General features: G+C 46.3%; 1 long non-coding RNA gene across 4 annotated transcripts; it reads right to left on the bottom strand.

The window, feature by feature from the left end:
* Positions 1-11,149: 11,149 nt before the first annotated feature.
* On the bottom strand, positions 11,150-37,260 carry LOC146428599 (uncharacterized). Of its 4 annotated transcripts, none has more exons than XR_014855934.1 (5): positions 37,085-37,260; positions 36,594-36,803; positions 16,681-19,302; positions 13,355-13,521; positions 11,150-13,256 (listed from the first exon to the last, which is right to left on the bottom strand). It is a non-coding gene; the product is annotated as an uncharacterized LOC146428599 (long non-coding RNA). The 4 variants fall into 4 exon arrangements; XR_014855933.1 differs by having other exon boundaries at positions 16,681-17,253; XR_014855935.1 differs by lacking the exon at positions 13,355-13,521 and having other exon boundaries at positions 16,681-17,253.
* Positions 37,261-68,887: the final 31,627 nt, after the last annotated feature.

The raw sequence follows: 68,887 nt of genomic DNA, 5'->3' as shown, positions 1-68,887 counted from the left end.
AGTGGAAGGAGGATAACTCCATCACACAGAGATGTGGAAGTGTCTCCTGCAATTCTCTCTGCACATTCAGGGCTTGGGAATTCACGGGGGGAGCTGCCAGCATTTTGGGGGGTTTCAAGCACAGGGGAAATGAAGCTTGTGCCCTTACAAGATCCCTCATGCCCTATTTCCAGGTAATTTCCATTCCCTTCTTCCCCAAAAAGCCCTATTTCCAGGTAACACCCAGGTGTCAAAGAGGCACCTTGTTGGCTGTACACAATTTTAGAGCTGAATTTCAAACTTTCTTAGTCTTAGGGGTCCCAGGAGGCCTCACTGTGCCGCTTGGGAGGATTTGACCTTGGGAGAGGTTTGCTGGTGCTGCTGTGGGTTGGAGCTGGTGAGGTCCCTGCTGTGGCAGGATCCAGGGATTCTGTGCCTTCTGGGATGCTCAGCCCTGCTGCACACCATCCAGGGCACAGCTGTGGAATCCCCTTTGGGAGAGGTTAATGCTGCTCAGGTGCAGCTGCTCTGTGGACACATCTGGGAGTGATGCTGTGGCATGTGTGAGAAATGAGCTCTCCCCTGGCACTGTGCCCTCAGTGGGGACAGGAGCTTCGATTTCCATGGGACACCTTCCTCCAGATCCACTGAGAGGGGTCTGTGGGGATGTGATTAGGGGGAGAGGCTGGCAGCTGCATTCTGAGCCCCCCAAAATGGTCTTTCAAAATGTCAAAATCCTCCCAGAGACCTGACCCCTGAACAACCACTGTGCAGCAGCTCCAGCAACCCTAAATTCAGCATTTGGAGTCTTTCTCCTGCTCTCACATAATGCTACAAATCCAGAGGCTTTTCACAAAAGATATATCAATTCAAGTGAGTTCCCCCGTAGAGTTCTCATCCATAATCCAAATCCAGAGATCAGGAATTGCTCTTCCCACCCCGTGCACCCTGGGGTGATGCAAACCCACCCACGAGCTCTCTGGATGGGAGTAGGAGATCCCCAAAGGATTTCAGGAATTTCTGTGTGCATGACTGACCCTGCAGCCCAGAAGGGTGATGTCCCCTGTCCCTCTGTGCTGTCCTGCAGGTGATGAGCACCCAGCAGGGATCTCAGTTGGTATTTGCAGACTCAGGGAGTGGTTTCAGCAGCTGGGGGTTGAGCTGATGGATAAAAAATGAATTTATTTAATGGAGGGCAGAGGCAGCAATCTGATGGAGCTGCTCTGGGATCGATACAGGACATGTGCCCAGGGGCTGATCCCTTCACAAACTCCAGTGCATCCCATGTCCTGAGCCAGAATGATAAACAATCACATAGGAATTATACATTTGCAGGTCAAAAGTAATTTTGCTAGAAAATCTACAATTCCAAGCAGTGAAAGCACCGATCAGAGCACTCTGTGCTTTGCTGGCATGCACACCACGAGCAGAAGAGGGCATTTCACTCTGTAAAGCTGCATGTTTCGAAATAACCTGGATTTTTGTGTCCCAAATTACTAATTGCAAATTATTCACCCAGTTCTCATAGAATGTCCTGTTTTTTGCTGAACTAAAACCAGCTGTATAACACCCTCTTAGCCTACTGGGCTTATCTCCAGAGCTCAAAGCTGTTCAACTTCCTTGTCTCTCTTTTCCATCTCATTTATTTTCCATAGGATAAATAGAAAAAAAAATCAGAATAAAACAGAAGTTTTATTTTTTAGTGCATGTTTTGCTGGGGCATGGGGAGAAAGCTGGAGAACCTGAACTATTATCAAGAATGCCACTCAAATTACAATATCATTGTTTGAAAAAAAAAAATTCTGGCAGCTAATTCTGATTGCAGTGCACATTTCTGTGCCTGTGACAAATGATTTCTAAAGTTAGACTCAAGGACACCAAGCTTCCAAGAGGTCACTCATCTCTGGTGTTTATTTTATTTGCAGTACCCAAAGAATTTTTAAAATAGTTAAATTAAGAAGAGGGGGAAAAGAAAAAAAGGAAGGAAAGCAATGATGTTCTGAAAAAGATTGAAGCGTTTTGTTTTAAAAGGAGTGATGCTCAGAGCCATAAGGTATGAAATACAGGAGGGGAAGCAGATTTGGGGCTAACCTGTGATATCACATTAGACTTTAAAGCTGTTCCAACAGACTAAGCATTTGAGAAAGAATCGGAGCTGCTGGTGATAAGTTGCTCCTCTTATCGGCAAACTGTCATCTGTCTTGAGTGAGAACATTTTGTCCACCCTACCAAAACAAGTCAGAAAAATTGGATAAAAACAAAAATATAAATCAGAAGGGTAGCTGGGAGCAGAACTGAAACGATGGCAATTTCCTGGCAAGGATCGCTGTACAGCTAAATGTCAGTTGTGGCAGAAAGAATTATATTTTCGACTTGAGGTCAGGAATTATGTGTGAGCATGTGGTGGCCAGAGCCCAGCCCGCTGAGGGCTCTGTGTGGCCTCTGGTGACAGCCGTGGTGTCCCCATGGGCAGCAGTGTCTGGTGTGTCCTGCTGCTCTGTCCCATCACTGTCCCTTGGGATGTTTGCTGGGCAATCTTTGCAACTGGAGCCAAACATGCCAGAGCCATCCTGCCCTGTGCTTGGCTCCCCATGACACTTCTCTGTGGCAGAAGGGCTTGCAGGTGACAAGGAATTAAGTTTTTCTCAGGCTCTTTCTAGATTATTTCTTCTTCATTTAATATTCAATTTAAACCTTAATTTACTTTCTAAATCATAATTCCGTCCAATTTGCAAAGCACACCTGGAGCTACGGGGCTGGATGGGGAATGGAGTGCATGATGTCCTGAGGAATATTTGTGTGTGCAAAGTCATGGGGACCTGCTGCACCCCAAGTGTTGGGCTGCCCCTCTCCTCTGAGTCTCCTGGAGGAAAACCCCTCTCAGGTCAGGGGGAAACATCAGGATACACCCCCTCCCTTGGCATGGATGCCCTCCCCTGCTCACAGACATTTAGCTGCCCCCAAAACTCTGTGTTCTCCGTGTCCTCAGGCTGAGGGGACAGCGAGAGGGGATGTGAGCCTCACAAGTGCATGTGTGCCTCAGCAGCACGGAAAAATATCTGGGGGTTTGGGCACGATGTCACGGCAGCACCTTGGCATTTGAGCTAGAGGTGTCCGTGACACCCCTGGGATGAGCTGAGCTCCTGTCCCAGGAGGGATGGACAGCCCAGGCATTGCTCTGTGCTCAGGGCATGCACCAAATTTAGGCAGAGCAGGGTGGAGGGGAGCCAAGGTGCCTCCTGCCAGCCGTGCCTGCGCTGCACCTGATGCTCCCAAGTGTTTTTCTCCTTCACTTCAACACATTTAACACAGTGTTCCCATTGCAGCAGCCAAACTGATATCACTGGAGGCAAGACCTGAATCAGATCCTGGAAAAATCAGCTATTTAAATGCACCATGGCTGCTGCGCTCTCGGCAGCAGTGAGACCACTAGACACACAGTTTGGAAGTGGAGGCACAACGAGGGAAGGTTTGGGGATTTTACAAAATCGCCGAATGGGAAAAGAGAGCTGCTGGGTGGAAGTGAGGCGTGTGGTCCCTCAGGCCCTGACTGGTGAAGACATGGCAATGTCACAGGCTTGTGCAGCCTGGGCAGGGAGCAGGGCAGGGAGGAGGCTGATCTCTGCCCCAAGGAAAGCAGGAGGTGAAGGGGAGTCACCCCCAAAACCCTTTGAGGAGGGGGGAGCCCTACAGCCCCAAGCACTGCTCCGTGCCCAGACTATCCCAAGGTCACTGCAATCTCCTTCCCCAGCCCTGGCTGCTGCAGGGGTGGAGTGTCTGACCCCACAGGTTATTTGGGCTGTGCTATGGTGGGCTGCTCTGCTTTAATTTGGTTTTTAATTTTTTTAAATTGATTTTGCAACAATATGGTTTCAGGGCACTGCAAGTGCTTCTGTAAACCCAGATGACTGAGCTGAGCCTTTGCTTCAGCCCATCAGGGAGCAAAACATCCCAGGAAAGCTGAATTGCAGGGACTGCAAATCCTGATGCTGACAGCCAGTGCCCATCTCTGAAAGACTGAGCAGTTTGTAGCAGGGGTCTGGGATGGGGGACAAGTTATTCCTTGCTGGAAATATCCCAGCTGTGGGACATCAAAACTGGGGTCTGGGATGAGGGACAAGTTGTTCCTTGCTGGAAATATCTCAACAACAGATATTTCCACTTCTGCCCTTTAAGCAGAAGCCACCGAGAGGCAAACTCATCTCCTGCAATAACCATTTAATGCACATTTTGTTGCAGGAGGAGGGTGGCCCAGGCAAGGGTTAATGCGGGCTGTGCTGTGCACCTGGCACACATTCACTGCCTCTGCAGCACACTGGGGGATATATATCTATATATATCTTATAGAGAGATATTTATTTATCTGTGGCATGCGGGCAGGGGAGCAGACAGGCTCTCCTCTCACCATGGTGGGGTGTGGAATGCCACACGAACTCTCCCTATCATTTCTCTGGAAATCCTGGCAAGCACAGGGGAGCCTGCAGTTGATCAGCTCTGTATCGCTATGTACCACTGAGAGAGTTCTCTGCAGCATTTTGGGACACCCAGGAGCAGCCATTGCCCACACAGACAATTCTTCCCCAGCACCCCAAGGACAGCTGAGCACTCAGCCCCTCCTGGGCTTCACCTGCCAGGTCCTGGTTTTGCTGATGAGCCCTTTCAGTTCCATTTAGAAGAGCTTTATTGGCTTTTTCTTTTTGAATTGTGATGCCTCAACATCATGTTGAGTACAAAAGAACTGGAGGATCAGCCAGGTCACAGCAATCAGACACACAGGGCTGAACTTCTGCTGTGACTGCTTTTGGCTGTGTTGTTTGTTTGCTTGCATGGATTATCATCTTCCCTGCCTGCATTGTACCACTGACAGTAAATTCAAAGCAACCAGGGCCCAAACTTTTGAAGAGGTTTCCCTAAGGGAATGTCAATTACCTTTCCCTTCCAGCACCATTAATGTCCTCTGGCACTTAAAAAATCACAGCTTTATTTTGAGAAATGCAGCCACTTGCTCTAATTATTCCTACTGCGCTCTAAGGCAAGCAAAAAACATAATAAAAATATTTAGTAGGTAAACTTAAAAAGGCAAGGGGTTGGTGACTCTGGGCATGAAGAAGTACAACCCCTAACAAAGACAGTCTGTGCATGCAGTGGTTTGTGTATGGAAATACAGAAGGAGTGGAAGAGCATTATAGACTAATTCAGGAGGTCTCATTTTGGGTGGAATTTCCATTGGAAGCAGCTTGTGTTGCTTTTGCTGCTGGGAATCTGGTTAGACAAAATAGTGCTGGAACTGGGAGGGTATTTCTGCCTCTGCCCAGCACAACTGAGGCATAACCAAGATCCCTGTGCTTCCCTGTCCTTCCCTGTCCTTCCCTGTGTTTCCCTGTGCTTCCCTGTGCTGGTGGATGTGACACCACTGGCTTTGGAAGGGGCAATTATGAGCTTTTGTGTCCAGAAGAGGATGGAGAAGAGCCTTCCTTCCCCTGATTTGACATCACCACAGGGGACCAAGGAGTCCTCCTGGTGCTGGAAAGGAAATTCAGGGAATTCCTTGGGGAGGAACTGTCCTTGGGGGATATGTTCCCCTCTCATCACTTGTCCTCCAGGTGCTTCATCTCACTCCTTCCCCACTCCTTGCCTTCTCCAGTGTTTTCTCCCTGAGCTGCCAGGCTCCTTCCACATTTAGATGCCAGTCTGTCCTTGCTCATTGTTATTCTCCACCCATCTCCTCAGCTCAGCCTAGTTTCAAACTGCTTTGTCAAGGTGCCAGGATCCCCTGGTGGAGGTGAAGGTTGGCACATCAATGCCACGAATGCATCCCAGAGGATGAGCTTCTCTGCACATCCTGTGCCTGGAGAGAGGGACCAGGGGCTCAGAGGTGCTGAGGATCCTCCCTGCAGCAGCACTTCCACATTTGCAGCCCTGCCTCAGCTGCCAGCTTTACTCCAGCCCTTGGCTTTCCCCTGGGCTCACCAGCCCAGCTACGAGTGCTGGAGTGTTTGGGAACCAGCAGCCTTAATTATCTTTTAAACCTCATTATCCTCTTTCCTATGATCTCCTCTTTGTTCTTCCTTCCAACCCTCTGTGTCTGCGGGCAGTGGAGAGCTCTGCCTCTCCCCACAGTTCCACAAAGCACCACCACGTTCCCAGACAATGTGCACACGGAATTTTCATCTACATCGCCCCCAAAGCCACAAAATATCCCAAAAAGTGACAAAATCCAAGGTTCACCATCATGAATCACAAGCAGACCACAGGCAGTGGCAGCAACTCAAGAAGATGCCTTTGCAGAAATGCCAGGAACCTTCCCATTGCTGACAAGGGCTTCCCAGGGATTTCCAGCCTCGTCCCATGGGAGAAAAAATGTGCTATCATCCCAGGCCACAGAGTCTGTCTTTTTGTTACATATTATTTGTAAGCAGAATAACCCTGTTTGTCCTAGACCTGCTCGTTCTGGAGGCTCTGAAATTAGGTGTCATTACCAGGTGTTATTACTCTGCGGGCATAAAGTTGTACCTAGCGAGCAACCCAGCGAGCTGCAGACAGATGAGGAGGATAATTTGATTCCATCTTTGGAAATGTCAGGCTTTATGGGTGAATAAAATACATTCCATTTTCTTCTGTTTATCAATATTGGGTGAAAACAGACTAGAAATTGCTTGTAAATGGGGAGTGTTGAGAGAGAGGCAATCTATTTGTTACCCCTTGCAGATGCACAGCACTGCCACAGCCACTTCTGTGCAGTGTGAGAAAACCACAGAAAGCAACAAAACAAGGGGCAGATGGGAGGAAGAGTAACCCTTGCTGCCTTTCCATTTACAGCTCTCACGGCACAGGCAGGTCCAGGTCCTGCAGCTGATAATCGTGGTCACACGAAATAAAATGTTCACAAAGCCACTGCAAATTCTTGGCTCTGGAGGGGAATTTGAGGAGCTCTGTAAAGATATGCTCAGCTGAGCTCTGAGCCAAAGGCAAAGCAGAGACCTGGGGCTGGATAAACAGAGCTCTGTGCCCCCCCAGTCAGCTGGCCATGGCCAAAGCAAGAGGGGGCAAAGGGGGGTCCCATTTCCAAAAAGGGAAATACAGGTTGGTTGGTTGCTTGAATTGCCCAAACCAGGTCAAAATCTGGGCACATGGAAAAGATGCAATCCCTGAGAGCACTGCAATTGTAAAGGGAGGGGTTTCAGGAGTGAGAATAGAGCAGCATTGAATGAACTTTTCAGATAAATTATACCTAAAGAGGAATGAAACATTATAGTTTCAATTACCGCTGTGCCCAGCCACGCAGGTAGTAATTCAAACAAGAAACAATTGCTGGATTGTCACCCTCAAATCAGACACATACCATTTAATTCCATTTACTGAGGGTTCACTGACTGTATTTTGAATCAAATACAGCCATTAATGTGCAAAGATCTGAAAAATGCATGTGTCCCTTTTACAAATGTGACAGCGAGACTGTAATTCCTGTAAAATCTGCTTTCTTCAGGTTGGGCTGCTCCTATTGCCGTTAGGTATGCAGATATTATTAAAAGTTTCACTGTGCCAGGCTAGATCTTTTTGAAATTGTTTGTACCTTTTTGTTCAGGGCACACGAAAAGCATGGCCAAATCCAGCCTTGTATTCCATCACCCAAACTTAGCAAATTGACCCGAGCGCAGAAAAAGCCACTTTCATTAAAACAATTAAATCCTTGCTATTATTGCTGCATCTGGCGATTACAGCACAAATATAAATCATCAGTTATGGGAACTAAAAGCTTTCAGATGGAATTGTTTTAACTCCTGCCTCATGCAATGGGCACAGGATGGGTGACGTGCACCCTGCTTATTTGGGGGCAGCACTGCTGCCTAAATAAAACCCTGTCATGTCCAGAAAGTGAATATTATTGTGCTGCCGTGGTTTGCTCTGGCAGAGAAGCAACACATGCCTATGGGCAGGGAGAGCAGGACGAGCAGTGCTTGGAATGGGATGGGATGGGATGGGATGGGATGGGATGGGATGGGATGGGATGGGATGGGAAGGGATGAGAAGAGCTGGCACCTTGTCCCCAGGTGATGCCTTGTCCCCAGCAGGGCTGTCACAGGGTGTGAGCCTGGCTGGGTTTTGCGTCATTCAAACACTGCAGCAGCACTGCACAATGGCTGAAGTGATGCCTTCCCTCCTCCAAGAAAAAATTCCATGGGTGGAAATGTCCTGTTTGGTCTGATAGAGGGGAATGGGTTTGGCACAAAGCTTGGGGGTTGTCCAGAGTCCTTTTCCTTTTTCAAACAATACCTGCACATATTCCCTGTGTCAGCACTCTCACACCTTCTCCATGGGGTCACAGAGTGTGTTCCCTAATAAAACCAGACCTTTCCACAAAACTGCTCTGGCAGAGGATGCATCAAAGGGCAAATTGTTTAAATATTTCACTGGTTACTGTGTGGGTCATCAGAACTGGATATATGTCATTTCAAAGGCTTTTCTCCTCCTGTTCCTCACATCATTCCAGGTCACACTTCCCTACGGGTGCTCGCCGTCGACTCAAGGACACTTCCAGGCAGCAGAATATCAACGGGGCAGGGATGGACAGGCCAGCTCATCCTACACATTTTAAATGGCTTGGAAAGACCCAGAAGCCTTTTTGCAGAGAGACTCTGTGGCAGGGGCTGAAGTCAGTGCTCAGCATGTGGCTTAGACAAACAGAGTTGTCATTAGCGACTGTTCTCATTGTCACACCGGTGCAGACTGTTAATTCAGCACAGGAGTCATTAAAAGCAAGCCTCAGTGGAGAGAGAGGTTTTTGTAAATGCCAGATGACTTGGCAAAAAGTGAAGAAGACCCTCAATATCCTGCACTGCTCTGCTTGTAAATTCAGAACAAAAACTCCCAGGAATTTGCTGGCGACAGGATTAGGCACTAATTATTTTCTTACGCTGAAAGCTGTTAAAACCCAGCCCAGCTTCTCCTCACCCTGTAACCAAGATAAGCTCCCTGGTCATTCCATGTGTTCCTCTCTTCCAGAAGAGTGCCACAACTTCCAGAGCTCTCCCCCTGACTTTGTTTCTGGGTTGAGAGGGTGGTATCATCCTCACACTGATGGTTTGGCACCAAGTTTGGGGATTATCCATGGACATTATCCCAGTCTGTCCCCAGCCCTGCTCCAGCCCCAGGGCTTTAATTGCCTCTGAGACCACAATTAAGGAGCAGCATCCACCATGCTGCACGGGTGTCCCTCCCTCAGAGTTCCTCCTACCAGGTGCTTTTAATTTATTTGTATTTCCAGCAGCGATAATTGAGTTATCAATTTTGTGCTCTTTTGGGCCAGAAGCAGAGATCAGAGAGCTATTTTATACACCTAATTATGGATTATTTCCCATAGCTATAAAACCACGGAGAGACAGATCCAGAAAATACGTCGTGAGGTGATCTGTGTCCTCTTCATCTCTGCTGACTTCTCCCTATTGCTTCCTTAAACTCCAGGCTGAATGCCCTCCAGACAAAGCAGTTGTCAAAAGCAAGGGATACCTATTTCCCCACAGGACAAAATCTCTTCCCACCCTAGCAGAGAGCTGCTTAAAATTAAATTCAGCTTTTACTGAAATGATCTGTTTAAACCTTTAGCACCTCGTAGAGTCAGGCTGAGATTTATCCCATTTCTGTGCAATTTGGCTATAATCTGGCTCATAATGGTGACCCAGGGTCCTGCTGAGGAGTGAAAAATTTGATTTTCTTCCCCACTAATGGTTTTGGGGGGCGGGGGGTGATTTGAATGAAATTATCTTTAAGGTCCCTTCCAACACAACCCAATCTGTGGTCCCATGAATTAGATGTGGCCCTTCATGCCCCCTTAGCTCCCCACTCCCCTGGTCCAGTTTTTTTTTGCTGCAGATCCTCCCTCCATCCCAGGCAGGTCTGAGCTGCCTGGAGCACACTGCAGTGCAGAGCCAGTGCTGAAGTCCAGCAGATCCTATTTTTATATTTACGGAAAGAGACGGGAATCGTCTGTGTGTCGGGATTAGGTTTCTGCTGGTGACACGAAGAGGCCATCCAAGATGTATGACCCAGCAAATGTACTGTAATGCACACATCACATTTGTTCTCTGAGTAAGTAGATATTGTCTAGGGTCTATTACAGCTGTGCTTTGGTGTTTAATTTAATGCGAGTGAACTGCCTTAATTTCTCTAAATTGTAGTAATAAACATAATGCTAACAGTGATATTGCTAATAATTTATTTTGCAAGTGATTAATCAACAATGAACTATTTTAATTACCTGTTCGGAAATGCCAAATTCTAAATTAATTATGTGTCATTATATGAATTCACATGTATAAATATATACACTTATATATGAATTCCAAGGCTAATTAAAATGAATAAACCATCAGATTTGGTGAATTCATAGAGCTGAGGGAGGATCTGCTCTCCCCTGCTCTTCTGCCTTTTTGCATTTCATCCTCAGCACAAAGAGAATCTCATTCCAGTGCTTTATGCAAGTCGTTCGTGGTCCTAAAAAAGATATTACCTGGAGAAAGTAGCATATTCCCTGGATCCCACACTGCCAAGAGCAGTGTGCAGGGCAAGGGTGTGGGAGGTGGGAGCAGGGGAGGGGAGTGGGGGCTGCAGCATTTCTGTCTGAAGGAAATGCAGAGTGTGACTCTTTGGGGTGATGTCTGTGCCAGACCTTGGATCTCCCTGGAAATAAAATCCAATGGGAACTGGAAGGGGGGGAGAGGGAGGTGATTCCCTGCCCTCAGTTGTTCCTGACAATTTTTGGAGGGAAGTCAGGAATTCAATTAACATATTTGGGGCATAACCAATGAGTTTTCCTTTTCACCTGGGAGGAGGCTGCATCTAGAGATGCTGCAAGGCACAAAGCTGGTAGTTTGGGGTATTTAGCAGCAGGAGAACCCCCAGGGGCCCCGAAATGAGGTTGGGCAGAAAGGAGAGATCACTTCTTTGCAGTAAGACTCAAACCCAGAGCTCAGGGCCAAGAGGCCCCCAGCCATCCAGCACTGGCCCAGCAGCAGCAGCAGTGGTCCCCAGGGCTTGGTGGCCCCTGTGGCACAGAGGGGCAGGAGGGGGAATCTCGAATTTAGGGGTGGGGAGCGAGGCAGTTCTAATGGTTTGTAGCACCAGCTTGAAGGCCAGGATGATTAACGAGAGCAACGGCATGGAGGAACCAGAATCTAAGTAATGAGACCTTTATTTGATACATAATACCACTGGGACCTTCTATAAAGAGAATACCAGGAGTAGGGCTAAGTTTTGCTGGCTTGGGAATGCATCAGGAAGGGGGAAAGTCTTGCTGACTCTGCAGTCAGATGCTGGGGCTGTGCACAACGGGGCTGCAGAGCTGCTCAGTGCCAGCCTGGGACGTGTTAATTCAGTCATATATTTTCAGATGCTGGAAAGACACCCTGATTTAGTGTGCTGCGTGGATCTGTGCAGAGTTGTGGGTTTGAAATGCAGTGTCCAGAGGCTGATTCCATCACCTCATGGTTGAATTCAAGCTGGGAGATGAAGAAGCTGTTAGATACATACCAAGAACTTCCAGCCAAAAAATTACTTATGGTTTCACTTGAAGGAGAAGAAGTTGTAGAGAGTTTAGGTATGGATGTCAGAAACACAGCAGTTAACAGCAGAGATGTATGAGAGATTGGGAGGTGATAACTTAGATAAATTGGTGTCTCATCCATATTAAGGAGACAGCTCATCCTCAGTTGCTGCCGGATGACATGAACAGTGGAGCGTATATGGATACTAAAATACATTGGTCTTAAAGTTAAATCCCCAAGAACCATCAGAAATAAGTCTCAGAAGCCAAAGTGAGATTTGATGCACACTGCAAAATATGCAGTCTGTCAGAGCATGCTGCTGTCTCCATATAACTTCCACCGTTTGTGGGACAATTATAGGGAAAACAATACTGTGATCTGTAAAGCAGTTCCTGGAGTGGTTTTATTCACTAACTCAATGCTATGCATAATCATTGCCAGCAACATCTCCAGAGGTGTGTGCATAATAGAGAGACATCAAGTCAATGAGTCAAAACATCAGAAAATAAAATTCAGATGAACCTCACATTCAAAAATTATATTATCTGTCATTTAACACTGTCTGAAGACCTCCTTATTGAAATAATACATCTAAACCAAAACCTACCCCAGGCAGTAATACCATATTGTGCTGCTGTGTTTAGGATCTACCAGGAACTGGGGTTTTCTGCACCTTGAGCTGGCTGCCAAAGTAGGGGAGCTGGGTTTTTAAGACCTGCAGAGATCTTCAAACTGAAGCATCCAAATGACTCGTAGAGGGGAAACAGAGGGCACTGGGAGGGTCTGTTCCTCTCCTGTACCCATGTCAAAACCTGCCAAAGTCAGGATTGGCCCCCCAGCATCACCCACTTCCTTTGCTGTGTAGATGTGTACAATAATTTTCCTCTCAACAGCTAAATTTGCCTCTAAAAGAGAGTTTGTATCCAAATGCAAACTTAATTTGCCCTCGCTGACATTACACTTCACTGGATTAGATCCTTCATGCCTCCTGTTCCAAAACACCCATCGAGATAAGAAGTTACCCTTTTTGAAAAAGCAGCCTTGGAAGACCTTTAAATCCCCTAACTAAATTCTTATAATGCTATTTTCCCCAAAGCACCGTGTATAGCATTGTCTCTGCACTGCAGCTTGAAAGGAACAATTCCCTGCGGATCAGGTGCCTGCAGCCAGGAAAATCTGCTCCGGGATGCTTTGGCAGGGATATCACAGCATGGGCCACAAGGCAAGGATATATCCATGTGTGTATAAAATGTATATGTCCATCTATAAGCTGCACACAGGCAGGTGCAGGCGGGAAGCACCAGTGCTGGATAATGAGTCCGAGTTGCTCCAGGCTGTGAGAATGAGCAATGAGCAGCTCTGCTGGAAGCAAAATCAGGAACTTGGGTGAGCTTTGCTACTTAGACAACAAATCACTGGGTGTGCTCGAGGGTTCATTTTTCATTGGGAAACACCAGTGAAACGAGTACTTTGCTGCTTATCTCTTTATTGCTTATCAGTGCTTCTTTGCCCTTCATTTCTTGGAAAAGGCACGGTGCTTAAATGGGTTGAAGGGTGGATGCTGTGAAAGAACTGAGCCACCTCTTTAATCCCAGAGGCTTCATCAAGGGTTCATTTTGCTCTCCGGGAAAATCTCTGTCTTCCCAGACCACTCGCCTCCCTCTCTCTGCCATCCATCTAGGTTGCTTCGTCTGTATCTGAAGTCATGCTTGCCATCCTTTGAAGAGGTAGTCTCCTCTAAAAAATCAATAGTTAACATTGTCTTTAAATAGTCTGACATTTACCTTTACTGCGGTTTTCATTTCTTTCTGGGATTGCTCAGACATTTGTATTACCTTTGTGCGTTCCTTATTTCTCTGCCTGTAGCCACGGACCAGGAGCTTTGCAGGGATGGCAATCCTGGTGGTGTAGCTCCCAGCCACAAATAAGGAGACTTTTGCAAGATAATTGAGAGGACTGGAGCTTGCTAATGGAAGCCTCTTTAATTTATGGAAGACATCAACTGAGAATAATTACAAGCAAAAGGGTATCATAAATCCCTGAAGAAAATACATGCTGAATGCAGTTTTCCCAACAAGCAAATTTGAATGCTGGCCCAAAGGTCAAAATAAAAGACTGCGAGCTTTAACCTCCTGAGCCATCCACCTTTCCTTTGGCTCTTGTCAGGAACTTGTCTGGGGGTTCATTTAGAAAGCTGCCTGTTCAGAGCAGGGCCATTTGCAATCTGGGAAAGTTAAGCAAATTAGCAGAATTATTAGGTAAGAGGCAATTCTCCACAGCCTGCAAAGCAACCGCTTGTTAAATTAGCTCACACGGGAGAATTGCACTGATCGAATGATGGTTGCAGTGTTTGCAGAGGGAAGACTGTGCAGGCATTTCCTTTGAAATAACACTGCTGTACTCCAGCTAAAGAATAAAAAAAGGAGAGTTTGTGCAGCTTCCCTGGCAGGCTGGGACAGGCTCCCTGCGCAAATGTACTGGAAGAAGCCTTTGTCTTTTAAACACATTTCCTCTACCCAGTTCCTTCTGCAATAATAATAAAAAAACTAATAAAGAAGAAAAGCCCAACCCCCTTATACTATGTACTTCTAAAAATAGAGGGAGTTGCAGGAGAACTGATGCCACCAGACCCCTGGAAGCAGGTGGCTCGATGCACCCTCTGGGACCTGCAAGGACACCTGGGGTTTTGAAGCCTTGCTGTCCTGGGAAGAATTTGGGAATGAGGCTTTCAGCAGTAGAAACAAAGTCCTCCAAGAAGACAAGGAGAGAGGGTGGTTCACCCACGGTTTCTGATCTGTCAGTCTCATTTTTATATACTCTTTGGATATTGATTTGATATTTTTATACCTTATGTAGTGCACTTAGTACAGGAAAAAATGGATTCACCAAGTAAATGTGCTTTATTAGCAGGTCTCTGATGGAAAATTATGTCGGTTTTCCATTTAAAAGATGCATCAGATTAATTCACTCATGAATCAATCTCTCCATGCTTGAAAATCTACTCACACCCCACATTAAATCGTCCGGTGTGACACTGCAGCCTGGAGATCACAACGGAAGTTCTAAAACAATGAAAAGGTAGTATCATGAAGTTTTCAGCACTTCCAAGGCAGCTGGGAATGAAATATTCATCCCCAAAATGAAGTGAGGGTTTTACACCAGGCTTAGCTCTGGCTTCCCTTACAAGAGGTGAAGCTACATCAGTTAAAGTAATTTGGTGTTTTTTTCTTTTTTCTCTTTCTTTTCCTGCTTCCTTCTACGACTGACGGATGTCCCAGCTCAAAGGGTTGTCCCAGGTTTTGTCTTTCACAGGCTTTTTTTGGCTCACAGGGCCATGCTCTTCACCATGGAAAGATGGATTATGCCTTTACTTTCCAGGTGATCCACAAAAGGGGGATAGAAATTAATTCCTTTCCCTGTGCTGAGAGGCTGCAGGATCATTCATTGTTTGTTCAAGTGCTGCACAGGGCCACCTCTTACCCCTGGCAGGATATCAGCTCATGGCTGGACACTGGAATATTTGGGAAATAGTTTCAAATCTCTCCCTCTCTCTCTTTCACTCTTTCCCCACTCCTGTCCTTCTATGCAGAAGAAAACAGAAATCATCTGCCAGGCACTGCAAAAAATTATTTATAGGAGGGGAGGGCAGAAGTAGCTGGAGGCAGATTTTATCAGAGATGCTAAGAGATGTGAAATACTCATGCCAGGTGGAGCTGGAAGAGAAGCCCTTGGTGTTGAGTCTCTGATACCTTCAAGACAGAGACTGCCCATGCTCTGCCCCCATCACTCAGTTACTCAGCTCATTTTAGCCCCCCTGTAGCAGATGCTGCTTCTGTGCTCAGCCCCAGCTCTGTGGTGCAATCCCACCTTTCAGCCCCAGGGCTACATGCAGCATCTCAGTGTTTATTTTTGTTGCTGTACAGTAAAAGACAAGTACCTAGAGCCAGCTGAGACCCCTGGGTGCACACTGATATCACAGCCATAAGGCAAGAGCCTTGAACGTTAAAAGAGAGAGTCTCTCTTAGAATAACTCAGGTTGGAAAAGACTCCTAAGATCATCTAGCCCAACCATTAAATCCATGTCCAATCCAGGCAGGCCAATTGCATAAGATAATTTACATGGAGCAGTGACAAGCTATTTTCTCTTGTCCTTCTCTTTGCTGAATACCCCAAAATGAAGGATTTTATTCCTCTTGAGGGAAAGGAGGATGTATCCACACCCCAGGCTGGGTGCTACTACAGCTCAGCACTGCTGCAGGAGCTGAGGTAATGCACGGAGCAGCCACGCGCCTGCTGTCTGGCCACGTCAGACACAAAGGGAAGGACGTCTGCTCCAACCCCAGCCAAAAAAGGGCACGTGGGCATGGTTCATCTCCTGGCTGCCAACTGCTCAGGCTGCTCAGGCAGTCGCCATTGTGCAGCTCAATGGGAAAGGTGGCAAAGGAGCAGCCTGGGAGTAGGAGCTGGGGGATCCTTCTTCTGCTCTTGCCTGGGTGTGCAGGAGATACCATCATCCAACCCTTCCTTCCTCTAGAAAACATGTGCAGCACATCCTGCTGTTTGTGTTTAATCCCAGCTAATGTCCTACGGCTATGATACGCGTGATTATGGCAGTCATTTTTAATTAGGGGTTGTGTCAATGTATTGACATTTTTATTGCTTTTGGGGGAAATGGAGGATATTTTCCTGCAGGTGAACTCCTCTCTTTCGTGGTTCTCTATCCCTTCAGCTGCGCTGTTTGCTTATTAAAAGAATGCATTGTTATTAAGCCCATTCTCTGTGCAAGTTAATTAAGCAACTTGCGCAACACCAAATCCACGGAATGCAGAATTCAAATTCCCTCCATCCTGTGGCAAGATTTATAACCTCATCCTGAGTGCAATATTTATCATTAACAAGCCCTGGCAGGATCTGGGAAACAGAGTGATGAGGAGAATGCATTCGATGTCTTGCTGGGAAGTGGAGTTAGACAGGAATGGCTCAAGCCACTCATTGCCTGCAGTGATAAACACCCTGCAGACGATATTGTTCACCCGGAAAGAAAAGGGAAGGCAGATCATTACATTTATTGGTCATAGCTTTTCAAGAGTCGATAAAGACCTACTAGAAAAGGCATGGTTGGTAGCAGGAATGTATATTTTTTTGTCTGTCTCAAAAATACCTTTGGCTCAACAGCTTTATGTAGCACCAATAGGAGATCTGACTTCTGCCTGATACGTCAGGATGAATCTTCCTCCTAGATGATGGTGCTGGGGTAGATGGTGCTCACATTGTACAGTTTTTAATGTCTTTAACCATCTTTAGCTTTGTATCCTGATAGCCCCTTCAGGCTATATGTCAATGCCATCTGGGAGGAAAAGAAGAGACTTCTGCTCACTCGCCGCTGTAACGCAGATCTCTTGACTAAAATTGTGCTTCCATCACTTGACAAACTGTCAGCACAGAACAATTATCTGCCTGTTGGCTTGCTTGTCCTTTCTTTTCTCCCCTCTCAGGATTAAAAAAAAAAAAAAATAAAAGAAAAACAGGTGAAGGAAAATGATGCAAAGAAAAAAGCTCCGTGGACAGAATCGAGCTGGTCTGATCACACCACCTGAGACACTTGAAGATGTATCAGAGGCGTAAGTGGGTCCCTTCTTTGCCACCTCTTTTGCCACCTCCTCTTCCTATGCACTGGTGAATGGTCTCAGGTCTTTGGGACAGAGAACGTGCCTGTTTTTGTCTGTGTTAAGTCCTGTACAAATATGGATATTAGAGTATTAGTGTATTTAGGCTGATGTGTTCAGCAGCTCTAGATTATGAATTGCTCCTCAAAATAAAGTTTGCATTCGCCGACAAAGGTCTTTATTACAGAAGAGGGTCAAGCAAAAAGGATTATTCTTGCTAATTATTCGCTGTTATTTAATATTTGCACAAAAGGTTTGCAGGCATGAGTCCTCAGGATTGCCTTGTTTGAGAAGCTAATAGGGTTTCCAGGAAACCAGCAGTGTCTGGTGAGCCATCAGAGCAGCCTCTTAGAGGATATGGAAAACAATTAGATTTGATGTAGTTAAGGATGGTTGGCTAAAGGTTTCTAATGACTTAGCCAGGACCAGATCCTGGGGTTTTCAAAGTCAGCAGTAAGACTTCCACTCAGAGCTGTGCTTTATGGGAAACGGACCGAAGCAGATCCAATTTTCAGAGCATGGACAGGTTCAGGATCTGGGCAGCTCCTGGCTGCAAAGGGAAGATGTCAGTGAGTTCTGTTTGCTCCTAACCCTGCTGTTGCCCCAGGAAGGATTTGGGAATGAGCAGGGCTGAAACACAAACTGTTGGGAGGGATATTTACAATTTTTTGGCCATGCCTTACAGTTGTCCCTACACATTATCAGTCCCTAGATTGCTCCCCTGAAGTCTACCTGCTGCCTTCTGCTTGGGCCTCATATTTCCTTGACTAGACCATAATGGCTGTATTGTTATAGAAATTCCATGCTAAGTGAACTGAATTTGTCTTTCCATGAAGATATAATTAGGCAATAAAAACACAGCCAGAAATCTTCAGGCATGGGTGCATGAAGGTGGGATCCACCTTTAGGCATTTAAATGCACAGCCCAACTTTTGGGATCCCTGTGTATTCATATCTTCTCTTGCTTCCAGACAACTGGAATCTTTCCTGCTCTTCAAGGCGGCTTTGGGGGTACCACACTTCTTTAAGGAGAAAACATTTTCATTTACATTCCCTGGTTTTGTTCAAGTTGCAATGCCTCCAGCTTCCCCATTTGACATTTTTTAGTAACTTAATTATCATTACCAAGGAAGAATGTTAATACTGGTGTTGTTTACATTGGATGCAGCCCTGGGGAACAAGGGAAAATAACCCAGATTGTGGGAGCAGGCGGGAGGAGCATGGCATTTTGGAAACCCAGGCCACAACCTGCTGGAAGCATCTGTTTCTACTCAGCCTTTTCCTCTAGAGTCCCAACATCACTCACAGCCCAGACTGCCAGCAATTAGGGATTTGTGCTGAGGATTCCCCTTCCCTCCTGCTTTCATCCCAAGGATGTTCAGGAATCTCAGGACTGGCAGTGACAGCATTGAGGTGGTTTCCTTGGACAGTCATTTCTGCCTCAGCAGATGCCTTTGCTTGATGCTCCTGAGATGGGAATTAGGAAGTGGGATTGAGTGGTGCTCAGAAACATGGATAATTGCAAAGCAATTAATCAGCCAGGAAAGACAATGTGTCAGGAGGTGACTCGGAGCTACAAGAGGTGGTGGCTACTTGGCTGTTTTGCCAAGGGCAGAGCTGTGTTGTGAGGCTTTGACTGGAAAGCAATGAGCACCCTCACTCTCCACAGCTGCAAACTGGGTCTGTGCTAACACAGGGATTTGTTGGAGCTGCTCCTTTTCCTCTGTTTGCAGGCACAAATGTTCACAAATGCATTTTGCATTCACTCGAGTCTTCTATCAGGCCAGGTCAAAACCCTTTTGGGTGCATCAGTGGGTGTTTGGAAAGATGCTGCACTTGTGAAGATTAATAAATAAAAAACAGAACCAGTAATTTCTTTTACACGTTCCCAAGAAATCAGCTGGTGGCAAGAAGGAAAAAGTGCCTGATGTGATTGAAGTATATAGGAAAAAAAAAACCACACGTAGGCTTCAGTAGGATATCGACATGGATGTTTAGGCACTGTTAAAGTGCAGAAAAATGAGCCAGCAGGATTGAGTAAGCAGTATTTTCCTTTTAGCTGAGGAAAGGTTCTCTTGCAGTAACATTGCTCCTCATGTCTTTGCCTTTTAAATACCCTGTGACATAAATATTAGATGCATGTTAAGCCTCAGATCCATCAAACAACTCCTTATCTTGAAGCACATGAATACTCTTGGCCCTGGTAAGAACATTTAAATGGTACCTAAAGGACCAGAGATGTGAAATGAAGTAAACCTAATTTCTAGCGTGTGAAAAGAGACAAATCTCTGCACACTCTCATGCCAGGGGTTAACTTGGGCCAGGTGTTGTTAAGAAGTAAAGACATGAATAATCTCCCATCAGACTTTTGCATCCAAATGGCTCATTAAAGCGGCAATATTCATGGCTGGTGAGAGTCCTATAGATTTACGATGGCTAGGAAAGGATGATGCCCAGCTTACTTTCCCACCAATCATTATTACATGGGAAAGTGAGCGATTTTCTTTAACTCCATTAGCATAACATTAGTGCTTATAAGGACCAGACAGGGGTAGAGACTTTACAAGTCTTTTAGGTCAACAAAGTCAAACCGGGAACTCTTTTTTAGGAGCACAGCTTTTATCTCATCAACAAAAAAACATTGTTGGCTAGTGCAGACTGTGGATATTTGAAATTGAGGGGGAATGAGGAAGCAGTTGGAATTCCCAACTCCTTCCCAGCTCTGGTAGCCCTGCAATAACCCATTTCTTCACTAGAGCTGTTGAAGGAGCAGCTCGGCGCGTTGTACAAAACACAAGGAGGGAACTTCAGATCAAAACCTTTATTCTTCCTTGCAGCAGATGAAACACTGAGGCACGGGGCTCCTGGGTGGGCATGAGCAAACACACATGGAAATGCACAGCATTTGCAGTGGGAGTACACTGGGTCACAGCTGAGATCAATGGAGGAGGATGATCGGGATTATCAATCTCGAGTGGTCTCCGTTAGGCAGAATTGACTGGCAACCACATAATGACTCAGGCTCAGCCCACCAGTTTAGAGCCCGAGTGATAGATCTGTAGATGCCAATCATCATCATTTCCTTATCAGCAGTGCTCACGTGGCCATTTGTCTTCTACCTGAGCCGCCCTGGTCGGGTTCAAGTGTTTCATCCTCCAAGGTGCGTCTGAGAGATCAATGCACAGCTACAGCTGGTTGAAGGGGACCAAATCCATTGAACAGTTGATTTGGTTCCATTTTACCAGCTTTAGCAAAGCATTTGGCCTCATCGGCTGTGGCAGCAGAGAAGAGAATTCCTCGGGGTCTGTTCTTTCCCAGCTGCCTGGACCTCTTCTGAACTTGCAGCCTGATGCTGCACTGGTTCAAATGGCTTCACTTTCAGGCAGTCAGGATTTATTTAAGCTTCTTAGAGGCTACGGCTGAAGAGCGGGTCTGAATTAAAGAGGCAGGTTGAACAGCAGTGGAATAGTCTGCAGCAGTCACCATCAGCCTGAAGCATTTTTTAAACCTGATATTTGGCTCTGTCTGTTTTGAGAGCCACGTTGCTATTACAGTGTGACATAAGTAAAGGCTACTGTTTTCATCCAGATGCTTTAATTATCACCTCCTGCCTTCTTCCTTTCAGTGTTTTATGGTGTGCTGTCCTCCTCCATGCCCTGTGTTTTGGTGTCTGAAGTGACACCTAACATGCAGCAGCAGAGATGTCATTTGCTACAACCAGCCCAGCCCACAGTCATGGAGCTCAGGCTGCAGAACTCTTCTCCCCTCAGGGCTCTCCTTGGAAAATGGGAGGGAAAAGGCTGGAACACCTGAAATCTTTTTTTAGTGGTTGACAAACTTTGCTTCCCTACTGTGCAACCTCCTATGTTTTTTCATCTGGCATTAAAATCAGCATTTTCAGGAGGTTTAAGATCTGCTCAAGCAATGGTTGTATTTGCCATCACCAGAAATCAACAGGAAAGTGGTGGAAACAAAAACGGGGAAGGGATTAATAAAAAAGAAAAAAAGAAAAAGGGTTTTCTTTCTTGCAATCTCATAATCTGGCAATTTATCCCCAAATGGGGGAGGCAAGTTCTGCTACACCACTGCTGTCCAAGTCCCTCCCATGTTGGTTCACGTCTCAGGACTGGGGTGTTGATTTCTCCTGGAGAGCCCTGCAGCATGAACACCCCACTGCTAAAAATAACCCGGTAAATCAAATTTAAAAATCACAGCAGCCCCGATCATTTCTGCAGTGGGAGCCAATAAAGTCAGGCCTTTCCTTCTTAACCCGGAGCCACGCGCAGATATTGCACATTGCCATGTGCATAACCTATTTAAAGAATTTATATGCGTCATAAGGCAAAGGTGACTTTTCCCCCTTCTCCCTCGCAGCCCACCATGCTGCAAGATGATACCAGGGAAAAGCACCTGTGCTTGGAACCTCTGCACGCAGAAATATTGCAAGTGGGACAGCATTTTATCTCCTGAAGAATTACAGGCTTCGCATTGTCACGGTAAGCACTGCAGATCACTTAACTGCCCAAACCCGTTACTCTAAGCTGCCTATAAATAAATGGAGAGAGAGATGGAAGGAGAAAGGGAGAGAGAATAGCTTTTTAAAAGGAGCTCAACAATTAATTTAATCAAGTTATCTCTAGGTACCTTTTCAAGAGACAATCAAGCCAAGGAACTAAATGGAAACTTAGACAGCGAAGACCTGGAAGTATTAAATTCATCCTTTGGTGACTTACAGGAGGCAAAGGAAAGTAATTTTTTACTGGTGATTGGGTAGAGGTGGAAGTGCCATTAGTGACTGAGGCTGTACTGAGCTAAACCCTGATGGGCACATGGGTTTTGGGATGGAGTGCATCAGACTGCCTGAGCATCACCACCTAAAACACACTCTGCTCCCCAGGCAGGCATGCTTTGTCCCAGCCCTGATGATTTGGGGTCAGTCCTTTGAAAGCAGCACTGCGGGAGAGAGGTGTGGGCTTACACTGAGCATCTTCTGCTGGGGACCAGAGCTGTCCCCACTCCCCCTGCTTTGCTTCGGGGAGTGCCTTGGAACATATTTGAAATCAATGTGAGTCGGCATGGATGTTCTATAACATTTTGTTTAAATTCTCTGCAGTGAGTTATGGGTAAGGTTTTCCTTTTTAGAAAATTAGGTTTTCTCTTCTGGATGCCATTAATCAAAACTAATGATGTCTCTCTGGTGGTGAGGCTTTCCCAGCAGCTGAGACAGAGCAGCCCACATTATAAAGCTGGAGAGGGCTGCAACCCAAAGGGACTTGTAGCCTCCCAGGCAGGGAGGGCCCAGATCTGTGCCAGCCCAGGCACTGCCAGGCTGGAGTCTGGGGTTGTACCAGCCATCCAAACAACATGGATTATAGATGTGATCAAAGGTCTGAGCTGTGCCGAAACCCCTGGTCTCTCCAGAGAGGCAATGCTTGTTCCCAAATGCCTGTGGGTACTGTCTGCTATGAAACAGCAGGGACAGGGTTCACCTGTGCCTGCTGAGTGCTGCCAGGTTCAACATGCAGGACCTGGCAGGAGCATTTGCTGATCTGAACAGCCAGCCAGGGATTGGTGCTGCTGTCCCTTCCTGCCTGTGCCAATGTTGCAAGTACAGCCTGCAACAGCACCCCAAACCAGGCCCTAAACCTCAACCAACACCAGTGTTCAGGTTTGTGCCCAAAGCGAACTCAGGTCTTGTTATATCCTTGTGAAATTGGGTCTTGCATTCAAAAGGGTGGGAGGAGCAGTGCTGGTGCCTCCCTGCACAGTGCTCTGCTCCTGCCCCTGCCATCCTGAGCTGGGCAAAGCCTACAGGTGCTGTGGGATGGCACTGGAGAGCCATGGGCACACCGAGTGAGAGCCACGGGCCAGAGGTGACTCAAAGCCAAAATAACAAAACAAATGTGTACATCACTTGTCCCTCTCTGGCCACCCTTGCGTGGTGCCTGTGCTGCTCATGGTTATATCCAGGAAAATGGGCAAAAGCCCCCATTGCCGTGACAAGTAGGATCAGTAGTGCCCAACACAAGAGAATCTCCTCTGTTGCAGATCTTTCCACTTCAGCCTCAATATTCTAATAAAGACGTGTTATAGACAGTACAGGAAAGCCAAAGAATTTATCAGCATTTGTCGATATTCCTAATGAAGCAGAAGATTCAACATGCAATAGAATTAGCCTACAACGAACCTTTGCATGGGGCCCATCCTTCTGAGTCCAGAAATCTCCTGCCTATTCCAGTCCAATACACTTTTGAGAAATGAGCAGCCCTCCAAGCCATTATCGTTATAAGCTAAAAGGCCAAATGAGACAAAGTACTATTGCTCTTCATCTGAATAAACAAATCATTTTTAGATCAAATGCATGAACAATTTATCATTCTAAAATCCAATCAAAAGGAAAAAACAACAATACAGAACATTGATTTCCTACAGCTTTATCTTAATGAAGTGCACATTCCCTTTGTAATTAGCTTTGGAAGGTTTTTTTTCCCCCCTTTCCTCAAGCTAATGTGTTATTTGATTTCCATCCAAACATTACTAAATTGGAGGAAATTTCCTCAAAATGAAGTGGCTTTTGATAATACTGGAAAATGTCTACTCTCACACATTGCTATTTTTTCCCCCAAACAGCCATACTTATACTGCAGATGATTCAACTTTATTGCATGGTGTCTTTGCGAGGATGTTTAAATCAATGCCACAGTCGCAGGATTCTGCCCAATCTGCCATTTGTAAACCAGAAAATACAAGCTTGCTGCTTTTATCCTTTTCCTTACAGACATCAAATATTAATTGAACTTATATTAATACAGGGAAAAAGTAGACCGTGTTTTATTAACATTTCTAAAATTAAAGATGTTCAACTCAAGAAGTAGACCCCAGACAAGGCTCGAGAGCCTTCCGCTTGGATTTTATTTGACTTAATTAAAAAGCATTCTGTTCCTTTGTGCACTAAAGCAGTTGCTGACATCGCAGTAGCCACTCAGTCCTTCAAACCAAAACTATTACCTGAACTTAATAAAGTGTCTATTTAATTTATGCACCCTCATCATGAACTCACCTGTCTCCAACAAACACAAGGTGGTTCTTGCTAATGAGCAGCGAAGGCAGCAACTTGACAGCAAACTCACCAGCACCCCGGGGTAACTCAGCTGCCCCAAAATATTATTTCCATCTCCTTTAATCTGCCTTCTCCACCATTATTGCTGTTATCCAATATCCCTGAGCCAGCAATCCCTGTGCATGTCTGGAAATGCTCTTTGCCAGGCCATCTCTCCATTCCTGCCCTGAATCTCTCTTTTAAATCTTTTCTTCTTCAAGTGGTGCTGACCAGAGGACTGTTGCTTTCACTCTGCTTCAAGGAGTACTTGCTGAAATGAAATGGCTAATTTGATAGTCTGGTTTTATTTGGGTGCATTGCCAAGGTGCATGGCAATATCTATGAGAGGGAATGAAGTCCCAAACCCTACAGTTATCACCTTAATTCTTAGTTATACAGAGCATCCAAAGTGACCTTATCTCTGTCTTAACCCAAATTTTGGTCCTAGGCCTTTTTTAAAAATAACAGTCTCGTTTCAAGCATGGACCTGCTCTGTTCTGATGATGCAGAGCATCGTTACCTGGCGGGAGCTTGCTCCATGTGGGATCAAGAAGCTCCAAAGCGATTTCCCCAAAGCACAAGAATCTGAGCAGGCCTCTGGAAGCTGCACCTCCTAAAGCCGGCCGTGGAAATAGTTGTGGAGTTGGATTTTTTTTCTTTCCCCTACTCACGCTCTCAAAAGAGAACAAAGCCGTTCCCTAATACAGTTTGTGCATTTTATGGACCTAACAATTAAACAGGTTTTAAAACATGTGCTGACTGCATGATTCCATACAGGGGAGTGCACTCAGCGTTTTCAAACAGCAACTGCTACGAGATACCACTTAACAGTACAAAACACCAGCAGTCCCGTTAAAATCAATAGAAAATTAGATGCTATGAAAATGCAATATGTGTCCAATTAGTTATAATTGGAGCAAATGGTGGTGCAGATAAACTCCTGGAGGAAGAAGGATTTGTCCGGAGTGCTCCCGGCCGGGCGCGAGCACAGCGCAGGATGGGCTCTGGCGGGCTGTGCCATGCCCTGGGCAGGAGGGATGAGCCATCTCATCCAGGAATGTTAACTCTTGTCTAATTATGGAGCTGCTCCGAGCTGGCAGGACGGCTCTGGTGCACCACTGTGCCTGGTGAAAAACGATCGGCTGTCACACGGAAACCTCCCTGTTGGACTTGACAAATTATGCCAGCAAACCTGTTTAAGAACTAAAAAATCCTTGGACGCGGTGACAGGCAGAGAAAGATGCTGTGTTATTTATTTATTTGCCCAGCAGAGTTTAAGAATTGTGGCTTAGCCCCACCAGTACTCACTTTTTTCTCCTGCCTGTCTGTTGTAATATCAGTTCAAACTCCTTCCCACCAATTATTTTTCAGGCTTCTTTCAACTCCTAAAAACTCAGCTGCACGGCAAAACGGGAACTAGGTTATGCAATTCTAACGCTTTATTTTTAACATCTTTGGTGCAACATATTGCCCTCCTCTTTGTTTCATCTTATGACTAAAGAAAAAGAGCGAAGATCCCCTATTGCAGTGGCGCAAAAGGGACATCTCCAACCCCTTCCTGCCCTCACTACATCACTTGCAGATCAACAATCACTAATTTGCACTGAATTTTTTCATATGAACGCTTCAAAGTAAGTTATTTTACCGAAACTATTGCTTCAGAGCTAAGCAGCAATAACTTTCTCCAGGGTTCATATTTTCTTACTTTAATTTAGTAATTCAGATTATTAAACACTTATGGCCACAAAGGAAAAAAAAAAAGGCTCATGTTTACCCAGACCTGAAACCTTTTTTGCATTACTAGACACAGTTACTTACACTGTTAAGAGAACTGTCTCTCAAGAAAGGAGAGAAAAAAAAGAAGTGGCAGCTTTTATTTGTTACGCTGACTCAGCCGAATGGTGGAACAAGAAACATTAAGCCCCAATCCATAACTTTTGTGGCCGCTCAAAGGACGTATTCTTCCTCGACACTGATAAAAGTTTAATATGTAGTTGCCCAGGTTTTTAATAAACTTGTCAACAAAAGAGCAAGGCAAATTGATGGGGACCTTCCCAGGAATAAATTCAGTTTCAAATAGGCCAAATGAGCGTGGAGGACAGGGAGGGGACGGTGCACGGGCGACTTTTGCTGGGCTTTGCAAAAATGGCACAATAGATTTTAGTGGGTGCGTCTTATTGTCTCAAAGACAAGGCTTTAGGACAAAGCTGGCTTAATTTAAAGAAAGCAGAGTGGTGCAGCCCAGCCCTGACACCATGAGGGACAGAAGGGGCAAAGCCCAGGCATAAACACCCATCTCACCCTGCCTGTCTGCACATCCCAGTGCCCATCCCACAGCAGACCTGCTCAGGGACAAGCTGCAGTGTCACTCCATGATTTTATCCCCAATCTCCTGCTAAACACATTTCAGGACATCTCTTCCAACCACCTCCTCTGTTTGGTTAAACCTTTCCCACTCCCTGCTCCATCTTTTCCCTTCAAATACTCAAAGCTGAGCTTAACTCAAGCGCAACACAATCCTTTTCCTCTGCTCTTTCAAACTCCAGCAGTCCATAGCTACAAGCACCCCTCACATATAGGGACCAGTTATCCCAAATCCACATGGCCACAAACTCCAGGCACTGCCCACCTCCTGTCAGCTTGGGAGTGAAATCACCACATGAGATTCATTACCTTCTCCTAGATTCAATCAAGTTGGTGTCTTAAATTATTAAGACTTAGGGGTTTTTTGTTAATTTGTTTACCCAAAGTAAACACAAATATTAAATCAGAGCTTCCAATAGTCTCGCTGAGAGCAAATTAACAAGCAAATTAACCCGCAGCATTCCAGAAGGGGACACCAGCCTTTCCATCTCAGCAACTCCTTGTGACACTTTGCTTCCCGTGTCACCAACTCCCTCCTGACGCCTTCCTTTGCTTGCACCAAACAGCCTGAAAAGCCAAAAGCCAAGTCCTGTCTCCAATGCCAGATCACAGCTCAGATTGGAAGCACTGTCCCAGCCGTTGCGGTGAACTTTATTCTCCATTGCTCTTAGGTCACTGGATTCCTGCTCCTGTGGCTTTATCCAACTCCCCAAATGCCAGGGTTGACTTGCCTATGTAAGGTCTTTGTAGGGATGGCTCCTGTCCTTACAGCTGCTGGGTGACTTCTGTGGTTGGTGGTCACGAGTCCCACGCCTCCTGGCTGCCCAGATGCCACCTAATCCTGTCCCCCCAGAAGGGCAGCTGAGAATGAGCACTATTTATAGCAGTTGTTCCCCGGTTCCCCCAGGCTCATCAGTCTGCCCAGGGCTTTTTTAGATAGTGGTGCAGGTCCCAGCACAGGCCATATCTGGGCATGGTGAGGCATTTACAGGCACAGCTCTGCGCTTCAGGAGAAAAAAAAGAAAAAGGAAAAAAAAAAGGAAAACCCTGCATCTGTTGGAGATGTCAGTCGCCTGCTTCCCTTGAGCCTCCTGAGCACCACCAGCAACTGTTCCAACTGCTAAAACCTCTGACTATCAAATCCTGCTTTAGTCAAGACATATCTGTGTCTGAAAGCCTTCCCCTTGCACACAAGGGTGTCATCCACCAGCCCTGCTGCTCCGTACAGACCGCTCTGGAAAAATACAGACTAACCCAGGGATGCTCACTGGTGCTGCAAAAACCTCTACAGAGCATCACGGGGTGCTGCAGTGGTCGAGAGGCAGCAGCCCAAAGGGACACAGGGACACTGTAGGTGCTCACCAAGGTGCTCAGGGCTGGATATGCACAGCTGGTTTGGCCTGGCACAGCCCAACCTGCCTGGTGCTGGCAGAGTCACCTGGCAGTGCAGGATCATGGCCACATTGGTGACCAGTGAGCAGCCCTGTGGTGCTGGGGCACCCCACAGACCCCAACACCCAGTCCAGTCCTGCTGGGATATCCCCCAGGCAGCCATGGCTCCGTGGGGTCCTGGTTGGGGTCCAGCCTGCACACCCTGCACCTTGCACCTGCCCCAAGGTGTGGGGAACCCAGGGGAGTCTCTGCATGATAGCACGAGAGTAGAGGGGCACAGTCCAGGCAGGCTGTGCCACCTCCCAAAAACACACTAGGCAGGACCATGCAAGCCAACATCAAAGCAGGACAATCCTTAGAAACCCAGAACAATCTTGGCCTCAGGTAGTTACACCCACCTACCCTGGCCACCTCCACTTTCAGCCTCACAGTGCAAACACAGCTTCAACAACTCCACAGCGAGCAGCCGCTTTGCCTGGGAGGGAAACTGAGGCAGGCGAGCCACACAACTTTTCTGCAAGCCCAGCGAGCCAGCGGTGGAGCCCATGTTCTCTCTCAGCTGCCATCCTTGGAGCACTGGGCTGCTCTCAGCGTGACCCCCCCTGCATCCCAATGGGAATGCAGCTCTCAGCATCGCTGCCTGCTTGGCTGAGGTCAAGAGCAACTTCAGCATCAAGCGGCGAACACTTAACCCAGCATCTTCTCCGGGAGGCACCGCCAGTGCGGCACTGAAATCAGCCCTGGGCTTTCTGGGGAGGGATCCGAGCTGAGGAGCGAGGATATTTCTCTTGCTAGGAACACACCACCCCCTCGCCCACAGTCACTGCTAAGTGCAAGATGTGGTGAAAGTCTTTAAAAATAGATATATTCCCAAGCAATTCATGCCGCTTGCATCTGGCAGGGCAAACCTAGCATGGAAGCTCTTTCTTACTGACTAAAAAGGATTGTTAGCAGCTCGAGGCTCGTGCAACCTTGACTCTCTCCTCCTCTCTTCAGGGCCTTCTCTTGTTCTTGGCCTAAACCAGTCCTGGGAAACACAAGGGAAGCCCTGCCCAGCTAGGCTGGTGTCAAAGGCAGGGAAAGATACTGCAGTGCAGTGCTGATCTCTTCTGCAATCGGACGTGCAGACTAGCCCGAGTGCTGAGTCAGCACAATTTCTTTTTTGATTGGTTGATCTGAGTAACATATTTTCAATGTATGCTAAAGGGGCAGCAATTAATACCTTTTCCCTCTTTCCCCACTTTCCCAAACCGCTTTGAATCGGATGCACAAATCTCACCCCCAAAGTCACTCTCTGGTCCTAAATATTCTGAGGCTCTTTCATTTTTAATTTAGGGCATTAAAAAAAAAAAATTTGCAATCTAAGCGATGCTCACTTTGATCGACTTGTGCTGCTGCAGCTAAAATATCTGTCCTGCAGGTCAATCTAATCATGCTTAATAGCAGTTTATTCTTCAACGCAACATTTTTCACGTTGGGTCGACAGTTTTAAATGAGATTGCTGATGCACCCCTTTACTAATGCTTTTACCAGGGCCAGCACATCCCTTGAAATACTTGTGCAATAAAATGCTTTATTGCTCTTGATGAATGCACTATTAAACTTGAATTGCAAACATGCCCCCCCTTTTTAAAAAAAAAAAAAATAGAGGGTGCTAGAATTTATGGGACCACCTGTCTCCCAACATTAAGTAATAGTAACAACTGTAATAATGGATCATCAATGTAACAAACACACAAAAGTACAGAAAAAAGAAAAACCCGCCTGGGAAAACCGCATGGCACAAATTTGTCCCTGCGCTCTCTTGTGCACGTGCGAAATATCCATCTTATACCTGCCGGTAGTTCCGCTTACTTGCGGGGAATTCATCTCCAGAACGGCTGGATTTTGTGAGGCATAGAATAGAAAAATTTAACTAATTTGGTCCACTGGATTTATGGCTTTTACAATTCTCAGAGCTCCTGTTTCTGTGCCTGGCGCTGCACAGCCCTCGGCTCGCGGGATGGATGGGCGCACCTGAGCATCCCAGCGCTGCAGGTCCAGCACGGCTGCTCCTTGTATCACACCCACCACGGCACTCAAGGCCAGGAGATGCTCACCAGTTTATAAAGAGTTTAAAAGAAGTGGCTTTAATTTAGCTGTGAAATAGAGCAGGCCCAGTGCCGTGTAACGGCAGCAGTTTTAATCCAAAGAGGTGTAAAAGGGATGAAGAGCTGCCACGGAGCAGAAGAACGGCGCAACGGGGTTGGCAAAGGCCTGCAGCCATCACCTGCTTCCATTGGTGTCAACCCAATGGGCTACCATGGCTTTTGGGTGGCCACATCCACCCCACTTCATTTTTAACATCATCCAAGCCCAGGTGACACCGTCCATGGCAAAGCCTCCCCTGCCACCTCCGCTCCCGTGCTGCGAGACAGCGCTCAGAATTATAGCTTTGAAAATATTTACATAAAAAATAAATCTGAGCACTTAGCGACTTCCTAAAGTTAGCAATTCCATGTGATTAACAAGCGTATTAATTCAGAGAGGCGGGGGGAAGGAGATAAAAATTGCATTACAAATGCAGGTATCTGCTGTAAATCAAACCGTGAACACCTTCACGAGAGCAACGTGCAGTGGCACAGTTTTAGTACAACCTGTGCTGAGAAGGGGAAGAATAGAAGAGAGAGAGGGGAGGAAAAAAGAAAATTAAAAGAGAAAAGAAAATGAAAATAGGAAAAAAAAGAAAAAAGAAAAAAAGAAAAAAGAATAAGGAATATTTAGGAAGGAAGGAGAAGGAAAATGAGAAGAAGTAGGACAAAGGGTCAGCAAGGAAAGGAGGGGAATTTCATCTATAAATTATATATAAGATATAATGTTATGTTATATTCAGAATGTTGGGAATTGTCCTCATTTTTCATCCAGAGACTCAAGGTAACGTTGCTGATTTACAAGGGAGCAGAACTGCAGTCCTGTATGGAACCAGTGCCTTCCTGCCTGAACTCAGCTCTTTTCCCAGCATCCACCAGTTTCAGATTTAAATCTGACCCCAAAATGGGGCTGATTCCTGTGGGGTCATGGGGGCCAAGGATTGTCCCCAGGCAGGATGGCTGTTTGTGGGGTTGAGCCCAGGGGTTGCTGCATCCCTGCAGCTGGGTCCTGAGAGAACCAGGAACACCCTGGTTTTCCAGGGCTCAGCACAACCAGAGCATCCAAAAAAGCCAAGAGGATGATGTGCAAACCAACCATCCTCCAGTGCAAACGCAGCCTTCCCAAAGCCACCTGGCAAGGAGACCAAAGGCTCCTCCTCTGTTGGGAAGGGGCTCAGCGCTGCCCACGCCTCCATCAGCCATAGTATTCAATTTAAACAAACAACAAAAAAAAGCCTCAATAAACCCCACCAAATGCTATAGGTAGGAAATCTCCCCAATGGCCCAACCTGCCTTTTGTCACCCACTACTCACGAGCACCTGCTTACAGTTCAGTCCCCCTTGGCGTACCTGGAACAGTGATGACAGCTCACCGTGACTAGAGATGGATAAAGACTCCCCAAAATCCAAACTCAGATTCTTGCCTGTTCCCCATGCCTGGGGGAGGATGCTGCGATGGGAAAGATTTGATTAACCTCTGCATGACATGCCTGGCACCACAGCTACCAAATGATGCCTGAGGAGCCCGTGAGCAAGGCAAAGACGGCGTTGAGATTGCGGGGAAATCACTCAAAAGCAAAATTCTGCCCTCAGCGGCCTCACAGAGATGGAAACCAGAGTTTGGGAAGCTGGGGAGCGGCTTTTCGAGGAGTTCAGCTTGGCACATCATTGCAACATCACAGAAATGAGAGGAAATTTGGGGCTGAAAGCTTTAAACCCTCGGACGTGACTCCCACCTAGGCAGAACGTTAAACTTGTCCTTAAACCAAATTTCTTTTATTTTGCCATATTATTGTAGGATCCTGGTAAAAAAGCCAACTATTTTACATTGGAAAATGTTACAAAGGAAAAAGCTTCCAGAATTAAAGGATCTAATTTTCTTATTTTCCTTTGGGAAAATAAGACCCCATATTCAAGGCACTCCTCTGGCTTTAGCGGTGATCCGCCGACTCCATGGCTCACCACACTGACAAGGAAGGTCTCCTTCTCACCAGTTTTAAGCACAAAAAGTTTTAATGTGGGAAAGATTCAAAAAGCGGAATTTGCACGCTGATTTAAAGCTAAAACACCGCACGCCCGAGTCACAACTGTTGTATCCTTTTCCTCTCTCTTCTTCTCCCCCCACCCTCCATCTCCTTTTGTTGTTCCTAGATTTAAAGATAAGCCAGCTTTGTTTGCTATCTAGCCTTATTTTGGGGGTAAAAAGGGTCGATGGGGAGGCAGGAAAAAGGAGTGACTGGCCTGCATCCCTGTTAAAGCCCAGGAGCGGACAGCCAGCTTTCCTCTGGCATCGCCTTTCAAAGCCCATGCCGCAGTCAGCATATTGAATATTTAATGTCCTGATGAGCATTTCCACCTGCTGACACAGGCAAAGTGACAGAACAATACATGCGCTGGAACAAGATCATCAATTGACTCCCCAGTCAGTCTGCCGGGTCAGGCAGTTAAAAAAAAAATAATAATATAAAATAATCTGTCTGTCTTTCTCCCCCGCCTTGCCCGGGGTCACACATTGCTCCTCTGAGAAGGATTCCCACCTGAAATACATACTTCTTTACATTCCATAGCTTGCCAGGTTCATATGGGCATATAAAGAAGTATGTCTCTCAAGCAGGTAGTTTCAATATGCGCATTTATATGGTCACAGGAGGAAAAATAACGCTGATTTACAATTTACATCCTGAGAGGGAGTTACGGCTCAGTTCAAACCAGCAGACTTTCCTCCTGCCCAGCCCATGTGCAGACAGACACACACCCCAGCTCCCGATCCTCGCCGGTAATGCTGGGCTGAGCCCTCGGCAGATGATGGATTTTGGGTCCTGGGAAGGGGAACTGCATAATTCGCTGGACACAAAGCAGCAGAGGTCCAGTGGCTGCCCTGGCAGGGGCTCTTTGAAACATAAACGGCACAGAGTAAAAGCCAGCCTCCCACTCCACCTGAAAAGTAGGTGCTTCATTCAAAATCATAAACTTCCAGCATTTAAAAAAGACCAAGATGTGGTTTAGAGGAAAGCCGTTGCTGTATACGCATATAGGTTTCATTTCAGACAAAGCCATGTGGGAGAAAGTTAAATATGTATCAATTCCCAATTGCCTCCATCCTACAATTTGGAAACAAAAAGCCAATTTGTTTTCAGAGAGCCAAGGATCGAATGGCCAGCTACTGATTTACAAACCACCACCGGGAAGAACTGCTCCATTTGCCAGAGTAAGAGAACTCATCAGCCCCAGACACGCGATTGCTTTATCAGTAAGTGGAGATTAAAGCATAGGAAGAAGAAAGCATCTTACCTAGTGAATCCAATGATTTTTCCTCTGCTGGTCACTGGGAGTGAGACACTACCCCGCAGATAAGCAACCCCCAAAAGACAGCCCATGCCTTTCGGCGAGTTCGGGGCATTAAAAATAAAAAAATAATTAAAAATTGCTCCTAATAACTCATCCGGCTGAGCTCCACGCCAGCTAAGGGGCTTTGGGAAGACCTGCAGATACAGAAGGAAGCCAAAGCGAGGTGCTGGGAGCTCGGGCCAAAGTCTCGCCGAGTTCTCCCCGCAGCCCTGGACAGCACCGCGCAGTGCCCCGCGGGGCTCGCTCCCGCAGCAGCCCTGCCTCTGCCCCTCTCCCTCGCCTCCCTCGCAGCCGTGCTGAGCTTTAAAGCTCCCTGAACAATGTGGGCCGAGTGGCAGGGCTGCGCTGGCCGGCCGGGCTGAATGGGAGGCTATAATGGGCAGGATTTAGGCAGCAGCGCGGCGGAGGTCACGCCGGGCGCTGCTGCTCGCTCAGCAGGGCGGGCACGGTGCCTCCTCACCTGCGCCCGCCGCGGCCGCCGATCGATACCAATTTACAGGCAAATGTGCAATGGCTGCCTCCGTGTTAATGAATTTTACCGTTTCTCACAGTCTCCTAATGAACCCTTTAAAGAGGGTTTAAGTAAACTTAGCAAGTGGCAAACTAAGCACTTTGGAATACCTAATTGCATCGATGCTTCTCGCTGCTTTTGGAAATATCACTGCCAGCTGGGGAGCAAATATCTCCCTGCGCCCCATCGACTTCCAGCACCACCGAAAAGCAAAGGCCGCATGGAGCCCGGGTGTAAATCCGCTTTATCAGGTTGTAACCCCCAAAATTGCTTTCACACCCCTCATGCAACACCAGCTCATGCCTCGGTCCTGGCTCTGTGCGGCTTCCCCCTCATTCCCCGAGTTTGTTGGCCCTTTTAACCATCATTATTTGTCTCATTTAAAGGCAAATTTCAACCTTTAGTTTGGATTAAGGGGAAGAGAGATGGAGCTGTGGCACTGGTGTAATGCATGACTGCAGTGAAATTAAAGCAAAGGGAGAGCTGAGGAGTGTGAGGGAAAGTCTGAGTGCTTCAGATTAAAGAAAACCCAAACAAACAACAAAAACAAAGTGGTGGTGGTGGGTGTTGCTCAGCCAAGCACTCCGTGGTATTGAATTTCCTTCAGACTGACAGCAGTAGGACAGCTACTGGACTTCCTGGACTGTTAAACATCTGCACCTTGTACCCAGATTGATTTCTTCAAATGCATTTGACATGGGCTGTCCTGAACAGTCCACAACTTCTGCAGACAAATGGGACAGTGGCTGCCAGCCACTAAAGCGAGCCCTGTGTAAGGGCTTTAAAAAAATGACCTTTTAAATCCTTACTAGAGCTGAAGACAATGACACAACCACAGCAGCAGAGTTCGTCGTGGCGATTTAAATTTGCTTTGAGGTTCTGTGTGGAATCTCATGCTTTCCAGGGTTGTGCCTTTTGGTGGAGGAGCAGACAAATGGCGTGATGGTGCTTTTAATGTAACATCAGAGGCACCCTGTGGATCCCATCCTCCAGCTACCACCAGGAGTAGAGTGGTGGTGGGTGAACATCATCCACTATCCTCAACCCACTTGGGCTCGCTGGGCTCCTACGCTTGCTCTTGGCAGAAAAACATGCGCAATAAAACTGTGGCCGCTCTGGAGAGAAAAATGGATGGAGACCTGGATCATGCAGAGGCCAAGGGGCAAATAAAAGGAGAGGGAAGAGCCTGAGGTATCGCCTGGAGGCGAAAGGGGAAGGAGCGTGGTGAGAGGGATGGAAAGCAACATGCTGTATATTATATCCCTGCTCTGCCCCAGGCTCAAGGTGCTGCTCAGCTCCAAGTGGCAAAGTCAAACTGAAGCTGTGCAGCACAAACCTTTGGGGACTTTGAAGTCAGCCCCTGTGCAGGGCTGGGCACTGGAGAAGGGGGATGCAAGCGGGGCCGAGGTGGAGGCAGGCACTCCTCCCAGCGCAGCCCATGGCAGGGAGACTGGGCTCAGACCTTGGGAGCCACAGACACAACCATCTGCTCGAGAGGAGCCCAGCAATTAAACTGACAGCACAAATCACGGATTTCTGCCTATACAATTACACAGTGCACACTCCCTCCGGCACAGGCACAGTTATACCTGTATCCATACTCCACACACAGCCTGGAGATGGGCTGTGTCTGGGTGATACATTACACCTGCTTGTATATAGCATTTATGTACCTGTGCATAAAGATGCGTATAAAATATCCATATGCATGCTGTAAAACGTACCTAAATCTAGGTGAGTGTGTGTATCCACCTCACCAAACTGGTGTCTATATATTCATGTGATAGGTACCACCACTATCGTATAAAAAATAATGACCACAGTCAACTCTGAGTTGCAGGAGCAATAACAGTCAATTGATGCTACACTTCATGTAACCTGAATTTCAAAGCCTTGCAGGGAAACCTAACTTCTCCTCCTCCCCATATTTCCTTTCTGATCGTCCACAAGCCATGCGCCTGTAATTAATACTCATTTCTCGGCATTTTAACAGTTAATCACCACAGTATTGAGATCATTGCAAGTTAGGCTAAGTTTAAACCACATTTCACCCTTTTGCTCTGCCTGATATCAGCTCATAGCACTAGTTTGTTGCAAATAAATAAATAAAACCCCAATCCCCCCAGGTGTCATTAGCCAGCCTGTGTCTGAATTAGGCATTTAAAGGCCGGTTTAACCTTGCAGAACGGTTGCATGTCAAAGTTCTAACATTTCAGTTCAGATTATTCTAGTGCACTGCTTGCTCTGCAGTTTGTTAGTTTTTTTTTTTTTTTTAAATGCGGAGTATGCCACGGCAGAACAAAAAAAAAAAAAACCCAGGGGGGTGAGGTTTCCTAAGCGATCCACAGATTAAACACACATCCAGCACATCCCCACACAGACACACACACACACATACATTTGCCGGATGCAGAAGCCCACATTTAAGTCCCCGGGTAAGTTGGATGGGCACTCAGTCCTGCATTGGCCAGGAAAAGTGTTTAAACCAAGCTGAGCTGGTAGCGGTTAAAGGCAAGGCAGGGAGCAGAAGAGAGGGGGGAAAAAAAAAAAAAAAAGAAGACATACCAGTTAGGAGCTTCTGTTGCAGCAGAGGACTCACCAGAGCACTAGCTGAAAGCTGAATCAGCTTTCGAGAGTTAGGGATGCATAGAGGAGGGTCATGGAATCACAAGGTAATAATGCGCTTCATGCTGCAGCCGTCAGCCTTCTCCTTATAGCCAATCTCTAATGCAGGAAGGGAACAGAGAGCAGGCCCAGGGATGGGATTAGTCCTCACTTGGAGAGAAAAAAAAAAAAAAATTAAAAAAAAAAAAAAATCACCAGGCAAACCCTCCCCTCCCACCCGCCCTTACCTCGCCCCCGCCGCCCAGCACCGGCACAACTCCATCCCTCCATCCCCGGCGCTGCACCGCATCGCAGCGCGGTGCCGCGGGGTGCGGGGAGGCAGCGCGGTGCCGCGGGGGCTGCGCGGGGCGGGCGGGGAGCGCGCTCGGGCAGCGCCGCGGCCAGCCGGGGGTTAAGGAGCAGCCACCGTGCCCGCCCGGATTGCAGCACACCTTGATGCGAGAGGCTGCGCCGGCACAAGTGCCTGCGCCCCCCGCTTCCCTCCTCCTCCTCCTCCTCCTCCTCACCCCCCCGGGGGTCAGCCCGGGCTGGGGGTCAGGCTGCGGGGGGATGCACACGGCCGGGGGGGCTGGCGGAGGGAGGGGGGAGCTCTGGTCAGGACGCGAGTCCACCTTTCCAGTGCTTATATACCCAACGAAGCATCCCAAACACGCACCCCCGGGCGCTCGGCCCCTGCTCCTGCTCTTCCCTCCCTGACCATATTTAGTCAACCACGGCAAAAAATAGCCCGTCAGCTGGAGCCTGCCGAGCAGGGCTTGGAGTTCAATCGCTCCTCGCAGCCCATTGACTACTGGTCCTGCAGGGTCCTGACTCTGCCTTTTTTTTCCCCTCTTCTATTTTTAGCTAGGCCAAATAAAGAGGGAGCTCATCTTACTACTCTGTGCCGGCCCGAGGTTTCGCGGGGCCCTGGCTATGTTTGGTAAGCGCCGGCGTTGAGAGACACGGAGCGGAGACCTTGTCCATGCGGGAAAACCTTAGGCTTTCTTCCCGTTTGGTTCTTTTCTTCTCCTTTCTTTTCTTTCATGTGTGTTTCCTCCTCTGTGGTAGAAAGGTTTCCAGGCGAGAAGGTGGGGAAGAAGCTCAAAGGATCCTGATTTTCACCTTAAAGGAGGAAGAACTGGCTTTCAAGGACCTCATGCTGGCGCCAAGTCCTTCACCACAGTGTCCTGGGCACCTCATTTTCTGGCCACGTCTGCCCTCCTGTGTCTCCAAAGGTGCTGAATGTTGGGAAGGAGTTGGACTTTGTGCCCTATGTGGAGAGCTCTGGGGAGCCTCGTTGCCAGGCAGGGAAACCCCCCTGTCAGGGTGGGTCAATGTGGATCACCAGCACAGAGGTGTCTCCTGGTATTGAGATCACGGGACCTTTCCAGCCTCCAAAGTTTCAAAGGAGGGGAGATTTTGGCAGTGCAGGCACTGCCCTTGGCTTGCACCCAGAGAAGCAGGTGAACGTCTCTAGAAACTTGAGTTAGACCCAGCTTCAAAGTAAAGATGTCCAGGGCCCTGGGGAGGTCACCTGGGGAAAGTGGATAAATGATGACAGACTTGGCAATGGCTGCACTCAGCCAACCTGTCCTGCTTGCTTGCTGCAGATCCCCATTCTGAAGCACCTCCCAAACCCAATGGCCCTCCCTGCCCTCCTCACCCCAAGTCTCTTCACCTCATTGAGGCTCCCCAGAAGGACCATGACATCTCAGAACCCATGGGCACCTCATGCTGCTGACAGACCACTGCTGTGGGCAGGCTGTGGGGGATCAAGGCTGGAGGGACCAGCACGTGGCAATGGATATGTTGGTGGTGGTGGCTGGATGTGGATCTAGGGTGGGAAGTTTGCATGAGCCTGATGAGATGCCCAACACCCCCTGCTCCTATCAGTGACCTGTGAATGTGGAGTGGTGTGTGACAGAGATGGCCACCCAGAGAGTGTCACCCCTGTGATCCCAACAGACACCTCCACTCAGGACATCCATGTCAGACCATCAGGCAACACTCGTCTGAGGCTGTTAGACTTGTTGGGAGCTGATAGCAAGACATCTAAGGATGGGTAATGCCTGATGGAGCCACCCCACAGTGTGACGAGGAGGGAAGGGCTCACAGGAGGTCCCAGCAGTGCTTCCCTGTGCTCCTGGAGGTCCCCAGCTCCGAGGACAATGCCAGAAATAGCCACTACAAGTGATGTGTTTACTCTCTGTCCTGGGCTGCTTTGGCTTTTTCTCTGTCTCAGCCTGAGCCCATGCTGGCAACTTGGATTTCCCTCTGCTGCCCCCCAGTCCCAAGGCCAGGCTGTTCCACACCATCACTGTTCGGGTAGCCCAGGACAGGTGTGTGGCAGAAAAACCATGAAGTCTGGTGTCCCCGTGGTGCCAGAGCCATCTCTGCAGTGACCACAACATAGAGCAGCCCTTGGGCAGTTCTGTCTGACCCCAGGAACCAAATCTGCCATCCCTCATGGGACTGGCACTGGGGACAGAACCTGCAGGAAAGCCTCTCCCTCATCCCAACTCCTCTACTCCAATAAGGTACTTGTGACCACTGCTGTCCCCTCTGCGCCCTGAGCTCATTTCCCCGTGGAACAGCTGGGAATTTCTCCACAGTGACATAAACCACGGCTGGCTTTTTCTCCTCCTTTTTACCATCAGCACAGGGATGTCCAAGCTGCTCCCCCTTTAAGACTTGGGGTTTTTGAGAATCCAGGTGCCAGAAGCAACAGGTTCTCATGCTGTTTTGGGGCTCATCTGAAATCACAAACTCCCCAGGGTGTGTGGCTTCCCAGCAGGACCTGCCCTGGCTGCAGAGGAGCTCTTCAGAACCACTCCCTCTTAGAGGCACAGCCATGCCCTTCTTTGGGTTGAGTGAGTTGTTATCACATCCCTGACAGGTTCCCCAGGGTTGAGAATCCATCCCGACATCGAGATATGCTGAGAACAGAAGCAAACTATAAAGGGAGATGAACCAAAAGCAAATCTCTGAGATATGAATTCAGAGATTGTTTAAAACCCAAACCTGGGTTTGCACACAGATTTCTTCTCTAATTGCTTTACAGCCGCGCTCACCCTTGAGCTCTCAGGGACTAAAATATCTGTGTTCTCTCCAAACTGTGTGGCATCTTTTTATCAGGACCTGGTTTGGGGTTTGCTCCATGTGCTGATAAGGCTGGGAGTTTGGGATGCAGGGAGTGGTGGGAGAGATGGGGCCTGAATGTACAACCACCGCCGTCAGACAGGCTTTATATATATATATATATATATTTGCATACATATACACATACATGCCTAATAATATATTTATGTGTGCACATAATAACTCTGCATTAAAGCTCCTTTAAACACAGGGAGAAACCTGAGGAAGCTGCACGGCAGCCTGTAAAACTGAGCCAGTTCAAAGTGATATGTGAGAGATTGCAACACTCCAAACAAAATGCAAGATGTTACTTTAAAAGAGCCAGGCTCGGGCTTTTGAATTTATGTAACCTAAACTGATTTTGTCTGTTTAAAATTGTTGTTGCGTGTTGGGAATCTCAAAGAGGTGAGGAGCAAAGCTGCAGACGTTTCCTTTGGAGTCCAAGATTACAAACCCCTTTGCATCTCCCTTCAGCTCCAAAGCTGTTAATGGTTTGCTTCATTTTATTAACAGCAGACAAGGAAAAAAAAATTCCTCCTCGGAGCCTGTGTGAGGTGACAAGTTGGATAATAACAGCTCCTTTGGAAGTTTTTATAGTGCATTAGGCAAACATAGTGGATGTTTATAGACTTTTAAAAATGCTGATTATATAAAAATGCATTTATAGCCTTCTAAAATACCAAGCTACTGTAATATAAATATTTCCAATAATAAAAACTAAAAATGCGGATTATTGGCTCAATTGGAGCATTTTTTAAAATTGATTTCTCTCTTTCTTTGGGCCAAAATCTGATCTCAAACCAAAAGACTGGCCAAAATGAGTCAGGTCAATCAGGTTTTCACATCCTGTAGAAGATGCTGCACTGTCCTGGGACAAAGCCAAACTGCCTGAACCAAGCACCCCATTCACCCTCCCAGCACCCCAAACACCTCTGGCTCCAGGGAGCTCCTGGAAAACCCACTGCACATCCCAGCAACCTGCTGGCCCAACCTCACTGGTGGTGAGGAGGCTCTTGGTCACCCAGTGGTTGGTCTTCATCTGTTCTCCACAAGAACTTGTATGAATAATTAATTTTTCATTGGCACAGAAGCCCGAGTGTGGCTCTGTCCTGTTCCTAGCTGATAAGGTTGCTGGGGATGTGCCTTCTCCCTTTCTTGCCTTTTTTTTCTTCCTGTGACACGAAATTCCATCAGTAGGTGGAATTAGCTTTTGCCAATGGCAGTTGTCTCAACACAGATAAATTCTTTCAAAAAATTAAGCTCTTGACAATTTGGCATGTCCCTACCAAAAAATACCTCAAACACTTCTTGAAAAACTAGTTATATTTTATTTATGAAAACAATCTCTTTTTTTGGCTTTGTCTCTTATTAATGATGGGCAAAGACCAACTCAGAGCTTTGGAGCTGCTTGCAAACTCCCTCAAGTCAGCATGAGATCAGGCTTTTACATCACACAATATACAGTTTGACCCAAAAGAAGAGTGTTTATTTCAATTTCATCTCCCTGAAGCTAATTTTCTTCCTTTTGGTCATTTAAATTCATTTTTTTTTAAAAGAAAAAGCACTTTCCTTTTTTTTTTTTTTTTTTTTTCCAGTGGTACACCTCTCCAGTAACAGATCCTCTACCAAAATTTCCCATTACTTAAAAAAATCTCAACCCCACTGGTGAGGAGAATGGAGAGAAGATGCTGCCTACAGCTCTCCCACCAAATGAAAGCAGCAATTGCATCACCATTTTCCAATATAACAGTGCTTAAAAACTCATCTCATAATTTCTCCCAGAGGCCAGCTCCAGCCTTCTCTGCTGTACACAGACATAACCCATCTGTGTGACACACACAATTCCTGCAATTTATGAAAAAGGTGGGCTAGGTTATTTTCCCCATGGTTTTCCCTTCCACTTGGTGCTTCTGACAGGACAAAGAAAATAAAACTGTTTTCCAAACCAATGACGAACAGAAGTGATGTTCATTGACAACACAGTAATGACAGCTTTTCCTCTTAAAAACCTAAAGTGGGAGATAGCAGTGGTGATGGTTTCCCTTGTTTAATTGGGAAACTGAGGCAGGAGAAGGAGTTGCTTTGCCTGGGAAGGAGGGGAACAGCTGGGGGGTGCTGGGGCTGCTTCCCCAGTTCAGCCACCCCCAGGGCTTGTCAGCATCTCACTGCTGGTGGGTGAAACAGCAGAGAGAACCCAGCCAATCACCCACCAGCTCACTTGAGTTCATTCACATGTTGGGGGCTTTTTTTTCTTGTTTGGCAAGATGTGAGGGTTGGGTTTTTCCTCGACTGCTGAGGAGCTGTGGGATGCAGCTGTCGGATGCTCTCGTAAGGATGAAATACTGCTGTTTCAGGGGCTGGCTGGGAGGCTTTGGGTCTCTCTCTATGCACATATATGCAAATCCAGCATGTTGTGCCTGCAGTTTGCATGTGTAATATAATACTCTTGTTTTGGAAGGTATTTCCCTGAAGACACTATCCACCTCACCTCCCAACGCAAATGTTTATTAATTATTTGAGGGGTTTTTTTCCCTTCATTGCTGGAGCAAAATCAACAGTGGGCAAAAATGCAGCAGAACAAAATATTTTCATAGCGCTCTGTTTGTTTTTAAAGCACCCGTCTCTCGGATACTTGGCTCTTACTGTAGTTTTAAAAGATTATGCCATCATTCTCTGAGGGAAAGAACAAAGGACCACTCATAAATTTAACCAAACTCCCCATATTTTCCAATCTGTCTGATGTCTCTGAAACCTGGGATCTTCTTTTGTGTCAGGGACATTTATGTCTTCTCCGATGTCCTTCCAACAATACGTGTTCCAGCAACAGGGATTGCATTATATACTGTGGTTTTGTTTGTGGCAGAACAAAATTAAATGAGTACATAAATTACTCTGCTCCTGGAATAAAGAAACACGCTAAAGAGCACTGTTGCTTTTTTTTTTTTTTTTCCAAAGTGAGGTGGTTTTTTGATAGGATGAGTTAGCTTTCCTGAAACTATGTGCAAATTAAAAAGTTCACAGTTCAGGCTTATTGTGAAGACTAAATCTCAGCCTCATTTTGAGAGGCAGCATATTTAGGAAGACACGTTTGGATTTATATAAGAACTTGTAATTGGCTTCCTGCATCTTCCTTGAGCGAGCACACCTCCTGTTCCCTCCCAGATTAACACTGGTGGTGCTTAGCAGCAAAAAAGCAAAAAACTCCTTCTCCTGCCTCAGTTTCCCAATTAAACAAGGAAAACCATCACCACTGTTGCCTCCCACCTTAGGTTTTTGAGAGGAAAAGCTGTCATTACTGTGTTGTCAATGAACATCACACACTACAGAAATATCTCCTGATGGTCATAGAGCTCTGCAACATTCCTGTGAAAGACCCACTGCCTCAAGTTACTCATTCCTGAAATGCAGTGGTGCCCTTTACACCCCCTAATGCAGGGCACTCCTCAGAGAGGTTTTAAAGGAGCAAGAAGAGCATGCTTGGAGGGAGGAGGGCTGCAGCAGGGACAACTAGTGGAGATGGTCCAGGTCCCCTTGAGCAGCTCCACACCACCACTGAGCACAAACCTGCTCTGGATTTTCTTAGCAGGCTCCTCCTCCACTGCAAATCTCACACCAGGAGTGCCTGGGGTCACTGCTGGTGGCTGGGCACAGCCTGGGCTGTACAGCCTGGTTTGGGAGCAGGGGAACTGGGGGAGGATAGGCAGAAAGCAGCTCAGGAACTGACACGGGAGAGGAACTGACACGGGTGGGAAGAGCAGAGTGCTGGAAGGGCTCCGCGCTTTATTGCTCAAACACATCTTTTCCGTGCGTACAGGCTAAGGTAACAAGATGCATGATTTATTTAGCACAGGGAAAGCAGCTGTTCAGAGGCAGTGCAGGAGTTTTTAGGCAATCATGTTCAGTTCCCGAGGAGTCCCATTTACAAATGCTCACCGCCTCACTTTACCCCCTCCCTGCCTCTCTCCCCTGCCGCTATCTCGGATGCCTCAGGCTCTCACTCAGCCCTTCTGTCTGCCTTCACTTCAATTTCCTCAAGGTCTTGGGACTGCCTGGCTCTGAGGGTCACCCCACCGCCGCTATCTAATCTAGGAGACTATTTCTGAGTTTCCCACAGTGTCTGAGCCAAGGAACTCCAGCAGCACAGTGGCGTTAAGAACAAGCCACCCACTGCAGCCAGGGGCATTGTGAGGCTTTGCTGCCTGCCCAGGAGCAGGCGAGGCATCTTTGAGGGATCTGTGCCAGCAGCTTTGTGCCCAGGGCTCAGATCAAACCCTCTACAAGTTCACCTTTCCTTCAGGGTCTGTATTCCCACCCACAATGCAATTTTTACAGGACTAGGATGTGTGGCTGTGACTGGGGCCAAACTCACCGATACAGGTGATATTTTTTCTTTTTTTTCTCTTTTTCCTCTTTTTTCCCTTTCCATGAAACCACAGAGCCTCGGTGTTGGTGGTGCAGAGCTCACAGGCTCACTGGGCTTGAGGTTTGGGAGTCACCTGGGAAGCACAGCACGTACCCTCAGCCCTTCTGCAGAATTTCTAAGCGATCTGGAATTAACTGTTCTCCTGCAAGTAACTCACTAATAGACGTGATTAGCAATTAAGAAAAACATTATTATCTGTCACATGGGAATGAGGAAATATTCATTGCAAACCTGTGCATGACAGCAGCAGGAAAAGGGTCCAGGAAGGCTAAGAAAATACCAGTGAGGCAACATCAAGGAGGTCATCATGGGCAAAGACATAATGATGAGAGGAGAAGACAACAAGTTGATCCATGAAAGATGGTAATGAGCAGTAATGCCACAGCACCACATTACACTGACAGGAGCAGGTAATTTATCATTAAATATGGGGAAAAGTTCTTCTGAAAGATCCAAGAATCCTTTAATAGGCTAGGAAAAAATCAACAAAGAGAAAAAATAGGTGAAGAAATGAGCAAAAACAATTTAACAAAACAATGTGCACTTACCATGACAGGTAGTTCAAAAATTTGCTGTTGTTCATCTCTGTATTGTGCAAAGCCTTCCACACTGGTCCAAAATGTCTGAGGAGATGTTAATGGGGTCCCTGCCCCTGCCAGACCTTCAACAGTGATGAGGCACCAACATCTAGACCACACCAACACCCTGATTAGTTATCTCCAACTGGAGCTTTCCCAGACTTATTGGGACACAACAGTCTGATGGGAGCTCAATTTTGTGCTTGCTTCATTTCCAGCTTATAGTCACAGCCTGAGCTTCTTTTCCCCAAAAAATGTGGAGCCAAGACAAGGGAATGTCAAAGGCATTTTTTCCTGAAGCTGCAAAAGTTGGGTTAGTTTTTCATGCTCAGACTGCACCAAGATGCCATATAGCCAAGAATAACTTACTTCTTCTCTTCATTCATGGAGTTGGAGCAAAGGTTGTTCTTTGGGAAGGACATGAGTAACCCTTAGGCACGTTCTGATTGAAAAAGATAATCTCATTTAAAATTGCAAAGAAATTCCCTTCTGAAGCACATCTGGAAGTGAATTTGCTGTAATGCAAATCTTGCTAAACTGACTGGCATTGGAGCTAAACCTCAGTAAACCAGGTTCAGTTAGGATGTGCCCCTTGTGAGCCACGAGCTTACAGTGGCACCAACAGGATTTTGTCCATTCCTTTCGGTCATGCTTCTCTATTTATTTAACATTAGCCAATTTATTCAAGTGTAAGCTAAGAACCACTGGATTATAATAAATATTTATTGAATTTTAACCAATCTGTGGGACCTGTATGTATATTAATCCTCATTATAAGTGCTGCCACTTGCCACTTAACCTACAGAAGCTGTCTTCCAAATTTATTATATTAAACACATATTTGAGATGACTAATTTACAGCATTAGCAGAAGACATTTATGTCACTTTCCATATTTCCTGTTTTTCCAGGCTCCTTATGGAGAATCCCTCATGAACCAACCAACACGCCCCAAAACTGGAAGTGAAATGAATATTTTGAGAAGTTCATTGACTGCTTTATAAACCAGGAAAGAAACAACCCCAAGCATGTGGAGGACACTGGTAAAGCTAAAGGTCTCCTTGGAGGTTGAAGCAGAGAGCAGATGCCACAACCTTCTCCTCCTGGGGCCATCAGGAGTCAATGCCTTAGAAATCAAAGAACTTCTGTCTGCCATTCCTCCCATGAATGTGATTAAATTTGGCTTTCAGGTTCAAAACTTAGTGAGATGCCCACAGATCATGAATGCTCAATCTACCTTTCTTTAGGAATCCGTGCCAAAAAGTCTGAGGGTCAATCATCCAGAACTCACTGCAGTCAATAAATGGCTCATTTTGATACCAGTGACACACACAGACCCAAATTTTCTAAATCCATCCTGTGGATCTGAAAAGCATCTGTGGGTTTTGCACATATCTGACTTGGGGCTACACTTTTCCAAGCAAGTCCTGGATCTCTCCTTGAGTTTTGTCCCGCAGTGAGTGTGCAGTGAGGTGTGTGCCCATTCCATGGCAGGGGTGAGGTGTGTTGCTCTGCAGTAATGGCATGGTAACTCCATTAGAAATAATGGTAATTATATTGTGACTCACCTTAACGCTACCAGATTATATCCTAATGACTGTTCAGTTAATTCATTTTTATTGTCTGTGTCTTGGAATGGAGTTTCGGAGCGTGCTGCTAATGCATTGGAAATTAAGAGTGTACGTGGGCCCGTGGGGTGATCCATGCCCAACTGCTTATTTGTGTTCCCAAAGCAAAGAGGCTGTGAAATCAGAAGGGATCGAGGCGAGGAACAGGAAGTTCAGCCCTGCCAAGGGTCCATCAGGAATGTCACCCTTGTTGGGAGGCAGTGGGAAGTGCAAACAAGTTCCTGCTGCACGCAGCTCCCCGGGAAGCTCAAGGAGGTGTCATTGGATGCAGGAAAAGTGGAGCAGCAGTTGAATCATTGCCTGTTTCGTAGGGAAGATGACTGGGACACCACACTGGCAGCTGCACCGAGAGAAACTGCCCGGGTCTGCCCAAACTGCAACCCCAGCCTAATATTTTCTTCGTTAACCTTTGTGCTAATGAGAGATAAGGACCAGACTCTTGGCTGAGGCTGGAGCTGGAGCTTTCCCTGCTGCTACTTTGTTTACAAGGAAAGGGCTCCTTTTGTCTGGTGTCTTTGTGGCTCATTATGGCCGTAATTTATTTGGGGACACTGTTTTTGTAATGTGCAAATTGCCTTCCTCCGGGGAGGACCTGGCTTCAGAGTGGAGTCACCACCTCGCAGCTCTCCAGCCACCCAGACAGATCACCGCAGGTATTTTTAGAAGGTCATTCCGAAGCAGCAATTTCATCTAGTGATTTTATCTCCTGCCTTTTAGCAAATATTGTTGTGGGTTGTTTTTTTTTTTTTTCTCCTCCCTGCTGTTTTAGATGGTGACAGGTTTTAATGTCAACTTCAAATTACCCCATATTTCTCAGCTCAGTTCCTGCGCCAGGACCTCTGCTGACACACAGAGTCACGCTGGTTGTCATTCTCAGCAGAGGGACCAAGACCGTGTGAGCCTGGATGAATAAATTTCTTCCTTCCCTTTTAGAGGTGGTCCCTCGAGACCATTTTTTCAGGCAGAGGGATTTTCCACTCTGCAGGACAAACAGTGCCATTCACAGAAAAAATATGTTAATGGAAGCGAGGTTGATGCCAGAATCTCTGTGCGTGTGTATCAGGCTCAGCAGCAATGACAGTGCAGCTCCTGCAACAGGCTGATCCAGCTAGCCAGGCTTGGGAGCTGCTAAAGGAGAAATGCCTGGATTGCTGTACACCCTAACAAAAAAAGTCCAGCATTTTTCTTTCTATTTAAATCAGTTCTTTTTTTTTTTCTATTTTTTCTTATTTGCGGGCATCAAATTTACAAGAAGAAATTTATTTAAAAAAAACAAACAAACAAAAAAAACCCAACAAAACCATGTGGATTTGAAAGAACTACCCCATTTAATAGGAGCTATTTTAAGGAAGGTCAAACCCATGGCCCAAAAACCCTTGGCAGTGTCATTTTGATATATTTCAGTAGCCAACAAAGGGTTAGATGTAAACAGACATACATCTTTTAAAAGAGCAAACTGGATTGCGACAGCTGATAATCTCATTTTGGTGAAGGACTTCTCTGGTGTTGCCTTTAGCTGGAGGCTGACATCTCCAGCAGGAGTTGGAGGCAGCAGCAGGTTGCCAAGCCCAGCAGCCACATCTCAAGAGGCAGGAGAATTCAGCCATACATTTGAAATTCCTGCAGAGACAGTCAACCCATCACCCACTTTGGAGGATTAATTCTCCTCTTATTGGTGAGAACAGCACCTGGAGACAGTCACAGGCAACTCAGGGAAGACTGGCTTCATTTTTTCTGCAAAAGAGACCCAGGCAGGTGAAATACCCTTCCCCTGCACCACAGTCCCATCGAGGGTTGGGTGGTGCTGGTGCTGTAGGTGGCCAAGTGGGAATGAGCTGCTGATGGAAAACCCTCTCCTGCCTGATCCTGCCACCCAGTGCCACTGTGAGTAATGTATTCCCCTTGCAGGAAGATGCACAGATGGAGGCAAGCAGGGCTGGAGGACATTGTTTGTCCTCCTAGAAGTCTTGAAGCCAACAGGTTCCACTCATAGTAGCCACAGCTCTTTGCCCAGAGCAGAGCCCTGCACCACCATGAAGTGATTTTCATGCCAGTAATGTGACATGTACCTCAGTCCTGGAGCCTTTTCCTGTCCTTGGAGCACTGTTAACACGGAATTTTGTCCAACATGTCCTGGAGGTATTAGTTACATTTACTGGTCTGCCAAATAGCTATTTCTTTCTGGTTTGGCAGGAAGCATCTCATTCAGGAGGGAGATAATTGCCTGGCTCAATAGCTGATCTGTTTTCTACCCAATGATGGTTTCCCTTTTTGAAAATTGATGATCGATCAGTTATGTTAAGGATCACCAGATGTAATATTTACCACACATTATGTTTATTCCAGTGTGGGAGGAATGCATTAGGCTCCATATCATTCAAAGGGGATATTTCTGATGTAAAACTGTGCTGCATTAATGAGACTACCCATCAAGATGGATGGGTCAAATTAAAGTAGAACAAATTGCAGACTCCTACTTAAAAGTCACACTGGAACCTCCAGCCTACATTATTTGTAAAATTCAAATTGAGCTCATTTTTGGCTCAGACATGTTTACATTTGTATTGGAGAATATATTAAACTGTATTTAATTATATCCATGTGAAAGGTTGTATAATTTTTTTTTTTTTGCTTGATGCCACCCAAGATAACTGAACCTCGAGTTCAGGACTTTAAGCTACTACTGTAATTCAAATACTGATATTATCTCTGCGAGATAGGTCTGGGCATGGGAGCAAAGCCTTTCCTCTTTTCTGAAGGAATCATCGTGATTTAGGAATCATTTCACCTGCTTTTGTTAAATTTCAAGCATTTACATTGTATTACATTGTATTTTAATAAGTCTGTCATACTGTACAGACAAAAGGATGTTCAGCTTCTGCTGTAATTAAAGAAAATCACTGCAATGGATAACATCAACCCAGCAGATTCCAATGATCTTGCTTTCAGCACTCCAAACTCTGCTGCTCTTTGCATACTGAACTAAAACAGCACCAATCTCCAGGCTGCTGCTCTCAGGGTTCATTTCTCCCAAATCCAGCTTCTAAAAGGGGCACTAAATCAGTCAGGGCCTCACTGGAGGATAATTTGTCCCATGCCAGCTTAGCCACCTGAGTTCAGCCTGTTAATGTCTCCTGCACTGGCTCTGGGAGCAAACTGGGCAGGAGGCTGGCACTGTGTCTCCAGCAACACAAGAACTCTCACTTTGATTTATCCCAAGGAAATCCCAGGGGAGAATGATGCTTTGGGTGCTCCCATTACCATCCCTGCCCAGCATCCAGAATTTCTTCTGGAATTTCAAACCTAAATCAGCTTGCTAGACCAGAGGCACTCCTGCCTGCATCCACCATCACCTGGTCAGAGCATCCCCCTGCAGGTGGAGGAAATCCTTGAAGTGCCACATCCAATAGATTTAAATAGGCAGTGGACCTCCCCTTTAAGATTTTATTTCTTCCTCTCCCTTAGTCAAGTTAGCTGTGGAAAAAATCACCTATAGTTAAAGTTAGTTAATTGGAAACCGTGAATATTTTATTGTCCTTTGTGAGAGAAAGGAATTAAAGAAATGGATTTGGCCTTGATTTTTTCATTTGAACTTCTCTGCTTGAGCTGCACTTTTCTATTACCTCTGCAACTCTGCCTTCGTTATGTTATTAAAAGAAAAGTAATTTATGATTGCCAGTCTTGCAGTCTCTAATTATTTCTGGCTGTGCATCACAATTATTAACTTGAGTATCCACCCTTCTCCTAACAGGATAAAAGGCTTTTGACTTCTTTTGGGTGAGTTACTCATAGGTAGCCATGCACCCATCCTTGCAGGCCACTGTCTCCAGCCAATAATCCCACTTTTCCAGTTTGATATGTTGTTTAAACCTCAGTGCAAGCCAAAGATTGGATTTACAGTGAATATGAAACACAGTCACAGGTTACTTGAGACCTGGGTTTAGCACCTGGGTGTCCTAAAGAATCTTGCACTGTTCATAGTCACTTTCAAGACTAGGCAATAAAGTACCACTCAGCAGCAACTAGAATATCAACATATCACTGCTGTTCTCTTTCTTTTCCCTTGGTTGCACTGGTTTTCCATTTACTTCTGGTGGGTAATGAAGACATCTGTTCTCATCCCAATAGCTCTCTGCAACTTGCTTTCTGGGAAATGGAATAGCAGTATTTCAGCAATTTTGATCAACTGAGAAAATACTGCCCTGTATTTATGGAGGTCAGAACAGTCATTATATTCAGGACATTTCTGTGAAAAGTCTCGAGGAATGGATGATGAATGGAAAAATCAGATTTCTGAAACAAGTTTGGATACCCCAGAGATGTTTTACAGGTGGATCTCAAGCAGAAATACCCTGGCCAGGTTTAGTGCTCATGAAAAGCAGCAAAATTTAAAAAAAAAAAGGCTAGGAAATCCTCCACCTTTCACAGCAGAAACCCCAGAGCCATTGGGGAAACTCATTTTGTGTCAGTGAGTGTGCATTCCCAGCTCCCATGGCCCCCAGCCCCTCCACTGCCTCTTGTTGGAGTAAAAGCCTGGGAAATGCTCTGCTGAATTCCAGGTTTCATCTGTATCAATCATTTTCCCATGTACCAGTACAAAAAATATGCTCCCTGGCCCAAATACAGCAATCTAAGTGCTGCATGCCAAACCACACATCTCCGTGAGTGAAGCCAGGCTAGACTGCTTTTTGGGTCCAATCTCTCACTTTTCTGTAACAAGACCATTTGTCTATAAAGCACCTCATTTTTATCATCCCTAAGATAGCCTTTATGGTAGGTGTAACTCCATGCTAGGGAAGGAGGGGGGAAAACCCTTTAAGCATTTTGCATTTATAGTTATATGCAGCTTTATCGCATAGTCAGTAAAAATCCCTGCTGATTATGTCATTGCTGAGGCAATCAGGTGCCAAAAATATTTTTTTTTTATTTCATCCGAGCAATAATCATTTTCTGCCTGAACAGTAGACCCAGTTATTGTTTCTTCCCTTATGTTTTCATTAATTAGAAGGAAGTGGAGAGGTAACAAACGACTCCCTGGATGCTGAAGTGTACATTTTTCACTGTCAGGTTATAAGAGGCAATGGGCAAAGACAATATATCCTGTCAGATGTGAGAGTACTTATTGTCAGCAGGGCTTGTAAAAATAGCAAGTGAGGTAGCTTTTCTGGATGGAGTTGAAGCTATCTATGGATGGGGTTTAATCTGACTAATTATAACTAAAGACTTTGGCAAACAGCATCATGTAGCTGCAAGAATACTGGACAGTGCTTTTTTTTTTCCTTATCAAGTCGGTGTGAATGTTAATGTGTGTAAGTGTAGAATCGACTTCTATTAAATCTTCTAAATTGCCAAGCACTCCTTCACCCGCAGTGCCTCACTTCTTCAGAGCAGCGCCGTGGAGTTACTGGTAAAAGTACTAAAACTCTCTGAAACAGCCATATATCTTCTGGTTTACAGGAAGCACTTCAAGTGAAGCGAAAAAAAAAAATAAAGAATCCTTTCCAAGGAGCAGAGAGGAGAAAGGAGTTTCATGGGAGTTTCATCTCCAGCTGAACGTCTGGCCAGGCTCTGTTTGATTGACTAGCTCCCTGATCCCCAAAAGGAAGGCAGCCTGGCTGGTGGAGAGGCACTAAGGAGCAAATCCTGGGGGGCACAGCTTGGTGTGAGCATTTCAGGGAGCTCAAGGAGCTTCTTCTGACCCTCTCTTGCCAAGATGCAGCCCCTGGAGGGTGCAGGAGCCAAAGAGAGCCAAGACTCCCCAGCCTGACTGCCACCTAACTGGGGGTTCATGGAGAGCATTTCTCCTGGAATGAGGAGTTGGGGGATTCATGGAGATGACTATTGGGTGAAGTGGGGCTGCCTGTCAGGGAACACTGTCCTGTGCTCCCTGAGCATCACCCCACACCCTGTGCCAGCTGCCCCAAGGCCACCCCACTGCTTCCCCAAAGCCCTCTCCAAGGTGAGCTACTACAGAATGTGAAAACAGGCAAGAAAAACCAAGCTGAAGCTTTTTTGGCATGCAAACGACAAGTTAAGCTCTGCTTTTTTCCTGCGCTGGTGAATCTCATCTTAATTGCATCAGGCTGCTTGAGATTCCCAGATGCAGAGCCTCTGTAGCCACGACCATTCCCACCTTTCTTAGCCCAAATGCTTTGCTAAAACCACCAGTCACCCTTCGCTTTGGCAAGGTCTGAGTCACACATCAGAGCCAGGGACAGGATTTTTAGATTGGTGTGAGCTGTTTGATGCTCTTCTCAGAATGCTGTGAGAAGGACCCTCTGCAAGACCACCCCAGTGTCCACCACCCCACAGCCCCCAGTCACACAGGGCTCCTCTCCTGTACAGCATCAAACCTATCAGGCTGATCATTAGCAATGCAAAGCACCGAGCCACAAACCCAGCTCCAGGCCTGGGGAGAGGAGGCAGGACAGGAAACCTGCCATGCATGACAGATGTGAGCTGCACCACTTAGTGCACACGTGGTGAGGAGCACTGGCAAGGGTGGGGAATGGAATGGAATGGAATGGAATAGAATAGAACAGAACAGAACAAAATTAGAATAGAATAGAATAGAATAGAACAGAACAGAATAGAATAGAGCCATTATATGTACTTATTGTGTATCAATCTGTGCTTTGCAGGTTAACAGCTTTACAGGTGTGTCTCCATTTTTAACACACCCTGGTTTCTGTTCTAAGAACAGCAGCCATGAAATCCAGTCTGTATGTGCCAGGAGGAGGTTGATGTTTAGGCAACTGAAAAAAAACCCTCTCTTCATTTTATTCTGATGATTCATTTTGCCTGTGTGAGATGGATCTGAAACTTTTTCTTAGTTTTCTGGTTAATAGATAGTAACTGACTTAGTACCAATGTTAATATGCAGGAAACAGCAACCGAGTTACAGCTGAAGTGCTCACTGCTTTAATTTGACTTTTCCTCACTGGCTTCAGTGAGATTAGAGACTAACCCGGCCAAAATCTGGCCTGCCTCTCTTGGCAGTGTCTGTCCACAAATGCTATGGTAATATTTCCAGTGTATAGCTCTGGGTATTTCACAATTTCACATTCCAGAACAACTATGATGACTGCTGAGAGCATTTGCTTGATAGCTTTGCTGCTGCTTGGATGGCTTTTGGGGAAAAAAAGAAAAAGAAAAAAAAGAAAAGAGAGTAAAAAGAAAATTAAAATTTATCTGAATTGAATGAAGATTTTATCTTTCATTCTGCCTAATCCTAAATGCGAAAGGTCAGCAGCGACAGCACTATGAAAAGGGAAAGGCTGTGGGGTTGATGTAGAGGAGACACCCAGTAAATTTCAGCAGTTTTATATAAAGCTGCAGCCTCAGAATGGGGAACTGACACCAGCCTGAGGGGCATCACCCATGATTGCCAGGGAAGCCTGGGCTTTGTCCTGGTGCACCCTGAGCCTGGGGATGGAGGCTGTGCCAGGATTCTCCCACACAGGGTCCTGCTTCCCCCTTAGAGCACTCCTTTGCCACCATCAGGGCAGCCTGGCATGATCAGAAATACCTCTCCATTCCCAGTACTGTGCTAAAACCAGTGAGAGGGACCTGTCCTTGCTGCTATATCATAAAACACATCTATAAAATGAAGGAGGAAGAGAGAGAATAAAACGCGGAAAGTGGCATTGTGTGCAATCGAGCCTTTTGCCCATCTGAGAAACAGTCTTGGAGTTGCCTTTGCACTGTGTGTGATGGGTTTGGAAATGAAAGATGAGGGCTGAGCGAAGCTGTGGCCATCAGAGTGCTCTTGGCCCAAGGACATCCCTCCTTAAACCCACGCTCGCCGCTGGCAGCTGCCAATCACTGGGAGGAAGATGTTTTACGGCCGCAAAAAGATGAAGTCCCTTGCGACACTCTGCAGGTTTTATTCCCCCTGCCTGGTTCTCTGTGGCTGTTAAACACGATGGACATTGAGGGCCTTTTCCAGTGCATGCTCAGCATTGCAGCTCCCAGAGCCAGCACTGCCCGCAGTAATAAAAGGTGATTGCTTCCAAAACTGAACATCCCCTTCCTTTGGGTCATTCTTTTAATTGACTTCATTAATAAAGGAAAGGCCCTATTAAAACATAACTTCATCTTGCTGGCAGAATATAAGCAGATGTCATAAAGAAAACAACACTCACTGTTTTTAACTCAAAACTTTAATACTAAATTGCATTAACTAATAACATAAAAACACCAACCATCTGGCTTTTTGGTGGGAGGACTCTAATTCCATTAGGACTTTAATAAATGTACTGCACTGTAGAGACATTTTACTCTGATAGCCTGGGCAAAAATGAGGAGCGTTTACAAGATTAGTTTACACAGCAGCCCCGGGATCTCTCTCTTGGAAAAGCTTTAGATGGAGCCAAGGGGACATCACTGAAGGACAGAGATGATGCAGAAAGTACCTGCACTGGGGGATGGATTTGGGGCTCTTGGGTGCCCTTGGGTGCAATGTGGATGTGCTGCTGCCCAGTGAAGGGGGAAGAGTTAGTGGGTCTGGCACCAGTGGGGCTTCCAGGCTTCAGGTGGAGTCAGCAGAGAAGATGCAGAAAAGGAGTGGATTGCTCCAAATCCTCTGGGTGGCCATTGCCATACCCAGCACAAAGGCTTGGTCATGCCACTGTGGCTTTCTTGTGCCTCACTCTGCCTTCTGCCAGCCCTCTGTGTCTGCCATCCTGACACACCCCAAACTCTCCTGAAACACCCCAAACCTTCCTGAAACACCCCAAACCCTCTTGATACACTCCAAACCCTCCTAAAACACCCCAAACCCTCCTGCCCTGAGCAGATCACAGCATCAGACAATGGTTTGGGTTGGAAGGGACCTTAAAGTTCATCTCATTCCAACCCCCTGCTGTGGGCAGGGACACCTTCCACTATCCCAGGTTGCTCCAAACCCCATCCAAGCTGGCTTTGGACACTTCCAAGGATGGGGCAGCCACAGCTCCTCTGGGCATCGTGTGCCAAAGCCTCACCACCCTCACAGCCAAGAATTCCTTCCTCATATTTAATCCAAATCTGCCCTCTGCCAGTTTGAAGCCATTCCCCCTTGCCCAGTCACTCCATGCCCTTGTAAAAAGTCCCTCTCCAGGTCTCTTGGAGTCCCTTTAGGTTCTGGAAAGTGCCATCCCACCTTCTGATTTGAGGCAGTCCATGCCAGCTGCCTGCCTATCTTTGTTCCCACATGAGTCACTTCTTCCCTGTAGGAAAGGGAAGCACAGCAAACGTCACATAGATTGGAGGAAAGGTGGAGCCTGAAACACACCCAGGCACCAGCAAACTGAATTTTTGAGCTGTGTAATCACTAGCAGCATTCATTTCCGTGCTGCACTGGCAGGACAAAGGAGGCAGAGTCCCACTCTACTCTTTGGATATTATTAAAGTGAATTAATCTGAGTATGCTGTGAGACATAAGGGCAACTCTGTGTCCTTCAGTGGGGTTGATCAACAAGCCCTGACTAATGCAACGTGCCGGTTCCTGGCATGCTGAACTTCCCTGGATGAGTACCAAATGGGAATCAGTGAGGGAAAAGCCTGACAGCATTATTTTTCACTGAGATTAACATGTGACACAGAATTGTAGGTCTTCCTTCACGTCAGTTTTGTTTTCCCTGGCTCTGTTTCCTTTCAACACACTCAGAGCAGATCCTCACTTTTCCATGTACCCCAGTTCATGCCACAGGGAGAAGGAATAAGCAAACAAGGCAAAGAACACCCATGCACGTTGTCATTAGTATTTTTAACAGAATTCATTAATGATGGGTATGTTTGGGTTATTTTGAATAAATTCCAAATTGGTCTTAACGCCACTCGACCCTCATGATCACCTCGTCAGACTAATTACTGGAGCTTTTTTAAAAAGCATCCTGTGCCCAGAAATATTTGTGAGTGGAAGTGCATTTCCATGTCGGTATCTTTGTAACACAAAGTCGATTTGCAAGGAGTTGCAGTGTCAGACGAAGCTTTTAAAATTTGGACGCCTTCCAGATTTTAATTTACATGATCATTAATACTGACTTACTCCAAATATATCAATCAGTTTAAAAAACACCATGTCTCACTCCTCGTTCAGGGAAGAATCCTTAACCAGGTGAATGCTTGAGCATTTGCTTAGATTTAAGCAAGTGCTTAAGTCATATTGAATGCCTCAGCATTAAGCACATTTTCCACTGAGAGAGAGCTGGAATTACCTCTTCAAAGTGCAGCATCCAGATGTGGTTTGAGAATAGATTCCCTGGGAAACCCCTGCATGGGGGACGGGCAATGATCTGCACCCCACAGCCCCGAAATCTGAGCCTGAGCCATCCTGGGGCAAACATGAAGTTTCCCAACAGCCTCTCTGCATTTAAATATGCTGCTACAACTGAGCAGATGTAGCTCTTTTCATTAAAGCTCCTTATTATCAGCTGAAATAATATTTCCTCAGCTGCCAGCGCTCGCACAGCACGGCATTACCATCAGCTGGGAAACCCCGCAATCCCTTTAACCTGGCGAAGGATCAACCTGGGTTTTTTTCAGATACGGAAAGCTATAATAAAGCCATCCAGAAAATGACAGGTTACAGGGCTCTGTGATTTGGAAACTGTTTCTATTAAGTTGCCTTCTTGTCTGGTGGCGGCGGGAGGGATGGTGATAGCGGGCCCCAGCCGAGCCCTCGAACGCGCGCGGCTAATGCCATCCTTGTACCTCTGGCTGTTAGTGTCATTTCTCTGTAATACACTGCAAAATAAACACCCTTTGGGTTTTCCACCTAAATCCGCCGTACAAAAGGGGAGTTGACTTGAATTGCCCGGCTGAATCATTAGAAAATGAATGCTATGGGAGAGGGAAAAAAAAAAAAGAAAGGAATTACATTAGTGATCCCCCGGCTTGCCTTTGTGTCTTTTCTCTTTCAGAAATCTCTCATGTTGCTGCTGTCTGCATTTTTCTCACAGTATCGATACATGAAATAAAGCATAAATAACCTCCCTTTCTATTCTTAAGCCTTCGATCCCAGATCACCCCAAGCCTCTTGCCGATAAGACCATTTTCAGCATCCGCTGGGCTGGCGGTAGCCAGCAACGCTCAATGAGCTTAGGAAATTTGTCCTGTCACCATCCGGGATGTGCTGTCATCCCATCAGGCACCTCTTTGGTCTTCTTCCAGGTGTACTGTGGGAATTTTTTTATCCACAGATGAGCGGTCACGGGATGTGCTCAACATTTTGGGGCGTTTCAAGGGTATGGGCCATGCTGACAGCTGCCAGGGGATTTCAACACGGGGGCTGCCTTGGTCATGCTCTGGTGATGGACACGTTTTGGTGAACAGAATTAAATTAACCCAGAACTGCCCACATAAACAGCTAGTTTTACATTAATTGCACTTTATTCTGCTCTTACACACGCAAGGGTTTCCATTTGCAGCAAGGTCACTGGTAAGGGTGTAAAACTGATGATATATGGAAGAGGGAAAGGGGATTACTTGGTCCAAACCCATCCTGATTTTACTGCTGTCCACCCTTTTTGGTGTTTATGTGGAGCTTCCAGAGATGCTGTTAGCTCTTCCAATGAGGTGATTGCAGAATGATTGCTTTTCAAGGTCAACAATTTAAGTTTTACCACCCTTTCTCCAAAAGGACAAAAGAACAGCAGCAGGTAGGCAGAGATGCATAGATTAAGCAACATGATCAGCTGTTAATTAAAGTCCTTTAGGAGGAGGAAGAAATGACTTAACCCTTCCCATCACTGTGTGAAGCCTCTTATTAGGGGCAGTGTGAAATTTTCCTTTCTTGCCTGTCAAAACCTTCTATTCCTGTGCAGTCCCCATCAGTGTCTTGTGCCCATCAGCTCTGCTCCTCAGTTTTCATTAGAAATTATCAGACAGAAACTTCATTTTTACTCAATATTTCCTGGCCAGTTCAGTGTGTAATTGGTTCCCCTCTTCCCTTCTGGCGATCAAACAACAAACATTACATATTATATATATTTGGGGAGGTGGGTTATATATACATCTGTATTTTTTTAATATTTTATATATCCTCCCTGTAAAGCCCACAGGAACCTCATGGTCTGGGCTGTGTTCTATGGCACTGAGAAACCAGTTCAAACCACTGTGATTTATATGCTGGTTTAGCTAACATCAGGGCAGTAAATTAATTCTGCAAGGGTCCTGTCCAAACTAACATTGATTCTGATTTTCTTGAAAATCATCCATTAGCCAAGAATTACTACCAGTGTTAGTGGAAATGCTGTAGTGTCATTAATTGGAATTAATGGATGGGTAGTTTTTATAGGAGATTTGAATGAAGGCAATATTCCTTTCAAAAACCATTTTATTAGAAATTTGCTTCCCAGCTGTAAAAGGCAATGCCACAACAAGCCATTCCACAGTGTTTTATCCATGGCTTGATGTGTTTTTAATTAAGGGAAAGCAAAGCCGTTTGAAGTGTTTTTATTTTAAAAAAATAGCCATATAACAGATAGTTATTTATTTACTGCATAATGGGGAACTCAGACCAAGAGAGGCTGGGAAGGGTCACAGCAACACTATCCCTTTTTATTTACTGGATCCTGGATGGTTCTTCTGGCTGCTTGAAAGGACGGCAGGTAATTATTGGTGCCTTGTAAATTGTTCCATTCACACACTTCTCAGGAGTGAAAAAAAAAAAAGAGGATAATCTAGTCTAGCTCTGTCCTGAGAACAGCTTATAACCCTGGAGGGTTAATACTGGAACTGCTGGAATAGCCCCAGTCCTGGCTGAACTGGGTCAAGCCCAGCTGAGAATGACCCATTTTCTGCCCTTTCCAAGGTGGCCATAAAACGGGAGAAGAGACAAACTGGTGATGCTCTGCTGAAGTCAGAGGAGCTCTCCTGATCCACGGCATGTGAAGATCTTTTGCCCTGCCCTTCTCATCCCGTGGGGATACAAGAAGCTCTTTTACACACCTCTTCCACGGCATTCGAAGCTTTTTACCAAGGCAGGGTGAGTTGGTGTTCTCCCTTTATGTTGAGAAGGCAGACGTGGAGGAGGTTAAAGGTTTTGCTTTAGACCACAGAGCAGGAGCTCACCAAGCTTGTTATAAAATATCACCCTCCCACCAGGAGAATATGTGAAGCTTTCCTGCAGCACTTACTTTAGCTTTTAAACAAAACCAGATTATTTTTTTAACTGTTTCTGTGCTACCAGCACACCACACCACTTGCTGTCTTTTCTTGCCTCTCCTTTCAGCTGGGGTTTATTGATCTGATTGCATTTCCCCTGAAAAAAACCCTCCAGTGGTGCAGCATCAGCATCCTGTACCTGACTGTGGCAGCAGGAAGGCACATGTGCTTTGTATGACCTGTGTGCAAGGATGCTGCTTCTTTTAAATGTGTTTTTGGGACAGCAAAGCCTGAAGTGAGTGCTTGTGCCAGGGTCTCACAGAACCACAGGGCTTGTGCACAGGAAAGGACAGCCTGTATTAAACCATGTGTTTATAAACAGGGGAATTGCACTTTAAAGCAGCTAAAGGCAGCAGTTTGCTCGTTGTTCAGGCGGGTGGCTCATGCAAAAGCTCACCTCGAGTCCCTGACCTGCCCTGGCCCTCGGAGCTCACCTGGAGCAGCAATCCCCAGGCTCCTGCCCTGCTACATCAGCGCTGGCAGAAACCCTTGGCAGTCACACTCAAGGACACTCTGCACAGCCCAGCCCACTTGGAAACGATCTTATTCCCTTTCCCTGCCCACATTGCTCTGGTGTTGCTCTCCTAACAATCTTAATCTCCCCCAAACCTGTACACAACATTTTAGCAAACAGCAAGGGGCACATAACAGCCTTCAGCTCGGAGAAACTTCTCATTCTGGTGACAGAAACAGGGGCTGGGGCCCTTTTCTGCTGCCTCAGGGCTCCAGGACACATTGACTGTCCTTGGATGGTGTGGTGGGCACAAGTGCTTGGGGGCTGAGTGGGCACAGCGAGCTGAGGAGCCTCTGCCTGCTCCTCCCCTGTGCCACCAACATGACCCTTCACACCAGAGCTGGGCAGGCTTCAGAAGGCCAAGGGGAAGCACCACAGGAATGAAAAGGGGCTGGATGGTCAGAATCCTAATTAAGAACAAAATATTGGAAATATGCCATATTAGAAACGCTATTACGATTAATAGTGACAATACCACTCTTGGGAAATAGGCAAATTTACACAGTAGCTATACATAAAATTTACTTAAGCATATTCCCCTCTCTACCTTGTTTGCACACTGTGATAACAAATTGCTTGTATATTGTATGGTGGTATCTTTTTTTTTTTTGTATTTAAATATTTGAGCCACCAATTCATTTTGTGAGGAGGGAAAGGCATGTGGAGGTCTCAGAGCTGCAGAGCAAAGTAAATGATGGGCTGTGATATATTTAGCAAGTGATAATGCGAAAAACACAAAAAGCCCCCAAGTACATTGGCCAAGAAGGTAAACACAGTAAGAAAGAGCTTAGTTTGGGATATCCCAAGCAAGAAAGAAGGGTCATTCTGCAGGTAAGATGTGAATCTGTCAACCATGGTACCATGTTTGCAAAGTTACTTTATCCTTCAATTCTTTAATTTCCTTATTTAAAAAAAAATAGAAAGGAGGGGAGCATCACTGAAATTTTTGTGTGGTGTTTCCACATCTATGAATAAAATTTTTTTTGTAGTAAAAAGGACAAAATTATTTACTGTTGCTAGCTCTTCACGTCATTTGGCTGCATCATTGCCCTGCCAGACAAAACATTTACGTGACACATTTATACACAGATATGTACATTTATACAGCTATGCCACATGTGCCAGGCATGCATTCCTGTCTCCCACTTACTCCTCTGTGCAGATACCCTCAGGTTCAGAGCGGAAGGTGGTGTGGAGGATGACACTCGGTCATCATTAGTATGGGATAGCTGTGGATCTCTCTCCTTCGTGGGTAATTAAAAGCTGCTCTGTGCTCTGAGCTGCGGGAGCCAGGAGAGACTCTCATTGAGATGCATTCCTGCAGCACACCATGAGCTGGAGGGCAGAGAGGAGTCCTCATCCCATCCCACCCCATCCCAGCGTGTGCCAGGAAGGATAGTCACCTCCACTCTGGGCTGGGATTGGCACTGTGCTGCCCTGGAGGGGTTGGGGGACCTCAGCTCCACAAGTCCTGCTCCAGGCTGGTGCTAGGGTAATCATTTTTCTTCCAACTGGTGACATCAGTTGAGAAAGAAAAGGGAGGAAAGGGTTTCTCCTTGCAGGGAAAAAGAAGTCAAAGGAGGAAAGAGCATACTGGAAGCTGCCATGGTGTAGGAAACAGGCAAAGAGGCTGCCTTGGGATTAGTGCCAGCATGAGTCTTTCTCCCACAGAACTTCATAGGTGAATCTGCTCTCACCTGGGAAGGAGACAAGATGGGCTCTAGACCCTTTGAAAGGATATAAAGCTTCTCTGTTCCATCCCAAATCCTGGAGAGGCAGTGGCTTTTTGCTGTCACATTCTAGGGCTATTCCACACAAACCCTTTTCCAGTCCCACACTGGGGCAAGCCCAGCAGGATCATGGCGCTGCATTCACCCCCAAGCAATTACTCACACCAAAACTGATTTCCCCTCTCTCTCTTGGGTTGTTAGGGGAAATCCCATGACCAAACCACAGCCAAAAATGCAGCGCTGTATTAATCCTCATTGGAAATGCAGGATGGATCCCCAGCTGGTGTGGGCAGTCAGAGCTCCCTGAAGCCTGCAGAGGTTTTATCATTTGTATCAACTATAGATTGCCCCAAAGGCTTTAAAACCAACAATTCGCAACACTGACACAATGCTTATAACTGATCGCTCTTAAGGCACCCACCTTCTTATTTAATAAAGCCTTTCAAGTCGCTTTGTATTTTATTCATAGGAGCTGTAAAAAATCCAAGGACCCGGTATAAAGACTCATTTATTCTCTTCTACATAGCACTATAAATTTACACTGCATTTGCAAACTAAGAGCCCATATCTTAGAGCAAAGCAGAGCTGCAAAGTGAGAGCAGGAATGGCTTTCCAAAGGCCAATCTGTCCCAACTAGAGATTGTGTCGAGAGCTCAAATTTACAGCCACAAACCCTGAAAATGAGAAATTAGATGCAGAATTTAGTTGCATGGTTGTTGCCCTGCTCTGCTCCCTACTCTCTCCAGCTCCTGAGCAGGCACTGGGGCTGTTTCCAGCTGGCCTGAGTGATGGAGCCACTGGTATCTCCCTCCTGGCTGCCCTTTCTCTGCACCAACAACCTGCTGCACCCATGAAATTCCCCAGGCTCTGCTGCTCCCGGCTCTAGCCTTCAGCTCATTCAAGTAAGCCGCAAAATGGCACAAATCCAACGTGATCAAATGCTTCCTTAGTGTCAGTCTTTTCTTTCAAAGGACAGAAAGGAAAGGGTACGCAGTGGGATATTTATGAGCCTGTCAAGCTCGCTGCTCTCACCAGAAAGTGCTCTCAGGTTTCCTTCCTCGCTGGGGAAGGGACAGAGCAAGAGCTGGGGAAGGGCAGCAGTGTTTGTGGGGCTGAGCTGCCGACTGTGAGGCATTTTCCTGATTGTCACAGGTGTGGTGGCACCACACTGAGTCTCCCCAGCTGAAAGCATGGCACTGACAGGCTGCAAATCGGGCAGTTTTTTTGAGCAGAAAGGGTTTGGAGACACAACAAGTGCTGCTCCTTCCCTGAATCCAACCATGGCATCCAAGGAACTTTCTGCAGGACACAAGGAGATGGGTTGGAATATTGCCCTGCCAGTTTATTTTTCCCACTCCCTTAGAGGACAAGCATCATGTGAAATGTCTCCTATTTACTTTGGTTTTGAATGTAAAGTGCCGCAGATAATTGAGAAAACATGAGCAGGGCCTGTTCTTTGTGCTCCAATGAGAAGGTGGCATAGTTTGTGTTGGACTATACCTCCTAGCCTGCCCTTGCTTTAAACCAACACGCTTAAATCTGTTCAGAATTGGCAAAACACTGTTTGCCTCTCACCTGCGTGCAGAGAGTTTGCCGTGTTGCTCCCCTGCAGGAAAATGATTGAAGCAAATTATAAGTGGTGCCTCTAAAACTGAAGGGCAGATCCTCATCGGCTGCACATCAGCGCAATTCCTTTGATTTAAACACACGTTTATAACTGCTGAGGAGCCTCCAAAATGAGAGGACTGTAATTACAGCTGTATTATAATGCCTTCTGCCACATCAAGTGGAGGGCTATTGACAGCGAGCAAAGACCTGAGAAACACTGATAAGAATGAACTGCAAGCTTTGGTCCTCCAATGTGATTCCCCACAACCTGTGATTTATGAGCCCAAATTAGCTGCCTTGTCTTCAGGAGGAATTGGCCAAGGGTGGTTTTCCTTGGAGCACCGTGCCAGGAAGGTGCCAATATCATACGTGTTTCTGAGTGGTATCTGACCTGCTATTGATCTGTCAGGGTCACAGATGTCCTCTGAAAGATTTCCTTTAGGCTCAAGGAGAGTGGCATAATTTGCTACAGTGATGGTTGTCCTGCTGGCTCCTCATCTGAGGAAAAACTGCCACTCCTTTAGGGCCACTGCCAGGAGACATCAGAGCCTCCTCCTGACCCTTCTGACCCATCATCTGCTTTCCATACCCTGAGGGAAGGTGGAAGGAGTAGGTTTTTGAGCAATTATGCTGGTTTTTTTTCCTATGAGCTTGTAAGTGTGCTGATCTCTTGGCCAGCTAAGGTCTAGGGCACGTTGATCTGACATTTCACAGGGAGAAGATTGGATCACTCCTCTGGTCCGTGATGGGAGCTCACAGTTCCTCCTCTCAGGTTAGAAGCAATGTTGGATCTCCCCGGTCAGTTATTGGGGCAGATGAGCTCTTCTGAGACAATCAAATTACCACTTCTTTAGTTTGAATGAAGAGGACTATGGCAAGAAATTTTTGATGAGTAGTGGCCTTGGACACTGAAATTTTCCTCTCTTTTCATCCAAAACCATCTGAAATGCTTGGCCTTGGTTTAGCCCTCAGAGTTTTTCTTTTCCCCTCCATTTTTAAGGAAAAGGGCAGCCAAGCCTTACTGCTTACAGGCCGGGGAAGTAATAGCTTGTCATTTGGAAAAGGTTTATGAGCTCTGATTAGTGACCCTTTCTCTCTTGTACATGTGCTTAGGGGGAAAGGGAGGAATTCTTGCAATGGCAGGGAAAAGGCTCACATTCATTTCAACAGAGTTGGCACCGTGCTGTTGAAGGGAAAACCCCAAAACAGATTAAAGAGACCCTAATCAGTTATTCAGCATGGGACCATGCTGAGAATACAGTCAGAAACACAAAGAGTAAAATTCCAAGATTTATTAATGCTGTCATGCTTTCCCTAAAAGGATAATCGATGTACCCAAAGTCTCTGAATCAATATTTGTCCTTCTCAGGCAGGGTATGGTAAAGAAATATTCCCAAAAGCACTCACTTCTGAGATTTTGTCTGTTGCATAACATTTCAGTCAACTGCAGAATGTCTCCGATAATGATGATAAATAAGGATAAAGCCTACAGTGGTCTGTCTTATAGAGGAAGTAGAATAGACACTTATGTGCTTGGTAACAAAAGTTCAGCCCCAAGTAGACCTGACCTCATGATCTTTTAAATGTATGGCAAAGATTTTATCCACTAGATTTAGGTTAACAGCTTTGGGAATTTGCAGGTGTTAAATTAACCACAAGAGACAGTTTCCTAAGTGCAGCAGAAACACACTGAGCATGATAAGGAATAATAATTAAAACTTGAATTAGAGGGCTGTAGAGTTTAGGAAAAGTATGTGGCTTTCTTTGTATGAAAGTGACACATACTCAGGAAATAGCTCTGATGCTGTGTGATACGCCAGGGCAATAGTTCAGGTGCAGCTCTGTCACCTTCAGCACAGACCTGGCCATGGCCCATTTGCCAAGGCAGAGACCTTCTTCACCCAAAATCTGTGAAATCTGGACATGCCACAAAGCCCAGGGTGTCCCAGGGTGAGCAGCTCCCTTGGGAGGGGGACTGGGCTCTCCAAGCAATATGGACTAAATCCCACAGGGCAATTTTGCTGCAGTTCTGGCAGAGCCAAAGCTTTAACTCATGCCTCCTTCCTCTGAGTCCTAATGCAGAGCAGGGCACACACCCAAATGCCTCTTAGCTATTTCCTTGCTGACCCATTGACCTGGTTTCTAGGTTCACTAAACATACAAATAATCAAACACTGTTTCAGTTCAAGCCCAAAATCCAAAGCATATGAAACCCCACAAATCATTATTCATTTCTTTTTCCTCACCCACACAGCCTTCCCATTTTCCAGGTGTGCCTCTTCCTGCAAGCACTCTCAGCATGAGAGATCACACATTTCTTCAAGTTTGGCCAAGATTTAGACTCACAGATAGTGCCCAGTGCTGTCAGCAGAGCTGGAGCTCTGCATAGGTAATTATTGCTTTAACAGGGTGCTGAGTAAGGCTGCACAGAGATTTTCCTTCTCTTGGCTCCTTGCTTGGCTCCTTCTAAGCCATCAGGCAAGCTCAGGAGGCTGATCCAGGAGCCAGGATGGTTGTTAGAAGTGAGGAGTGTGGGGCATGAACAGCCAACTACAGGGATGAACAGCATTTCTCCTCCTGAGGGGCAGCAGCACATCCCAGGGCTGGTTGTGGAAACCCTCCTTTGAGGTGCTTAAAATTACACTGGACAGAAGTGGAAAATGAATTGGTGGGATTGGTGCTTGGAGCTGCCAGGTGATTCATTCTCCAGCATCCATGATTCATGTATCCCAGAACATGACAGTCTCCCTGGCAATCACTTGGTAATGATATTAGAAGTTGCCTGGTTATTGAGGCCATAATTACTACATAATTTGCAGCTGTAAGATCTCATGATAACCCTCTCCCTTGCAGATGGGAAAAAATAACCTGGTATTTTATTTACCCTGTCAATATGTGGAACTTGCCTCACAGTGTAATTACATGGTCAGTAGTTACATGGCTCTCTGGTTGATGGTGTCCTGTAAACAAATAAAGACCCACAAATTCCACCTGTGGGGATTCAGGCACTACATAAAAACGACAGGATTTTTAAAGCCTCCTCGATGTGTGCAATACTTCTCTGAGGAAACTGCGTGCCCAGTTCTTGCCCTTTGCTCCTGGTGTTTGCCACACAAAGAGCTTCTCCTTGTAACAACGCCTGATCTGCATGGTCTGCACCTCAGGTATTCCCTCAGGGTCACAGCATCACCTTCATCAGGGCCCAAATTTAGGTCAGCATCCCTCTCTCTGACACATCTGTGCTATAGAATTGAATCACAGAATTATTGATGTTGGAGAAGACCCTTAAGATCATCAGGTCCAGAATTTTGTGTTTGTGTTCTCAGCCTCCTCTCCAGCAAGACAACATCCTACTAGTTTATCCAATTTACTGATGGAGAAGAAAGTAGTTTCCTCATGGCCCCCAAGGATTCACAGTAGAGTTGGGATGAGGACCTGGTTTTCTAGAAGCCAAATCCAACCTCCAAATCCAATCTTTTTCTTTGCTGGGATGTTGCTTTTGGTGGCTGTGCTCCCTGCTTTTGCAATCTGCTTCACTGCACACCCTGGGAACGTGCAGAGGATGGCAGGGGGAGGGCTGGGATAAATCTGAAGAGCTTTCTTGCTTTGTTTATTTATATGACCTTAAAGATGATGTCCGTGCATAATGCTGAACATGACGGAGAGAAGCTGACAGGGCAGTAAGTTCTTGGCTACCGCAGAGCGAAAACAAAATTACATAAAAATATCAATTGTAAAATTACTCAAATCCATTAGCTTAATTAGCATCATTAATCAAGGCAAAACATTTGATACGTCATGTACTTTCACAAGAGATAAATGAGGCTTTGATGGAAGCCCAGCAGGTTGCCCTGCTCTCGGATGTGCCAGTGGCTGCCTGGATTTAGAGGTGAGGCTCAGCAGGCGTGGGGCATGCTGGCAGCTTGGGGCAAACACTGTCCTCTGAGCAGGGTTCCAGCTCAGCGAGGGGCTGGCAGCATTTTGGGCCAAGCCTGGCCAGGGTTTTGTATTGCCAGGCCCATCAGCAAGAGTGTAAAGCTGCCTCGTGGGCTGCACTCATGCAGAATCATCCTCTGTCTTGCCTGGTTTTGAGGCAAGGTTAGCAAGGATACAGCAAGGATATCAGTAATTCCTGTGGCAATTACAATAATAAATCCAAAGCTTGTGCTACACTGTTTTACTTGAGGAAGGGAGGGATGCTCACTGAGCTCTTGCTTTTGTTTCCTAGGGCAATCTCAGGGGAGAGCAATATTTCTCTATCTGTAAACCCTTCCAAGGAGAAACACTAGAGAGATCTTGATAGCATGCAACAGCACATCTGCAGATTCCCGAGATCATATCTGTCTTGGCGGGCACTCTAGGCTCTCACCTTCCCTTTTCTCCCTGGGATCACACTCTTGTGGTCAATCAGGCCTCCTGTGTGCAGCCCATGATTGCTGCATGGCTTTCTTCCCTTTGCATCAGCACTCAGTTGTTGCTCATTCCCTCTCCCCGTGCCAGGGCACATAATTGAATCTTCTCTTCTGCTCCTTGTAACAAGACCCAGCTACAAAGGCTAAATGCTTTATTCCCAAGAAAAGCCTTAGAGATAAGATTCACCAGCTGTGGCAGCACAGTGCTGGTCTCAGTAAGAGAAATAAATGTCCCTTCACTCCACCACTATCTTTCCAGCACTTTATCTGCAATGAGCCCAAACACAGTTCTCAGCTATTTGTATTGCTAAATATAATAAAGGATAAGTCAGCAGTTTCTGAGGGATACACTTCCATAAAAAACAGTTCGATGGCATTTTTCTGCATTAAACACATTATTCAAGGGCTTTTCTCCTTTCCAATATCCAGTTTCTGCTGGGTGTACATGTGGTTAAAGCTTCCTTCAACATATCAGACACCCAGACTGTCACTGAACTGCAGAAAACTTGGTCCAGTTGAGGAGCTGGAGTTGGATTTATTAATCTTATTTGAGGATACCTGGACAATAATTGCTGTCATGGTGATGGATGAACTGATTGAGAGCACTTCTGGCTCCTTGATGTTTGCCTTTTTGTTTTCCTGAGCAGTAGCTGGTCAGATGGGCCTGGCTGGAACCAACAAGGGAAGTCAGACTGAAGAAATGCAGGGGTTTTAAAGAACTCTGCTTCAGACTGGGAAGCAAAAAACACAGACACCACCTGTCCTCCCAAGAAGAGCTTTTCTGAGCACCTCTTTCTCCTTCCCAGGGCTCAAAGGCAATGCAGCTTTTCTCCCTTGCTTGCCCTGAGCAGCACTGAGAGACAGATGAGTTTTGAGCTGTGCTTTGCACCTTGATGTAAACACTGTGACGATAAAGTAATCAAAAATGGGTATACTTGACTGTAAGCCTAAATTAACTGTTAATTAAATTTTATTAACCCACTAGTAAAACTGATTGTAGAGAGCAATGACTAAAAGGCTGCAGTCAAAGCAGTTAATGTATCACTCATTTTTATGTGGGAAGAGGGCTCATCGTT

Source organism: Lichenostomus cassidix, chromosome 20 (genome assembly GCF_008360975.1).
Source record: "Lichenostomus cassidix isolate B80296 chromosome 20, HeHo_3.0, whole genome shotgun sequence".
NCBI lineage: Eukaryota > Metazoa > Chordata > Aves > Passeriformes > Meliphagidae > Lichenostomus > Lichenostomus cassidix.
Note: the sequence above shows the minus strand (reverse complement) of the source record. Positions and strands in the feature narration are given on the sequence as shown.